General features: G+C 48.4%; 2 protein-coding genes across 5 annotated transcripts in view; one reads left to right on the forward strand and one right to left on the reverse strand.

Annotated features, from left to right (window-relative positions):
* Positions 1-7,687: 7,687 nt before the first annotated feature.
* Positions 7,688-55,590, reverse strand: RPP40 (ribonuclease P/MRP subunit p40). 4 transcript variants are annotated; one of them, XM_079933546.1, is made up of 13 exons: positions 53,747-54,019; positions 52,401-52,531; positions 37,616-37,685; positions 22,929-23,131; positions 20,410-21,695; positions 20,000-20,295; positions 17,322-17,466; positions 15,967-16,035; positions 14,541-14,636; positions 13,155-13,280; positions 10,891-11,089; positions 10,628-10,762; positions 7,688-9,553 (listed from the first exon to the last, which is right to left on the reverse strand). In XM_079933546.1, exons 6-13 carry the CDS (start codon positions 20,180-20,182, stop codon positions 9,355-9,357), a joined length of 1,152 nt encoding a protein of 383 aa, XP_079789672.1. In that variant the 5' UTR covers positions 20,183-20,295; positions 20,410-21,695; positions 22,929-23,131; positions 37,616-37,685; positions 52,401-52,531; positions 53,747-54,019; the 3' UTR covers positions 7,688-9,354. The 4 variants fall into 4 exon arrangements, with proteins under 4 accessions (XP_079789672.1, XP_079789669.1, XP_079789670.1 ...); XM_079933543.1 differs by lacking the exon at positions 53,747-54,019 and adding an exon at positions 55,418-55,590 and having other exon boundaries at positions 20,000-21,695; XM_079933544.1 differs by lacking the exon at positions 37,616-37,685 and having other exon boundaries at positions 20,000-21,695.
* Positions 55,591-67,655: 12,065 nt separating this feature from the next.
* The window catches only part of PPP1R3G (protein phosphatase 1 regulatory subunit 3G), a 6,254-nt gene continuing 2,850 nt past the window's right edge, over positions 67,656-71,059 (forward strand). The window contains exon 1 of the mRNA XM_079933547.1: positions 67,656-71,059. This exon is cut by the window's right edge and continues 2,850 nt beyond it. Coding sequence (XP_079789673.1) covers positions 68,876-69,943 — 1,068 coding nt within the window. The 5' untranslated portion in view covers positions 67,656-68,875 and the 3' untranslated portion in view covers positions 69,944-71,059.

The raw sequence follows: 71,059 nt of genomic DNA on the forward strand, positions 1-71,059 counted from the left end.
GCCAGTTCCACTGGCTTTAGGTCCCACCCACGTGACATCATTTTACCTTAATCACCTCTTTAAAGGCCTAATCTCCAAGCACATTCACCTTCTGAGGTGCAGGTGGTGGTAGTGGAGTTGGTGAGTTAGGACTTCAACATGTGAATTTTGGGAGACGCCATTCGGCCCATAACGACCACCTCCCTCCAGCGACCTCCTGACACCCCCGACCGTGGCTTCCTTTTCACTGACCTTGAACCCCACAGGACACCTCTGAACTTTAGGAAGACTTCCAGAGGCAACCTGATGGGATTTTGAGGTGCCCATTCCTGACCAGCCCAGGACACCCAGATGAAGGGCACTTACCCAGCACTTCCCTTCCAAATAAAGTCTCAAAAGCCACCAATAATTCTTCTGCTCAGAAGTCTTGGAGGGCCAGGCGTTTCCATCTGGGGTGATGAAAGAGTTCGCGGATCAGTGGTGGTGGTCACACAACAGTGCCCGTGTACGTAATGCCCTGAGCTGGATGCCTATCACTGGTTAAGCTGGTACATTTTATGCTGCGTGTATATATATATATATATATATATATATATATGTATGTATATTTTTGCTGTACGCGGGCCTCTCACTGTTGTGGCCTCTCCCGTTGCGGAGCACAGGCTCCGGACGCGCTGGCTCAGCGGCCATGGCTCACGGGCCCAGCCGCTCCGCGGCATGTGGGATCTTCCTGGACCGGGGCACAAACCCGTGACCCCTGCATCAGCAGGCGGACTCTCAACTACTGCGCCACCAGGGAAGCCCTACGCTGCGTATATTTTATGTGTAGTTGTTCTTTTTTCAAATTTTTTTGGCCGCACTACACGGCATGTGGGATCTTAGTTCCCCGACCAGGGACTGCACCCTCGCCCCCTGCAGTGGAAGCGCGGAGTCTTAACCACTGGACCGCCAGGGAAGTCCCTTTTTATATGTTGTTTTTAAAAACAGAGATGCAGAAGGGTTAAGACCAGGCCCACGAGTCTAACACATCAGCAAGAAATTAGCCAAAGGCTACAGACGTTTGCTGCCATGAGCTTCCTCCTCAACTTAACTGCGATTCACTTTTAAAAGATCTTTACTCCTCCCCGCAGCCTTCAGGCGGCCTGTGCTGTTGATTCCTCAGCTCCCCAGTGTGTGTTCAGCACGGGTGGGGGGGGGGCGGGGGGGGACACAACAAGGAGCGCGGCTCTGGGGCCCAGCAGACACTCTGACCAGATCTGCTGAGAACCAGGTGTGCGACCTGGGCCAGGTGACTGCACCTCCTCACCTGTAAAGCAGAGACAATAACACCTCTTGCTAGGGTTCTGTGATTATTACACAAGCTATCAAGTGTGTTAATAAGTTAACTCTCACTAGACTCTCACTAAATTAATAAATGAATTAGCCAACTACTGATCAGTTTAACAGCCTAAACATCACTGCTCAAAATTTCAGAACTTATATGCGAAGGGCTGTAAACGCAACATGAAATGCTAATTGGTGAGCTTTGCTATTAGCCTGAAGGGGAAAGAAGGATGCTTTTCAGGCAGAATAATAATAATAATAATATCCCGTCATGCCTGTAGTCCAGCTGTTACTGATGACCCCCACCCCAGTGAACCCCAGCTCTCAGGATCCATGTCCTTGTAAAGCTTCCCACGTTGACCCAGGGCTTGGCCACGAGACCAACTTTGGCCCATGGGCCGTGAGCAAGTGAAGTTTTCCTAAGCACTTTCACAATGGGGCTTGTCTTCTTGGAACGTTCCTCTTAAAGCCCAGTCACCAGTCACCTTGCTGTGAGGAAACCCAAGCAGCCACATGAGAGGTCCATGTAGGAGAGAACTGAGGTGTCCAGCTAAGAGCGCCAGTTGGCCTCCAGCACCGACAGCCGGCCACGGGAGTGAGCCCATGTTGGACCTTCCAGCCAACTCACCATCAGGGGAGACAAGACCTCCTGGTCAACTGGCAGTGTCATGAGAAATAATAAATTACTGTTGTTATAAGCCACTAGGTTTGGGGGAGATTTGTGACCTCACAAGGGATAACTGAAGCAGTCCCTTGTGTCCTCCCAAATCCCAAACATGAATAAGGGAGTTTGTTTAAAATCTCCAGCTACACAAACGCAATTCGCACTTTTGATTTCACTGCTTACGTAGCTACCTGGCCTCGGGAAGATTTCTCTAGCCTTATCAGCAGAATGTGAGTAACACCTGCTGTAAGAGTCTTTAGTGGGCCAGACATAGAAAACGAACTATGGTTACCAAAGGGGAAAGGGCGGAGGGATAAACTAGGAGTTTGGGATTAACATATACACACTACTGTATATAAAATAGGTAACCAGCAAGGACCTACGGTACAGCACAGGGAACTATATTCAATTTTTTGTAATAACCGACAAGGGGAAAGAATCTGAAAAATAGATATATATGTATAACTGAATCACTGCTGTACACCTGAAACTAACACAACATTGTAAATCCAGTATACTTCAATTTTTAAAAAAGCCTTTAGCGGGCATTTGCTGATGGAACGCATACAGAATGCTTAGCCTGCCTGAACACACAATTAGTGTTTAGTGAATGTCGGCTATTATTATGAAATCAAATATACCGGCTGGTACTTTTATTCTGAGAACTCCAGAATGGATTCAAAATGAAACAGGGGCAAAGTTTACCAGCTGAGACACAGAGACAAGTTGGGGAAGCTCAGTAGGCGTTATATGCCCACAACTTTCCCTCAGGAACAAAGACACTGAGGCCCGTTAGAGGCTAAAAGAAACATGACAAATTCTGGCTGCTTGTGAAGCCGGAAGATTGCCCTACATTCTCTCCAGTCTTATCTGGGTCCCTCACCCGGAAGACTGTCAGGCAGTTTGGCCTAAAAGCCGAGAGACTCACTAAGATTTATAGAACGTGATACCTGGAGGCTGGCAATTGTGATCTGAAATAAGACCCAGATGTGAGCGCTTCATCAGTAAAAGGAAAGGGCTCCAACTTTCCTCATTAGTTGAGGGAAACAAAGAAAGTCTCCAGGAATAGTACCTTTCTCTGTGCCTATTGTTTTCTCAGAAAGAGCTCACAGATGCTAAGACTGATAGCTCCGATTTCCAGACCCCGAATTTCTGACCATTTATACCTTCTCACTGAGGCCGTACCTGCTAACGGGGCTCAGGTGATGGTGACGGATTTCGACAGCTTCTCACACTCAGCCAGCTGATACAGATAGTTAAAGAGAAAGAAGGAAATCCAGTCCCACCCCAAGTCCAACCACTTTTCCCCACGAGTCTTCCCCGTCCTAAACTAAGGAGAGTCACTCCATTGCAGTAATGCACCAGCCGCTGTTCACAGATGGGGCGTGGGCTATATTTATGAAAATGGTTATTTCTATAAAGCAGTGCATTCTCCTGAGAAAAGTTTACCTTTCATCACTGGAGGAAAATGGCTCATAGCAAGATCTTTTCAAAGACGGCTGGTGTCCTGCCAGGCAGTGGCTTCACAAACTGGTCAGCTGGGGCCCAGCAGGTGAGGGGGTGAAGGAGAGTAGCCCCAAGCCCAGGAGGTCCCCTGCAGGCTTTCCTCCCCGGAAGGTCCCCGCTATCTTCAGGGTGCCCATCCAACTCCATCAGCTGTCATAGTTACCATGTCAGCTTGAGCCGAGAGCTGGTCCAGGCAGAGACCGTTGTCCTCCTGAAGTGTCTCTTCCTCAAAAGGAGAAATCTGTCATCACTCTGTCCTGCTCTCACAGCCCCCATTGTCGCCGCGTCCAAGATACGGAGAGATGAGCTGCTGAGGCGAGAAAGAGAGACTTCATCTGGAAAGTCAGCAGACTGAGAAGGTGGTGGCCGTGTGCCCCAAAGACCCATCTTCCCTGAGTTAGAACACAGGCTTCTTTTATACTAAAAGGGGGACGGAGCAAAGCCAAGCATTTCCTGGCTCCCATCAGCCTCCAGAGGGGGGGGTGTTCATTTCTTCCTCCCTGCAGTCCTTCACAGGTGGGCCTGGTCAGGATGTTTCCTGTGAGCTAAACAAAGGTACGTTAGCTTAACGCTCATGACCTGGGAGGCAGGGTTCCCAGAGATGGGCCATGATGCATAATCTAAGCTTATAGGCAGCAACCCCTTTGGTGATTAACTTGTAGCAAAAGCAACAGAATACAAAGGGTAAAGAAACAGACCCAATATGGAGTCAGATTTGTTCTTCCCTGTTCAGCACCAGTAACCACTGAGTGGAAACCAGGGGCTCCACAAACATGACAACAGACCAAAGTAACTCACGATGGAGTGTGACGTGCCAACTTGACTGCATCATGGGGTATCCAGATATTATGGCTAAACGTGATTTCTGGGGGTGTCTGGGAAGGGGTTTCTGGATGAGATTAGCATTTGAATCAGCAGACTCAGCAGAGCAGATTAACCTCCTCAGTGTGGGTGGGCCTCACCCGCTCCTTGAGGGCCTGCACAGAACAAAAAGGCCGAGAAAGGAACAATTCTACTCTCTCTGCCTGACCGCTGACCTAGGACATGTGTCTTCTGCCCTTGGATGGGACTCACACCATTGGCTCTCCTGGTCCCCAGGGCTTCCGACTTGCACGGAACGACACCAGCGGTTCTCCTGGGTCTACGGCTCACGGAGGGCAGCTGTAGCAGGACTTCTTCTCCTCCACCACTGCATGAGCCAATTCATCATGATAAATGCAGATGGTGCCCCCGGGGTTCCACTTAGCATTTTTCAACTTTACGATGGTGTGAAAGTGATACACATTCAGTAGAAACCTTGATCTTTTCCAGGGCTAGCGATGTGCACACAGTAAGATGTTCTCTTGTGATGCTGGGCTGCTCCCAGGCGGCCACGCCACCACCAGGATGAACAACTGATACACTGGCAACCATCCTCTGCCCAGACACTCTGTTTCACTTTCAGTACAGAATTTAATAAATTACATGAGATATTCAACACTGTATTATACAGTAGGCTTTGTGTTAGATAATTTTGCCTGACTGTAGGCTAATGTCAGTGTCCTGAGCATGTTTAAGGTAGGCTAGGCTAAGCTATGATGCTTGGCAGGTCAGGTGTATGAAATGCATCTTCGACTTAAAATAATTTCAAATTGTAATGGGTTTATCAGGATGTAACAGTATCATAAGTCAAGGAAGAGCTGTATTTACAATATCTATTAATATGTATATGCACAATATATTATATATAATATACAACATAATTATCTTCATTATATATAATCAATATGCAAATATTTATATTATATAATAAATACTATATATGACTATGTATTCATATATTTAAGATTGATATAAATACTGTGTGTGTGTGTGTGTGTGTGTGTGTGTATATATATATATATCTCCTATTAGTTCTGTCTCTGGAGAATCCAGGGAGCTTTGTGGTGAAAATGGCACATGGGTTTCGAGACAACATACCAGAAGGAGGAAAAGAACTCTAACCTTGGGCAACAGGAAAACAAGACAAATACTTCTTCAATTATAAGAGATGAAAATAATCATCTTCGATCTCTGGTCATTTCTTTAGAAATGTGTGGGTCACACTTGGCTTCCTGCCAAGTCATTTAGTTTGATTTATTAAGATGAATATAGCAGTAACTTTGCACCCAAGGAATAGAACTTTTCCCCTAATCTGGATTCTGAAGAATATGCTTGCAGTGGTCTTTCTGGTCCCCAAGTCCCAGTAAATTACACACAAAGAATTTGAGCACAATCTTAGCTCCTTAAAAGGGAGGGTTCTGGCATAGCTTTTTTGGTCGGTTGCTGTGTTACCGTTTCCCCTGCTTCAAACTTAAGAAAACTGCCTTGGTAATTTGTAGGTCTTTCTTTTTTTCCAGAAACCTCTTGACACTTGTTCCCTAAAGATCTACAAGTCTGTTTTCCTATTCACATAAATTCCTCAACTCAGTCTTCTACAACCCCTCTTGTATACCAGATTTTTATTTTTTAATTTTATATGGAAAATAGTTGAACATGGTATTAACCGGAATATATAGTTTGAAAAAAAACTAGTCAACCCCGGATTACTCCAAAGGATTAACAGCAATAAATCTTATTTCCAACGTCAACTGGCACCTCCTCAATTAAGTCCCTTATTATGAAACTTCTTCGCAGTTGGCAGGCGCCCTTACAGATCACAAGGGGGACACACTGAAAAACACCTCCTGACTTCCTACTTGGGCTGGGTTTACATCATGCTGAGGGACAAAGAATGGGGCGGCTGGAGGCTTTTGGTGCTGTGTTGTCAAGTTCCAAGACAGCCCTGGAGGCTACTCTAGGTCCTTTGCAGTTCTACAAAAATTTTAGAATCAGCTTGTCAACTTATGTACACACACAGAAAGTAGCCTGCTGGGACTATATTGAATCTACATTGAATCTGTATTTTGGAATGACATCTCTTTTTCTTTTTTTATAAATGTATTTATTTTATTTTACTTTTATTTTTGGCTGTGTTGGGTCTTTGTTGCTGCACGCAGGCTTTCTCTAGTTGTGGCGAGCGAGGGCTACTCTTCTTTGTGGTGTGCGGGCTTCTCATCGCGATGGCTTCTCTTGTTGCAGAGCATGGGCTATAGGTGCGTGGGCTTCAGTAGTTGTGGCACATGGGCTCATTAGTTGTGGCTCGCGGGCTCTAGAGCACAGGCTCAGTAGTTGCGGCACACAGGCTCTAGAGTGCAGGCTCAGTAGTTGTGGTGCATGGGCTTAGTTGCTCTGCGGCATGTGGGATCTTCCTGGACCAGGGCTCGAACCCGTGTCCCCTGCATTGGCAGGCAGATTCTTAACCCCTGCCTCACCAGGGAAGTCCTGAAATGACATCTTAACAATACTGAGTCTTCTGACCCATGAACAAAGTATATACTCCAAGTTATTTAGGTCTTCTTTAATTGATCATAGCAATATTTAACAGTTTTCAGTGTATGTCTTTCACATTTTTTGTCATTTATTCCTAACTACCTAGTATTTTTATGCTATTGTAAATGATTTTTAATTTCACTTTCTAATTGTTCATATAGAAATATAATTGATTTTTGTACACTGCTTTGTATCCTGCAACCTTGATAAACTCACTTATTAGTTCTAGTATCTTGTTTATAGATTCCACTGAATTTTCTACATAGATGATCATGTCATCTGTGAAAAAAGGACAATCTTATTTTTTTCTTTCCTATCTGGATGTTCTGTTTCTTGCCTGACTGCAGTCTAGAATCTCCAGTACAACGATGAACAGAGATATCCCTGATTTCTTCCTGATGTTAGGAGAAAAGTATTCAGCCCTTCACAATTAAGTCTGATGTTAGCTGTAGGGCTTTTGCAGATGTCTTTTAATCAGATTGGGGAAGTCCCCTTTATTCCCAGTTTGCCAGAGTTTTTAACAGGACTAGATGGTGGATTGTGTTAAATACGTTTCTAGTATTGATTGAAATGATTATGTGAATGTTAAATCAATCCTGCAATCCCAGGATAAATCCCATGGCCATATTACCTTTTTACCATATCGTAGGTTTCAATTTACTAAAACTTTCGCTAGTTTTTGCACTTATGTTCATGAGGAATGTTTGTTTTGCAGTGTTTTCTTTCCTTGCAATGTGTTTGCCCAGCCAGGATGCCTCGGTAATTTTGCTACCAGGGTAATGCTGACCCCATAGAATGAGGGGCAGTATTTGTGTAGAACTGGTATTATTTCTTCAAAGGTTCGGTAAAACTCACGACTGAAGCCATCCCATTGGGGTTATAGGAAGGTTTTACCTGTTTCTTCTTGAGTGAGCTCTGGTAATTTGTGTCTTTCAAGGAATTTGTCAATTTCACCTACGTTCTTGAATTTATTGGTATAAAGGTGTTCCTATTATTTTAACATCTGTGGGATCTTCAGTCACGTTACCTCTCCCATTCCTTATATCGGTAATTGGTCTCTTTTTTTTCCCCTCACCAATCTGGCTGGAGATTTATCAATTTTATTGATTCTCCCAAAGAACAAGCTTTTGGATTAATTTTTCTCTATTTTATTTCATTGGTTACCACTTTGATCTTTATTATTCCTTTTCTTCTGCTGACTTTGGATTTAATTTGCTCTTCTTTTACTGTTTCTTAAAGTGGAAACTGAGGTCACTGATTTGAGACCTGTTTTCCTTTCTTCCTTTCCTTGCAGCATTTAATGCTGCAAGTTTCCCTCTAAGTACTGCTTTAGCAAGAACCCACAAATTCTAGTTTTTTTAAAAGTCATTTCAAATTACTTTCTAATTTCTCTTTAGATTTGTTCTTTGACTTGTGAGTTATTTTGTTTCCAAATACTTGGGGATTTTCAAGGATGTTTCTGATTTCTAATTTAATTCCATGTGACCAAATAAATTATTTAGCTTTTGAGAATTCTTATTCTGCAGCTCATTGAAACATTTTAAAAAATGGTTTTTGATAGGTATTCCAGAAATTTAAGTAGTTTTCAGTTGGTCCTTATCAGCCATATTGCTGGGAGAAAAAAAATTCTTTCAACTTTGTTTTTTACTTTTATTTTTTGGCCACGCTGTGTGGCATGTGGGATCTTAGTTCCCCAACCAGGGATCGAACCCACGCCCCCCTGCGGTGGAAGCACGAGTTCTAACCACTATACTGCCAGGCAAGTCACTTTTTTTTTTTAATTGAAGTATAGTTGATCTATGATGTCATGTCAGTTTCAGGTGTACAGCACAGTGATTCGGTTTTACATATACACACACACACACACATATGTTTTTCAGATTCTTTTCCCTTATAAGGTTACTGCAAAATTCAACTTGTTCTTTATGCATATACAGCATCCAAATATCCCTCCTGACCCAGAAGCAGGAGAGTGAGCACACACTCAGCACACACTCAGGAACCAGCTGATCTGAGATCAAGTCTTGAATCCACAAGCAGGTGACTTCAGTAGCTTATGTACACTCTGTTCCCTCACAGGACTGATGTGAGAATTAGATGAGGTAATAGATGAATAGCACTAATGCAGGAACTGGCTCTGGTAAGTATGATGTTAAGGATTTCTTGTTATTATGATGTGAGAAATACACAATCACAGCACACATCTTACCCAGTGGTCCCATAACCCCCAGTCCCTGGCCATCGTGGCCCAAGTTACGACGCAGTAGCCCACGCCCTGGGCTCATAGTGACAGGGAGAAATCAACTATGAGCTTCCACCTGACGGCAAGCCTGTCACAGGATGGGCCCGAGTCCAGGGCAGATGCTAACAGATGCCGATCTGAGAAATGTCCTCATCACCCAAGTCTGAGTGAACACACAGTCCTTACACTGCCGAGAAATACGGAAAACGAGCATAAACGTAAACAAACACGACTTTAAACTCTGTGCTTGTCATGGTGGACAGTCATCATTTGCCCCAACAGCCAACTGAAGCCAGTAGTCCCGATTACTAAAAACCACAAAGTTGTATAAATGTTCTCCTCCTTTTCGAAAACCGTGTTCGTTCTCTCTCCAGGAAACAGGGCTGTCTGCAAAGCCTTGAACCGACAACGTCACCCACGGGGCCAACTTTGGTTCGTCAAAGTAGCGACTGAAAAAGACAGACACTTCTTAACAAACAGGAAGAGTTAGGAACGGTCCCCTTTTTTTTTTTTTTTTTTTTTACTTATTCAGGATAAGCGGTATTTCTGATGCTCCCATGAAGCTTTGACCTTAGCTTTCATTTATAAAAATTAGGAGACAAATTAAATTCCTGGTGCTATACTGTGAATTCAGTAAAGGTTCACCAACATGCAGCGCACACAACAAACTTCAGCGGTTCCTAAGAGCATATAAGATTGAAAGAACAAAAAATTCCCCACCAAGTGTGTAAGAATCGTTTCCCTCCCCTGAACAGTGCTGCTTTCGGAGGCTCTGTAAACTGAAACACTGCAGAATAATTTATCGAATTTCTTTTTTAAAATCCATCCAATTTTTAAAACTTCAACCTTCTTACTGAGGAAAATAAAAGTACGAAGCTAATAAATGTGAAAGAGGATGTTGGATATAAAAAGGAAAACCCTCAACACTTAAATCTTAGACATGTTTCAAGCGAAGACTCAGAAGGCGTGGTGCTCATTTTCAATACGGGCTTTGAGCTTCCTAACATTTTATTTACAGAACACCTCCCACAATGAAAATCCAGTACTACTCTATACAACCCGTGGCAGGTTACCGGTGCCCAGCGATTCACGGATGTTAGAGCCAGGGCAGATTTTGGATATGATTTGGATTCAGAGGTGGTCAGCTCCTTTTCCCACCCATTTCAAAGTGAAGCATTTTGCAGAAATCCAGTATTTAAGACAGATCATAATGTGTTCCATAGAGTACTGCCGTTTTCTTAAGTGATACTGTAACTTCAACTGCACCGAAATGGTCTGGGGGAGCGGAACAAGAACAATGAGCAGTTTGTTCCCAAGAAGCACAGTAAAGCTCCGCTCTTTTCAAAGGACAAGGACCTGGCAATATCACCAGGGATGATCACATCATGTGAGATGATAACGTTACTGCACGTGAGCCCAAGCAAGGGGAAAGGGGGACACGTTGTGAGAGGACCCTGGAACCTGGATCATTAGCGGAGACAAGCAAGGCATAAATGGCAAAAAAGGCTGTTCTTTTTTCTCACCACAGCTGTTCCAACAGAAGACGTATCTTCTCTGGAAGGATGAAACCAGTGATTGTACACAGGTAAGCTCTCGCCACCACTGTGCTTGGCTGGGGACAGCAGTAGGTTGATATGAAATTATCAGGCTCATTATTTCTGTAACCAAAAAAGGGAAAGAAAACGCATCTATATCCACTACACGATCAACTTTCAAAGTACTAAACCCCTGCTGAAAACGAGAAGCCAGCCCAAGCCCTCCAGGACCCGGCAGCCCTCATACGCACAGCTCGGCGTTACTGAAGACGGCGCCCAGCCACTCGAAGAGCTCCTGGGCGCTGCAGGCCGCCTCCGGCTCGCCCCTGAGCTCGCCGCTCCGCAGCACGGGGCACGGCAGATCTGTCACCGTGCTCAGCGCTATTTTTGGCTGACGCTCCTGAATCCGGTAATTGGAAAAGTATGACATCATCGTTGATCCTTCCGCACCTTCAAACACACCAAATAAGGCCACTTGAATAGTGTAAACAAGTTCAGTGAATCCCTGAGTCCACCCCATTCCCACTGGAGGGTTTCAGGAAGCAGGCAGGATGAAGTAAGGCCAGAGGAGGTTGTACAAAGCTTTACTCAAATTAAAATCATTTAAGTTGCCTTCGCCTCCTTGTGCCAAAGTTCTGTCAACATTCATCTTCTGTCACACTTTTCCTGGAAAATCATAAGGCTTTCAGATTCAAACCATACTAGTCTCAACATCTGCTCTACTAAGAAACTTCTGACTTAATCAAAGCATTACTTATGTTTAGATAAAATTAGTGAACTCTACAGAGAAAGCAGCATATTTGCACACTCTCGAAGAAGGAAACAGAAGAGGAGCTGAAGACAGAATCTCAGTCCAGCTTGTCTTTAAACCCCAGTAAGATCCAGTGTATCCTGAAGGATCTTCCCTGGAAGACGGAAATAGTGGCCCTCTTGGAGCAGAGGGCAGGCCTGCTTACTGCCCAGTGTATTAGAAATAATGTCTCCCTCCACCTCCTCCCTCCCTCCAGGGCAAAGGTCAGCAGGCTCACCGCCCAATATAAAAGATCGGAATTCCTTAGGCTCCAGGCTCCCCTCCTGTAATGCAACCCCCTGCTTGCACCAGCATCCCCTGCCCACCCTGCATCACCCTGCAGGAACCAGGACTTGGTGAACTGGAGCAAACGCTGGTGCTCTGCCCACTGCTACTGCTGGGAATCATTAGGTTTTCTGTCTCTGACCCAGGGGTCTCGTGTCTCCTGCCAGAGCGCACGAGAACGTGCTGGCTAACTTCTGAGCTTGCTAAGCGGGTGAACTCTCAGGTGCTTCACAAGTCTTGACAAGCCCTTAAAATACTTCGGAGTCTTAGGAACACAGTGATCTCCAGAACCCACTGCATAGGAGGCCCTCAGTAAAGACTTCCTACAACTGAGATGTCAGCCTCTCTGCCCTCTGTGTCTGCACCACACACAGAAGAAGCACCCAAGTGTTACAGACCTAGGCCTCACCCAGGCAACCCTGTAGCACCCAGTGACCACGAACTTCCCAGGAGGAGCAGATGGACCTATTTCCAAAATGGGCCTAGGGGCTTCCCTCTTCCCCAAGAGAGAACTACACCATTGTAATTGTGATGATTTGATTCATTTAATCTTGTTTTGGGCCAAAGATACACTTCTAAAAGGAGCGAGGTACATGGTAGTTGTGAGCCGATTAAAATGTTTGGTGAACATGAAACTCTGAACTAAATGTATTATTCTAATCAATTAAAAGGTACAACAAATTTAATCTGACATTTAATGATATGCCTGATTACTACCCTGCAATAACGAATAAGCAGTTTGTGTCTAGCAGTATAACTGGTGTTATTTTAAAACACTCCAGCCAAGGCTGTTGGAGGGAAGCTGGAGGAGGGAAAGGGAGAAATGGGCAAAGGTTAGTTGCCCGAGACCCCACCCTCAGGAGCTCCTGATCGACACACAACCCAAGGAGGTGGAGACAGACGGCTGCGTGCCGAGATGATCCCGGACTATGGCTCTCAGGGATGCCAGAGGGGTCAAAGCAGTTTCCTTAACAACGTTTACAGGTTTCCCCCCATCCCAAAGTAGCGTTCCTACAAAACCTCTCATTAAGTCGAAATGGCATAAAGCGAAGAAGCAATTACCTTAAGACACATCTTGCTAACAGATGCATGAAATAAACACTCAAAGACACAGTTCAAAGCTCTGCCGGCTAGAGGCTAAGACGCTGAGTGCAGTTCTGGGGGAGGGAGCTGGGGGTGCCACTCTCGCTGCTGGGGTGCACACTGCCTCTACAGCAGCTCACTGCAAAACACACGCTGAACACTATTTTCACTTTTTGCTTTTGTAAAAAGTAAAGGAGCATAAAGTGAACTTTCGAAAAGTGGGGGGCACCTGTATCCATCTACGTGCACAACATCTCTGACCACTGGGGTGAATCACCATTCTCTCCTCACTACTCCCCTTTAATTAACCATTAGATTTCAAAACCACTCCATCGTTACACACTTTATTTTTCATACCTGTTTGATGCCACGCCAAAAGAAAATCAAATTTCAATGGTTTCTTTTCTTTGAAAGCCCAAGATATTCTTTTATACTTCTTAGAGTCCAGTTTAGAGGATAAATCCATCAAATCAATGGAAACAACTTAAAAAAATGGAGAGGAATAAACAGTTCATTCACATACACACAGCTTGCACTGTGCAAAACATGCTAGATTAAAAACATCAGGAGTTTTAGAAGTTTTATGGATAAAAAAAGTTATTTGTATTTCTTGTCCTCCCTTTGGGTTCCCAAACCAAAACTCTGCCTCTGATGGACATTTCTGGCATTGACAGATAATTACAACAGGTGTTTTATTTTTTATTTATTTTTAAAATTTATTTATTTTTGGCTGCGTTGGGTCTTTGTTGCTGCACGTGGGCTTTCTCTAGTTGCAGTGAGTGGGGGCTACTCTTCGTTGTGGTGCACGGGCTTCTCACTGCGGTGGCTTGTCTTGTTGCAGAGCATGGGCTCTAGGCACGTGGGCTCAGTAGTTGTGGCTCACGGGCTCCAGAGTGCAGGCTCAGTAGTCATGGCACACGGGCTTAGTTGCTCTGCGGCATGTGGGATCTTCCCGGACCAGGGCTCAAGCCTGTGTCCCCTGCACTGGCAGGCAGATTCTTAACCACTGGACCACCAGGGAAGTCCCACAACAGGTGTTTTAAATTCACATTTTTCGTAGTCAAAGACCAAGGGCAGAGATCAACTCTAACCTAGCTGTGGAGGTGGCAGCCATAACTACTGATGTTCAAGCCAGACCATCAACAGAACTACATCTCTTCATTCATGGGTGAATTTCTACTAGTCATCATAAAACTTGGGAAAATTAAAGGAAATTCTTTACTAAGGGCAAGTTGGAACAGATGCAAACTGGTATATATAGGCTGGTTAAACAACAAGGTCCTACTGTATAGCACAAAGAACTATATTCAATACCCTGTGATAAACCATAATGGAAAAGAATATGGAAAAGAATGTACATATATGTATAACTGAATCATTTTGCTGTACGGCAGTAATTAACACACTGTAAATCAACTATACTTCAATTTAAAAAAAAAAGAACAAGTGGGTTCATCACTTTGAATTTGTGACCCAAAACATATGTATCTAATGGAACACGTCCAAGTCTGTGATCTTTTCAAGATGCAGCCGACAGCTGAAGACAAACAGATGCACAGCAGTATCTATCTCATCCTATCTGATGCCCACCCGAGAGTCCCCGGAGTAAGGAGTTTTAAAGACAAGAAAAAGCCACACTTCTTCTGAACAAAGAGAACAGAGGCAATTCAAACATTTAAATTCAAATTGTTACAGGAAGACTACTACCTTGTTAGAAACTGACGGAGTGAGCGTGATACTTACTAAACTTCATGGTCTTCCTGCCAGAATACTGAGATGGACGACCTTGAAGTCCAGTTTCTTCATAAGTGTCTTTATCCAGTGATAAAATTAATTTCCCTATAAATCAAATAATTCCCATAAGAGATGTTAAAAATATCATGTGTTCGCTAAGAGAAAGCAAGACAAATTGGGCAGTTAAATACCAGTGCACACAAGGGTCTTATTTATTCATACATGTATCTTATTTATAATACATTATATGTACAAAGACATCATTTATTAGAGTGAAACTAGAAACTATCAAAGTTTTTATTAAAGAAAGAGTAAACAAATTATGGTATACTTCTTCTTTGGAATATTTTCAAGACATTAAAAAGAGTAAATTAAAACTGTATGTACTAGGCTTCCCTGGTGGTGCAGTGGTTAAGAATCCGCTTGCCAAAGCAGGGGACACAGCTTGAGCCCTGGTTCAAGAAGATCCCACATGCTGCGGAGCAACTGGGCCTGCGTGCACCACAACTACTGAGCCTGCGCTCTAGAGCCCGCGAGCCACAACTACTGAAGCCCGCGAGCCACAACTACTGAAGCCCGCGTGCCTAGAGTCCATGCTCCACAACAAGAGAAGCCACTGCAATGAGAAGCCCGCGCACTGCAACAAAGAGTAGCCCCCGGCTCGCCGCAACTAGAGAAAGCCTGTGCGCAGCAACCAGGACCCAACACAGCCAAAAATAAATAAAATAAAAAAACAACACAAACCCCAAAAAACTGTATGTACTAATAGGGAAAGATGTCTAGGATATACAGCCTGGGAAAAAAGCAAACTGAGAAACAATGGACTATGACATAATATATATATATTTTAAAAAAAGAACCTGTATGTGTTTATACATTCATAGAAAATGTCTAGAAGAATGAACACCTACCTGCTAACAAGAGTGCCTGCTGAGGGGCTTCCCTGGTGGCGCAGGGGTTAAGAATCCGCCTGCCAATGCAGGGGACACGGGTTCGAGCCCTGGTCCAGGAAGACCCCACGTGCTGCAGAGCAACAAAGCCCATGCGCCACACCTACTGAGCCTGCGCTCTAGAGCCCGTTCACCACAACTACTGAGCCCGCAAGCCACAACTACTGAAGCCCGCATGCCTAGAGCCTGTGCTCCACAAGAGAAGCCACAGCAATGAGAAGCCCGCGCATTGCAATGAAGAGTAGCCCCCGCTCGCCGCAACTAGAGAAAACCGGCGCGCAGCAACGAAGACCCAATGCAGCCAAAAATAAAATTGATTCTTTAAAAAAAAAAAAGAATGCCTGCTGAGAATGGCAGTGAGTTTGGAGGGACGGGAATGAAAGGGGGGACTTTCACTTTACACACATCTGAATGACTTGACTCTTTCTTTTTTACCGTTTGTGTTTCCTCCATAATTAAGAAAGAAGAAAAATGAGTGTGGTTACCGTTTGGTAGCAGGGCCACAGTATTATCCTCGTCAATATTTGTATTGTACGTTAGTGCATAGCACGCACCTGTAAGAGAAAACCCAGAGGAGAAATTAAGACAAGAAAAAAATCACACCTGCAAGAAGTTAGTGGATTATTTTCACAGGATAACAAACCTTCCGGGTCACTGCTCCAGCTCACTCAGCCAAGCTGGAGGACACGCAAGGCCGAGCACAGCTAGTTGACGCCCCTGCCTAGGGCCTAGCTGTGCAAGCTGGCTACCAACGAGCAGAAAATGCACTCAGGATGGAGCACACACCTCCGGGGATGCTGGCAGAGGGGCACAAAGTGGGAAAGCGGGTGAGCGTACACACCTGAAAGGCAGAGTGCCAGATGAAGACTCAACATGTGCCACAAACTTGTGTGAAGTCAAGAAAGCGACTCAATCTCTCTGAGCCTCATTTTTCTCACCTGTAAAATGGGCGCTGCAGGCCTATTTCATAGTGTTGTTGCCAGGGTTAAGTCGGGTCAGCTATGTAAAAGTCCCTGCCATGGCCAGTGTCCACACTGTTATCAAAATAGCTCAGACTTCTTTTTTTTTTTTTTTTTGACCACACCACACAGCTTGTGGGATCCTAGCTGCCCGAGCAGGGATCGAACCCAGGTCCTCAGCAGTGAAAGCGAGGAATCCTAACCACTGGACCGCCAGGGAATCCCCCAGCATCAAGCTTCAGAACCGAAGAAAGGAATCATGTCCGTGTGACCAAAGACAAGATGTCAGTGGCCCTTGTGCAGTGATGTATGTAGTGAGGGTGGATCCCTAAAGACACGCTGAAATAGTTTCAAACAAGTGGCTCCTAGGATATAACTGGAACAAGCCAATCCAGCCAGCTGACACGGATGGGAATGAGGTGCGCAGGCGAGGCTGAGAGCCACAACGTCTAAGCGGAAGATGCTGAACCCCAATCAGCACCTGACTCCGGGGCCAGCAGCTGTGGCTGCACCAGGAGACCACCCTCTCCAGACAGCTGTCATGGGGGCTGCGGGGAGAACAGCGGTCTGTCTCTGCAGCCACACACCCAATGGCAGCGCATCTGAACACAGCGGTCGAAGATTTTCCTTTCCATTAACCCTCATACGACACACTCCCACACAACACCTGTGGACCAGCGCAATCAGAAACCAGCACCTAATGAGGGCACACAGAGTCGGCTGAGCTACTGCGGGACGGAGGGAGGGATGCACACACCTGACCACACAGGCGATCTCCAGCAGTCCTATTCAGAACAAGAGAAGGACCCTGGTATTGCTATGCGATCTCCCTGGACTTCCTCACCTCACCGCGTTCATAGACACTACACGGCTTTCCTTACCTTTCTTGACAAAAGTATTGATGAATTCGTGTGCGATTAACTCATGAAGAGGTAAATCCTTCACAAAGTAATAGGGTCCAGAGTCCATGACCAGGTCCTTCAGCTCTTTTGCTAGTATCCCACATTCAGGAATCAGAAAGGAAACCTATTGCAATGTGCAAGAGAAACAAGTCTTATTCATTGAAGCATTGCTGACTTACAATATTACATTAGTTTCATGTGCACAGCATAGTGATTCAGTACTTTTGCAGATTATACTCCATTATAAGTTTAAACAAGTCTTATTTTCATGTAGATCAACACCCAGGTTTTTAGGGATGATACATCATGAAGGCTGCTAACCATTCCTCCACAGCTTTCAAAAAAACTCTGAAATTAACTTACCAATCTCAGAGTGGGAGATGGGGATCGACATATATACACTATTGATACTATGTATAAAATAGATGACTAATGAGAACCTACTGCATAGCACAGGGAACTCTGCTCTGCTCTGTGGTGACCTAAATGGGAAGGAAATCCAAAAAGAGGGGCTATATGTATACGTATAGCTGACTCACTTTGCTGTACAGTAGAAATTAACACGATATTGTAAAGCAACTATGCTCCAATAAAAATTTTAAAAATAAAAATAACAAAACAAAAAAACTTACTAATCTCAGGAAAAGAGAAATTTGACAACTCAAGTTTTCCATTTCTGTATTCGAGCTTACAGTACAGGAAAGGTGAATGAGCAAAACAATTCCCCCCCGCCCCCCCGTACGCGGGCCTCTCACTGTTGTGGCCTCTCCCGCTGCGGGAGCACAGGCTCCAGACGCGCAGGCTCAGCGGCCATGGCTCACGGGCCCAGCTGCTCCGCGGCATGTGGGATCCTCCCGGACTGGGGCACGAACCCGTGTCCCCTGCATCGGCAGGCGGACTCTCAACCACTGCGCCACCAGGGAAGCCTGAGCAAAACAATTTTAATGGGAAGCTCTTGCTTGTGGGTTTTTTTAAAATAATTTTTTAAAATTAATTTTATTTATTTTTGGCTGCGTTGGGTCTTCCTTGCTGCACGCGTGCTTTCTCTAGTTGCGGTGAGCGGGGGCTACTCTTTGTTGCCGTGTGTGGCTTCTCATGCGGTGACTTCTCTTGTTGCAGAGCACGGGCTCTAGGCGTGCAGGCTTCAGTAGTTGTAGCACACGGGCTCAGTAGTTGTGGCTCGCGGGCTCTAGAGCGCAGGCTCAGTAGCTGTGGCGCACGGGCTTAGCTGCTCCGCGGCACGTGGGATCTTCCCGGACCAGGGCTTGAACCTGTGTCCCCTGCACTGGCAGGTGGATTCTTAACCACTGTGCCACCAGGGAAGCCCTTGCTTGTGTTTCATCTTTTACAAATGAGCAATATATTTTATGTCCCGTTCCTATCACTACATTAATTAATTTTTAGGGAAATATAGTACAATTGAATATCCCTAGATCTGTGTATCCTAGTACCAGGCTGGAATCAAAGGAACTGTTCCTTAGGGCATAAGGAATTTAGGGACACCAATTATTAAGAGGTTACATGGAAGCAGAAGTCTGCTGGATGTTTACACCTTACAGATAGAAAAATTCTACAGATGGGACGGGAGAGATAAGGTACACATCCCCGACTGCTGTCTGTGATGAGCTTTCCATCCAAAGCAGAGATAATCAACCTGACAGGTTTCAAACGTCGCCCAGGTGCTCCACACCTTGAAAAATCACTCTCCCGAAGCTGGGACACCAGTTTGTCCCTGAAGGACCAGGGTCACCAGTTGTGTCTGAGAAACTAGCCAGTCAGGCCTGAGTTGAGATTAGGCTGGTCTATTTAAAGTGGAAAAGGCTTAAAGCATTTTCATTGTAAGGTTTATTCTGAAGCCCTCTCCACTTAAACGGGTTGGTGAAGCCCGCCCAGCATACACTACCTGGGAATTAGGAATGTTCTCTTCTACTCTCAGCAGATCCTGGATAAACTGATAATTAACCTCACCGATGCTTCAACCACCACATTCGCGAAAAAGGCGCCCGAGAGGGTGACATTTTCACGGAGCAACAGCGAAAATCGCTCTGAAGTTGCGCATGCGAGCAGGGAAGCCTCGGCGAATTTCTGCAAAAGCTGCCGAAATGGTGCACTCTGGCTGGACAACGCAGAAGGCAGCAGGCAAAGGGGGAGATTTCTCAGGTATCAAACTAGCGCCCATAAGCGGTTCAGAAGGGCAAGCAGCTTCCCGGACTCCGCACGAGGCTCCGCAAAGACCCTCCGGCGCGCGGCGGGGGAAGGAAGCCGGGATGGGGAAGGGGCGGGTCCGTCCCGGGCTGCGGGGCACACCCGCCAGGGCCTGGTCCCGGCCTCGCCCCTCCCCGGGACGCACCCAACCCGCAGTGGGTCGGGGCAGGAGTAAGTGGCCAGGGGCGCGGCGAACTCTGTCAGGCGCACGCCAACCTGCTTCTCCCTCCGAAGGCGGAACACCGCCCCGCGCCGGTGCATCTTGGGACTTGTAGTCCTGAGGCGGGGCAAACCACAGGCCCGGAGCGGCTAGAGACTACAGTTCCCAGCATGCCTGGCGAGGGCCCCGCCCCCTCCGCGCGCCGAGGGCGGGGGAGCAGAGCGCGGCTTTCCCCAAGCCTCCACCGCCGGCGGGATGGTGTGCGGTCCGCGGGCCCGGGATGTGGACTCACCCTGTAGTTGTGATAGTGCGTCTCCACGAGGTGCCGGTGGCGCGACTTCTCGTGGCCGAAGTTGGACTTTTCGCAGACCAGCAAGTGCCGGGGCACCTCTCGCAGCCGACACAGCATGGCCATGGTCTTCCCCACGCAGGTCCTGCCAGGGTTCGGCTCGCCCCGCCCCTTCCCCGCGGGCATGCGCAGTGCAGGCACGCCGCACGTGTTGAGGCGGTCCCGGGTAGGGGCGGGGCTAGTGCTGGGAGCGGGCCTAGGCTTCTGGGGGGCCTACGCAGAAGCTCGCTGATGGTTACCTACAAGGTACCCTACCTGAAATTAGTTCTCTTGCCAGAATCCTTCCTCTAGGCCCCAGGTTGCTCCTTCCCAAATTGTTAAGGAAGTTTGTGTCTAAAGGTAACACATAATACCTTTAACAGGGCTCCTTAAGACTCCTTCAGAACCACTTTCAAGATGCTTTTAAAAATATCCTTTTGGAACCGATTTTAATAATTTCTTGCTATTGGAGGTTATAGTGATAATGCGTTTTTCCATCTAAGTTTTCTGATCAACTCCAAGGGCCGTACTGCTACATGCTTCTCAAACTGAAGTATGCACAGCCCCAATTCTATGCAGAGAGGACAGAAAACAGCAGAATATTTGTAGTACAACCTTATGGAGCATCAGTTTTACTATAAGATTTGGAAGAATAGAACTTAAGTAATTTGGAAGGTATTTACAAATCTAAAACTAAGACAGACTGGAAAGTCCTCTGCCATTAATGTCAGTATCCTGTGCCTTAGATGTCATATTATCTCTGTGAATACTCTAAGGAAAACCTGTTTCCATTATTTTAAATAAGAAAAATGATAAGGACTAGCAAGTTAATCAAAAAACTACCGATTTCCTAAATCACAATATGGCACCTAGATATACCTTATAAATATTGTATTAGAATGTAGAATGCTTAGAGCATTGCTGCTTTTTTTTTTGCGGTACGCGGGCCTCTCACTGTTGTGGCCTCTCCCGTTGCGGAGCACAGGCTCCGGACGCGCAGGCTCAGCGGCCATAGCTCACGGGCCTAGCCGCTCCGCGGCATGTGGGATCTTCCCGGACCGGGGCACGAACCCGTGTCTCCTGCATCGGCAGGCAGACTCTCAACCACTGCGCCACCAGGGAAGCCCAAAGCATTGCTTCTTGGTCACCACACAATTCAACAGCAGTGGCCTCTCAGACCAGCAACATCAAATATGTACATCTCCTTGGTTGGTGCTCCAAAGCTTTGCAAAGTGACTAGCGTGATTCTGACCGTCTATCAATTACGTGTGAAAGCAACATGAAGCTTTTCTAGCATGCCGTTTAGGTTAAAATATTGTATTAAGTTTTGTGGCCTCTCCCTTTGCGGCGCACAGGCTCCAGACGTGCAGGCTCAGCGGCCATGGCTCACGGGCCCAGCCGCTCCGCGGCATGTGGGATCTTCTCGGACCGGGGCACGAACCCGTGTCCCCTGCATCAGCAGGCAGACTCTCAACCACTGCGCCACCAGGGAAGCCCAAAATATTGTATTAAGTTTTGAAGGCTTGGTGTAAAGTCTATACGTATGAACTTCAGCTGGAAAATGTATGGCGAGATAAGTAGCTGCTGTGCATTTTGGGTGTTGAGAACTCGGAGGTGTTCTTACAGGGAAGCGTGACGAGGATATGATCTGCGGGGTGTCCTGTGTTATGAAATAGAAGGCCAAAATCCTATTTATTTCAAAGATGAAAGCTGCAACTTCAGGTCAGTTTGGGGCTGAGGAGTCCTTTCTGCCTCCCTCCCCAGAGTTCTGCGTGTGTAATGTCCCTTGCCGATCACATTCCTCCCCCCCTCCCTCCCCACTGGGTGGTTTCTGTCAGCGGACAAACATGCCTTCGTGTTGTGCATTAAACAAGCAGACCTCCTTTGACCACAGGTCGCTCTGCGTTGCCGCTGTTTCTCTGTTCCATTAGGGCTGCTTCTCCTCACATTCTCTACTGAACCCGTTTCATTCCAGCTTTTCTCCACAATGCTTCACTGAAATGGCTCTGCAGCCCCTCCCCACTGTCTCCACCCTACAACCACTGCCGGTAACCTTCCTCTCTTTCTGGTCCACTGCCAGTCACAGCCTCCCAGCCATCTCGTCATCCTACAGTCCATCCTCCACTCAGCATCCAGACTGATCTCTGGAAAATGTCAACAACATGATATATGCAAACCCCGCCCCCACTTAAACCCTGTCACTGGCTTCTCGTTGCAGTTGAATAAAAGTTTAGTTAACCTGGCCCCTGCCAACCTCTGCGGCCTCATCTGCCCTTGCTTGTTCATACCATTGTGTCAGCTTTTCTGGTTTCTAGAGCTGAAAGCACTACCAACATCTCTCCTCAGACCCAGGGTGGGGAGAGACGGTGTCAAGTCCAGGGAGGGAGCAGAGGGGTGCAAGCAGAAAGCTTCCAAAGCTCAACCACTGCGTCCCAGCTGCTTCTTGGTGTGGGCCCGTTCCCCCTTTCCAGAGATCAGACAGCAAAGGAAGGAAGATGGGGCCCCCGGAGGGTGCAGCCCAATGTCTTCAAATCTGTCCACAACCTTGACCTCCAGAGTTTAGATTTGGAGGGAACAGATTAAAGACAAACTTCTTATTTTGCAATCTGGCCTTGGGCCCTAGTGGTCAGACTCTGGTTGCCTCTTTCCTCCTGTCAGGTGGGGCACTGAGTGCATTTAAGAACCAATCACAAGCATACATGATGAAAAGAATTTCTGTATAACTCAAGAGATCCAACTTTAAACAAGGGGAAAGGGAAACCAGCGCCTACTGGGTGCCTACTGTTTGCCAAGTCACTTGTGATGAACATATCATTGAATCCTGGCATCCTGTCTGCAGTGGGGGTATGTATTAGTTAGCTACTGCTGCATAACAAGCCACCCCAGTACTCACCTAGCTCAGGCTGGGCTCAGCGAGACAATTCTTCTGGTCTCAGCTGGGCTCCTTCATGCATGTGTGGTCAGCTGCAGGTTGATTAGGGGGCTCTGCTTCTGGTGAGGAGCTGGCTGTTGACTGGGCACCTTGGTTCTACTCCCTGAAGTATCTCATCCTCCAGCAGGCTAACATGGGCTTGTTGTCATGGAGACGGCAGGGTTCTGAAAGAAAAAGCAGAAGCATCTAAGACCTTTCAGGCCGAGGTCCCAAGCTGGCCCACTGGCATGCCCACTGCATTCTACTGGCCAGCCCTGATGCAAGGTTTGGAGGGACAGATTCTACCTCTCAGTGGGAGCAGCTGTAAAATCACATTTCAAAGGGCTTGGATACAGGGAGGGATGAAGAATCACTGCCGTTTGTGCACTCGGTGTAAGGATGCCTCTTCTCGAAAACGAGGTTTCTACAGCTGTTCCAAGCCCAGTAACTTGTCCAAAGCCTCACAGCTACTGAGTGGCTGGGCTGAGACTGGGAATCAAGTCCACCTGTCTTCAGAGCCCACCCACTGCCACTGGACCCACTGCTGATGCAGCCTTCCTAGTCATTCGAGGTTCTGGAGGTGGACACTTCTGCAGTAGGAACAGACTGTGCAGAGATTTCAGTGTCTAGTACTCCTCACCTTTGGGAATAATCCCCTTGAGAGAGTGGTGAAGTGTCTTGGAAAGACTTGGAACAACTTGGGGAAATGGCCAAGGGCTGAGTTGAGGAAATCAGGCCCCAGCAATACCGTTTTCATTACTAATCACAGGAGAAATTTGAAAAATACATAATGCACTCCACATGTTGGCAAATTCTTCTCATCTTTTTTAGGTACTTGTAGGCTATTTATGATTTTCAGCACAGACTAAATCAAACTATCGTGTCTAAAACCACCTCTGACTCTGACAGCAAGTGACACAGAAATAGATCTGCTAAGAAGACATTTCCTCCTGCTGCTGAGTAAGAAGTAGTCCTTTGCTTTTAACAGGGCAAAGCTGTTTTCGGAGACCCTGAAGCACACGCGGAAATCACTTGCAGCTAATGCCTCGACAGCCCTGAGTCAGTGGTTCTCACCCCTGGCTGCACAGGACCATCACCTGGAGGGCTTTTAAAATTCCTTAAACCCGAGTGCAACAGACCAATTAAATCAGAATCCCTAGAGTGAGGCCCAGGCATCGGTATTTTTTATGGCTCTTCAGGTGATTACGGGGCCTGGTCAAGGCTGAAGACCATCGCTTTAAACCCACATCTTTGGGTGAACTTGTTCCAAATGGTTCAGCAAGTAAAAGCGTTCGCTGCTGGGTCGTGGTCTTCCAGCCTCACCTGCACAGCCTACTTACCACCCTCGGCATCCCTTCCACTAGTTTTATTCCTGATTCAACCCAGTTCTGCAGGTTCTGAGTGCCCACTGTGCACGGGGTGCTGTGCTAAGAGTCGTGGTCCTGGTGAGCTGCTCTGGAAAAAGTATCGCATCATAAAAAATAAAAATCACGCCACCTACCAAATGGAGGCAAAAACTGGAAGACTCTAAGGGGTCACCTGAGGGTTAGGACGTGAATACTTTGGAATATTAAAATCCGTCTGATGAGACCATCAGTGAACGTGTCCCGCTTCAAAACAAAACCCTGCTGTTATTCTGAGACACTGAGTTAGGATTTTTGTGTAAATATGCAGCATTTAAATTTTATTGGCATGTAACATGCATACAGAGACGTATGCAGGAAGCATTCACGGGCACCTCGATGGGTCATTACAGAGTGGACACGCTTATGTGGCCAAAAGCAACATCAGCTTCGCTCCGGCCTCCCCGACACACCCCGCCATCACTTCTCCCTCCCTCCTCCACGAAGAAACCAACATCTCACCGGCTAACACCGTAGACCAATTTCCGTTTTTGATAAAAGCAGTTTGTTACAGAAAATTTTAAGCATTTACAGAATAGCAAAATGCTATAAGAGACCTGTCACCCAGCTTCAGTGACTCCTAATTATCTGCTATTTCTCTTTCATCAATACCTCAAGCTACTACCCACCCTTCACTTTTTTTTCAATTGTTTTTCTTTTTCATGAGGTAAGAGGTCCATACATTGAAAGGCACAGACATTAACTGTGAGAAATAAATGCACCCATGTATACGTCACCCCTTTCAAGAACAGAATATTTTCATCACCTCCAGAAAATTCCCTCAAGTTCCTTCCCAGGCAATTTTTTCCTCCCCGCACAAGCAAATGCTCTTGTGATTTTTTTTCACCACGGGTTCATTTTGCCTGTCATCCTACAATCACCACGGGTTCATTTCGCCTGTCATCCTACAATAATGCGTCACGGCCAGCTTGTCTCACTCAGCAGTGTGTTTATAGATTCATCCGCAGTGTGTGCCCCTGTAGTTTGCTCCTTTAAGTTCTGAGTTGTATTCTCCTGTGTAAACATATCACAGTTTGTTGATACATTTTTCTATGTATGGATATTTGGGTTACTTGCTGGTTTGGGCTACTCTGGCCCAAGGGTCTATGAGCATGCTTGTACAAACACTTTTTGTATTCCATTTAATTCCTTTACTAGCATTTAAGCGACACCTCTTTGCATTGTTTTAGTGGTCGTTCCAGGGGTTACAATATGCATCTTTCACATATTACAATCCACTTAGAACTAAGAGTGTACTATTTTCAGACGTGGACATTATAAAAACCTCTCTGTATCCTTTGTGCTACTGTTGACACACATCTCCCATCTGCACGTTATAAACCCCACGATACAATGTTATAATTTTTGCTTTGAACACTCATAGGTCTTTTAAAGAAAATAAGATAAAAAGTTACTAATAAATATTTGGAGGAAATATCTGAGGCCAATATACTGTGTCTCCTTTAAGTTTCCCTGGGAATGTTTGCATTCAGGACCAAATCTCGCCTACGGTCATTATTGTTGGCGTATCCGGTGACGACTGCACCCTCTGGGTAATAATCCAATGCTGGCTCACATTGTTCCAGTTTGAGCCATTGGGAGCTCTTCCAGGTCAGCTTTTTTTTGACATTTCCATACTTTTTTTAAAAAAGCAGTTTCTTAGTTTCTGGCATTATTAAGATGCTCCAGGCTCATCTTGTATCTTCCACCTCAGTGCCAGAATTAGCCTTTTCTCCAAGAAACCCTGACTCTTTTTATTGGAAAATGGTACAGTAGTGTCCCCCCCCCACGCCGCCGCGTAGCTGTGGTTTCGCTTTCAGCAGTTTCAGTTACCCATGGCCAAGCACGGTCCAAAAATTTTAAGTGAAAAATTCCAGGAATAAAAAATTCATGTTTTAAACTGGGCACCATTCTGGGTAACGTGATGAAATCTCTCCTGTCCGGCTCTGTTCCGCCTGGGTTCCCCCGCCATGGACATCGTCTGCTCCCGGCACCCAACCATCCACATCATCACGGCTGAGAATCCAGGATCACTGGAAGCAGACGATCCTCCTTCTGACATATGGTCAGAAGGTCAGTAGTAGCCTAATGCTATGTCACAATGCCTACGCCATTCACCTCACTTCATCTCGTCACCCAGACACAAGAAGAAGGGTGAGTACAGTATGATAAGATATATTGAGAGAGAGACCACATCCATGTAACATTTTTACAGTATACTGTTATAATTGTTCTATTTTATTATTGGTTATTGCTGTTAATCTCTTACCATGCCTAACTTATACATTAAACTTTGTCATAGGTGTGTAGGTATAGGAAAAAAATCATAACGTATATATAGGGTTCAGTAGTATCTGTGGTTTCAGGTCAGCGAAGAGCTGCACTGCAGCGGTGCAGGCTGTGCGCTGCGAGCCCTCCAGGCAGGCTTCACGATCCCCGTGATCCTTCCTGTGTGTTCTCTTCTCCAACCAACTACACAAACCATGCAGCTTTCACATTAAATAATAGAAAGAAATGGGAAATAACCGCAGCACTAGGACAGTGCCTACCAGATGAAAGACAGTGAAGAAATGGTAGTTTCCTTTCCTTCTTTGTTTTTCTGCGGTGGGTTAGAAAGGCAGTTTCCCTAGAGAATGTTGACTGAGACGTCGCTCCAGCACAAGGAACCAGGGCTACGGAGCAGCTACTGGCAGCTGTATTTGTGAGCTGCCTGAGCTGATTTATTATTTTATTTAAAGTTATTTATTTATTTTTGGCTGTGTTGGGTCTTCATTGCTGTCTGCGGGCTTCTCATTGTGGTGGCTTCTCTTGTTGCAGAGCACGGGCTCCAGGCACGTGGGCTTCAGTAGTTGTGGCACTCGGGCTCAGTAGTTGTGGCTCGTGGGCTCTAGAGCGCAGGCTCAGTAGCTGTGGCGCACGGGTTTAGTTGCTCCGCGGCATGTGGGGTCTTCCCGGACCAGGGCTCGAACCCGTGTCCCCTGAGGCGGATTCTTAACCACAGCGCCACCAGGGAAGCCCTAATTTATTATTATCACGATTACGTTTTGACAGATCTACTCAGTACTTCGTATGTGTGAAGCCCGTAATAGCAGATCTGGCTACAACGGTGGCTGGCTGCACCATATAGCTGAATTCGTAGACAAGTATTTGGAGTGATTGTCAGGGGCTGGTGTGTAAGTCAGTGCCAAGTGTATGTAAGGAGGTCTCCAGGCCCAAATTCTGCCTCGTGACAACACAGTCCACACCACAGCAACCATGTGCTCCCCAGGAGTGATTGTCAGGGGCTGGTGTGTAAATCAGTGCCAAGTGTATGTAAGGAGGTCTCCAGGCCCAAATTCTGCCTCGTGACGACACAGTCCACACCACAGCAACCACACTCGCTACTCTGAGCATCTGAGGGCACTTGTGTATAGACACATTCACATCAGCAGAGCAAACAGCGTTCTTGGTGGGGCGGGACACACTCGGGGTGTCCATGTGGCCCAGGTTCCAAAGCGGAGTGGGGTGACAAGGCTGCTGTCCCTGGAACTCAAAGCTTTAACAAAGGTGGTAAAGAAGTGAGAAAAGGAGGAACCTGCTGTTTCCTCACAGCCTCAGGCCCAGCCGATCTCTAGTCCAGACAGGGTGGAGAAACGGGATTTGCCCTAGATAAGGATCTGCAGGAAGATTTCAAAGCAGCCGTTTGAGCCCTGGAGAGGGAGCCACGTGGGTGAGCCTTCATCTGCAGAGTTGCCAGGACGGCCCTGCACAGATGTTAGTGATCTGATGGAAGGAAGTGAAAAGTGTTCCTTCTGACAACATGTCAGGGCCCCTGCTCTAGAATCTGCGATCGTTCTGTCCAGAATAAATGTCCTTTCGGTCACCAGCACAGCAACTTGGGCTTCCCCTGGGGCTAAATGTAAGCCCTGAATCCAGTGAGTTACAGCTCAGAGGAACTGGGCCCAGTAAGCTCCCCACTCATGGTCATGTGAAATAAATAGTGTCGTACTTAGCAATCCTGGACGAAGGTAACCGTCATGTCAAAAAAGCATGTGCATCTTCTAAGTTGTCATAATATTTTGGAAAGCAGCCTTACAGAAATGTATCTGTGGGTATTCCCACTGATAGCAAGAAGTCACATTTCCAGTTCCTTCCTGATGCTGAGTATTGTGTGTTTTTTGATCCCTGCCAATCTGATCCTTTAATATGTATGCTTTTATATTTATTTCTTATTAGTGATGTTTAAAATCTTTTCATATTTTAATTAGAGTTTTAAATTTCTTTTTTAAAACTGCCTCTTCTTGATATTTTTGTATTAGAGTACTGATTGTTCCGTTGCTAATTTGTCCATCACATACATTGCGTATATCGGAAATATTTGGTCATGGTCCTTGACAATTAATAATCATTAAACAATTTTTATCACAAAGCATAAATCGTGGCATTTTCTTAAACAAGTAAACATTTTTTTCATGGTTAACCTGAAAATGTGTGCAAAATTGTTCTACCTGATACTTGTTTTTTAGAACCTGTTCCTTGAGCTGTAGGAAGATCACTGCACCTTACAGTAAACCACCAGAAATGCTTGTGGTTCCTATTTTTCAGCAACAGAGTGAGTCTTGGGCTCCTGAAGCTTGGAGGGAGGACACAGCTGAACGCAGCCCCTTCCCAGGGAGGCAGGCAGAGCAGCTGGGGTCACGCGAGTCCCCGTGAGTCCCCGCCTGCCGCTGGATGGCAAAGGGGCAACACTCAGCAGACCTGTCACGTGCACTTAGCATCAAGGAGCAAAATTAAGAATGCATCACTCTGGTAATTTCATTAGCCGTAATATTCAAACTGGAAACATATTTGCTTTAAGTACTCTAGAAAGCAGTACGTCAACAATTCCTGTCCCCTTTGATGGAGGGGAAAAAAAACCCCAGATTTTGAGACACCCACCAGAGAGGGTGGCCCAGGTGGCTGAGTAGGAAGACCTTGAACTCACCTCCTCCCACAGACACATCAAAATTACAACTACTTACAGAGCAACTATCTATGAGAATGAGCTGAAGACCAGTAGAAAAGATTTCCCACAACTAAAGACATAAAGAAAGAACCATGGTGAGATGGATAGGAGGAGATGCAATATAGTCAGACACATGCCCCAGTTTTCAGAATTGCAGAGGTTCTCCCCAAGGAGAAAGGGATCCAAGCCTGGGGTTCCTGCTTGGGGAAGATGAGCCCCCAGAACATCTGATTTTGATAACCAGTGGGGCTTATGTTCAGGAGAGCCAAAGGGCTGTAGCAAACAGAGACTCCCCTCTTAAAGGGCATGTGCAAAACCTCACACACTCCAAGTCCCAGTGCAGAGGCAGTAATCGGAAAGGAGCCTGGGTCAGACCCACTTCCTGACCTTGGAGAGCCTCCCCGAGAGGCAGGGGCCAACTGGGACTCCCCTGGGGAGTGAAATGTAGGGTGGTTAGAGTGTGTTTGAACTGCAAAAACACAAACGTGTGGCGTCTGAACATGCTACTAAACAACGAGTGGGTCACTGAAGAAATCAAGAAACACTTGGAGACAAATAAAAATGGAAACACAATGACCCAAAATGTATGGGATGCAGCAAAAGCAGTTCTAAGAAGGAAGTTTATATCATTACAAGCCTACCTCTAGAAACAAGAAAAATGTGCTATAACCAACTTTCCCGTGCAGAGGCAATCATGCACGTGTTTCTGTAAAATAGAGATTACACTCTATGCTTTCATACACCCCTTTTTAAATAACCAGTGTTACTGCAATCACTTCGGAATTCTTTGAAACAATTTCAGCGGCTATATAATATTAAATCCAAAGAACATGTCATATCATAGGAAACAAACTTATGGTTACCAAAGGGGAGAAGGAGAAGGGAGGGGCAAATTAGGAGCACGGGATTAACAGTAACACACTACTATGCATAAAATAAACAACAAGGATCTACTGTAGAGCACAGGGAATTATACCCAATATCTTATAATAACCCAATATCTTATAATATACCCAATATCTTGTAATAACCTATAATGGAATATAATCTGCAAAAAAATCACTCTGCTCTACTCCTGAAACTAACACAATATTGTAAATCAACTGTATTTCAAGAAAAAAATATAAAAACATGTTATACTTTACTTCCCCATATTCACTGGACATTTAGGTCACTTTCCAATTAAATTTATATTTATTTACGCAATTATTTGGTTTGTCTGACTCACCAGACTGCAAACTCTTGTGTTTGTTTCGTCACTATTACATTCTTATCCTGTAGCAGTACCTGAACTATACCAGGGAGACTACAGAATCTGGTGAACGAAGGTGCCTATGCTTCGATTCTTGGTTCAAATCACCCTCAACCACAAAACATTCCTGATCTACCTCAATTGTACATTGTGGTCTCTCTTCTGAAATTTCCTTGTGGTTCTTTTTCTGGAACTCCCTTGCAGGAAAAAGAGGGAAATGCTGTTTCATGAGCAGTGTTACGTGCTGGGCACCGTGCTGGCCATATTCAAGGAGAAAGTCCATGTCCCCAAAGGGTAGCACCTCAGCCTAGAGGGCATGCTGAAAAACCCACCACGAGGGGCTTCCCTGGTGGCGCAGTGGTTAAGAATCTGCCTGCCAATGCAGGAGACAACGGGTTCGAGCCCCGGTCCGGGAAGATCCCACATGCTGCAGAGTAACTAAACCCGTGCGCCACAACTACTGAGCCTGCGCTCTAGGGCCCGCAAGCCACAACTACTGAGCGCTCACGCCACAACTACTGAGCCCTTGTGCCACAACTACTGAAGCCCGTGCGCCTAGAGCCTGTGCTCTGCAACACTAGAAGCCATGACGATGAGAAGCCTGTGCACCGCAATGAAGAATAGCCCCCGTTCGCTGCAACTAGAGAAAGCCCGCGCACAGCAACGAAGACCCAACGCAGCCAAAAATAAAAACAAATAAATTTAAAAAACCAAACAAAACCCACCACAAAATCTTCAATCAAGGGACCTTCCAGAACTCTCTGGTGGCCTCACCAAGCAGTCTGACTCTGGACAAAGCTCAGGTCCACCACGCCTGAGATCTGTCCCCTATGCCTGGGGACAGTCTGAGAGGACAGAGGCCAAGCACACGGGGCTCAGGGGATTGGCTGTGGTGGCTGAGCCCTGGTCAGGGAGATGTGAGCTGGCATCTCAGGAGTGGATGCCAACAGTCTGACTTTATCGAAGCGGGGGTTAGAAGAACTTTGTGACAGCATCTGCAAAGAGAGGGAAAATGTGAAGGAGGAATGCACGAATGGTAAGTCATTAGCTCATCTGGAGAAAGGGAGAAGAAGAAAGCGGGATTCTGAGACTTTCTTGCCTTGTTAACGTACTGTGCTTATTCTCAGAGAGACCTGCCCAGAATAAAAACATCACTCCCCAGCCCTCAAACTGCAAGCCAGAAAGAGAGGTGTGAATCATCACACGCCCAGATCAACACAGGCCTTCATTTCCTTCCCCCTTAAATAACATTTTTTTTTTTTTGGCCGTGCCACGTGGCTTGTGGGATCTTAGTTCCCCGACCAGGGATTCAACCTGGGCCCTCGGCAGTGCAAGCACCGAGTCCTAACCACGGGACTGCCAGGGAATTCCCAAATGACACTTTTAAAACTAGTGAATTTCTCAGATTTTTCACCTCACACATGGGAGACACAAGGTTTCAACACTAAGAGTTAATCGAAAATAATGCAAGATTTTACTTCCCTTCACATCGTAAATTTTGAGTAGCTCTATTTTTTGGTGCAATAATGCACATCTTTAAGCAGCTGAGCAAGTATTTAATTACATTTTATTAATGATTTTAGGAAAATGATATAGAACTTCCTAAGGATGAGCGTGTGAAAGACTTAGGCGGGAGAGGAAAGGTGGTGGCTGGAGGTTGCAACATCCAACCAGATTTGATTTTAGAGATAGGATAACTTTCAAAATTTAAGCAATTTACACGACAGACTTCCATATGGATGAAGAATGATTCTGGAGTATACACGAAACGCAGAAGACATCTACCTAATGGAGATGAAGTAGATACAACAAAGGTTAGTACAAACTTTGCTCTCTATGCATTTCCCTTTCTGAATGCTGTCACCCACCACCCCTGCACTGTCCTAACCTTGGCTCCTTCAAGGCACCGAGGCCGGGATCAATTGTGATAAGAGGGAACGATAAATAAACACAAGAACTCCACCCCAAACACACCCCACACTCCCACCTCCATTTGCTCACACGGTTACCTCCCTTCTGCTCAAGTCCAAGTCCTCCCCATCCTGAGAGACGTCCCTTAAAGGCGACGTCTACAAACTCAGCAAGAACACATGGAGACTGATGCACAATCCTATGTGATCTGTAAGAACCTTTTTTCATACGGGATCTTAAAAAGACATGAGCATCATGAAAACTGCAAATCACATGACATTGAAATTAATACTGACGTCAGAAGAGTAATTGGGGCAACGATGATTTTGTACAGGTGACCCAAGAACAGATGCTCTATGAAATCAGGAGAAATCTGTTCCTTTTCCTCCCTTTGAAGCCCAAGCGTGGGTCAGATCCTCCAGGAAAGACCTACACTTGCTGATAACCCTGACATTTATAATATGGATGAGAAATGACCCTTAAGTAGCTTTCACTAAAAAATTTAGCTAGTTTTCCTCTGAAAACCACCATTCTTAGAAAGTACAAATTTCTCAAGTGTCGAGGGACCAAAAGATGTACAATTACTTGCCAGTCAGTGTTTCCTATTCCAATCAAGAAGTCCTTTCTCCCAACCAACGTTCCACCTATAAAAATAGTTGTTGACTTTAATAGCCATGCCAGTCTCTGCACTGCCTTAAGAGGTCAGAAGAATGCAAAGAAACGCGAGAAGAAAGGGCAGATGCTTTCCAGCCATCAGGTAGAGCTGGTACTTTGAGAGCTGAAGGGCTTTCAACACCCAGCACACAACAGAGGAGCTGTGGGTAACACTGAAGTTGTCAACCGGTCACCTGCTTTCACTCTCCATTTGCGGGTCTTCTCATCATTAGTGCTTTGCAGCTACCTCCCTCCAGCCTGCCTCTAGCTGTGCAGATCTTGGGGAACAGTGCATCTTCAGGGAGATTCAGAACTACGAGACCTGCCACGCAGCATCCCTGCCACTTGGGTGCCGGCACGGCCATCCCCAGCGTGTACTCTGAGCACTTGTTTCTCAAGAGGCTCAGGTGAGAATCTCCCCAGACCACCTGGAAAATTGAAGGCTTCACCGTCTCTAGAGATTCACAGTGGGTATTTGCATCTTCTGAACCAGTTGGACCCTAGGACCTATTTATCACGTGGCACTTATTAATATCCAAGCACCTTGTGTCCTACAGAACATCTATGGAAAGCACTGAGTTCATGCATCTGAAATCTTCTCAGTTAATGTCTATGTTCCGGGCAACCCAGGAAGGCACGTGGAGCTGCTGTGTGCCTCTGCTGGACCCCAGCAGCGCAGAACTTACCTCCACCTACCTTTCCAAGTGAACAGAATACTGTTTTCACCACGCACACAGCTCACTGCTAAATGCACTCCTGACAGGTACATTCTGCTCTGTCAGGGCCGGGTCTCCGAAGCTCCCTGCTATCCCGTCCTTCCTCAGCCAGCTCACTTCCACCCACCCACGCACTCAATCCTCACTTCCTTTAGGAAGCCTCACCTTCCCTCCACTCCCCGCAACCTCCCAAACCCCCAGGCCGGGTTCAGGGCGCAGCCTCTACACTCATCTGCACCATTCACCAACTAAAAGTAAAGAGACGCTTCTTTATTACTTGCTGGGTGCTGGGCACGTAACAAATACTTGTGAATGAATCTTCCACTAATTACTGCTCCTGGAGGACAAGCACTGTATCTTATCAGCTTTCTAGCTCTAGCACCATCCAAGCACACAGTAGCTGCCCAATAAATACATTTGTTTAACAAATATTTATCATCCGTATTTAGTACCCAGCTCCTAATATTCCCTCAGGAGTCAAAATATTAACGACTTGGATAAATTAACTTGTACAAAATAGGAAAGGACTGGCCAGGGGAAAGGGGCTCTTCCACTTTAACAAGTGACTTTTAAACAGACAGCTCAGGCCGAAGGCATCACTCCGTGTCTGCCCTCCAGCTCGTAAGGAGCAGAGAGGAGCAGGGAGGCTGCCCTGAGCCACCGCCCTCCTGTTAGATCTGGATCAGGCTCCTCCTAATGCTGTGACTCCTGGGGCGCTAGTGCACCCCAGGCCTGCAGGGCACTGTCCCCTGAGCTGAACAGGGCTCCGTCATGCTCAGCGATTCCAGCACTCTGGACAGCTCCATTTTTCTTCCAGGTAGAATTTGTGCTTGGGGCCCTGCCCTGCTTGTGCAGAGGACTCAGGGGACTGCAGACAAGTTAATTCACAAGGAACTCTGAAAAGTGCTGCCCACCGTGGCTGCTTGTCTCATCTCTCCCACGACCGAACTGGCCACTCGAGAGACACAGTGTCACCAACCAGAGGCCACAGCCCTGAGCCCGGGAGGCTGTGGAGCCCGAGGTTTAGGGCACAAGCTCACAGGCCGGGGAACGACTGCAGCTGTGAGTGGGTCGGCTGAGGGCGGGGCTTCGTGGGGACGGTGCAGCCCTCCAGCTGGGGTGTCCTGTAGCCCAGGAGCGGACAGGTGGTCGTCACTTCGTCACGCTCAAGCCCATCGGTGCGTCCTGGACCGATTCCCACGTGTAGCCCAGGCACAGCACTGACTCAGTCTGCCGGGTCCTCCAGTAGTCGGGGGGTGTCTCCCTCAATGTTGTGCGTCCGAGAATGTCTATTTCCCCTTTACTTTTTTTTTTTTTTTTTTTTTTGCGGTACGCGGGCCTCTCACTGCTGTGGCCTCTCCCGTTGCAGAGCACAGGCTCCGGACGCGCAGGCTCAGCGGCCATGGCTCACGGGCCCAGCCGCTCCGCGGCACGTGGGATTTTCCCGGACCGGGGCACGAACCCGTGTCCCCTGCATCGACAGGCGGACTCTCAACCACTGCGTCACCAGGGAAGCCCCGCCCCTTTACTTTTGAAGGACAATTTCACTGGATACAGAATTCTAAGTTGGTGAGTTTTTTCTATTTTGCTTGCATGATTCGTGAGACAGATGGAATTTTACCTTGTCCCACTAGAGGTAAGGTCTTCATTTCCTGTCTTCTTCAAGACTTTCTTTGTCCTTGATTTTTCTGCGGTTAGAGTATGTCTTGGTGTAGATCTTTTTGGTATTTGCCTGCACAGTGTTCTCTGAGTTTCCTGAATCTGTGGTTTGGTGTTTATCACTCATTTGGGGACATTCTCAGCCTTTATTACTTCAAATACTTCCTCTGTTCCTTTCTCTCTTCTGCTTCTGGTGTTCCCATCATGTGTACGTTACACCTTTTGTAATTCTCCCACGGTTCGTGGATATTCTGCTCTCTTTCCTGCTTTTTGTAATAGGGAAGAACAACTCTGACTCCATATTAGACCTGCTTCTTTTACTTTATCCTTTGTGGTTCTATTGCTTTTGCTACAAGTTAATTACTAAAGGGATGTTGCCTATAACTTAAAGTATACAGAATGGCCCATTTCCTGGAACCTGGCCTCCCGTGCCTGACTGTTTAGCTCACAGGAAACATCCTGACCAGGCCCACCTGTGAATGCCTGCAGGAAGGAAGAAATTCCCCGTCTGCTGGCTTTCCAAACAAAGCCACTATTCGTGGTCCCAACACCTCGTCTCTCGATCGATTGACCCTTCGTGCGGTGAGCAGTGCAAGCTTGGACTCGGTGACATTTTTTCTCTTCGATTTTCAGTTTGGGACTTTTCTGTTGATGTATCTTCAGGGTCACTGATTCTTTCCTCTGCCATGTCTAGGTGATAATGAACCCATCAAAGGCATTCTTCATTTCTGTTACATTGTTCTTGATTTCTAGCATTTTCTTTTGATTCTTTCTTAGAGTTTCCATCTCTCTGCTTACATTACCCACCTGTTCTCACAAGTGTCCACTATCTCCATTAGAACCCTTAGCTTATTAATCATAGTTATTTTAATTCCTGGTCCAATAATGCCAAATTTTCCACCATATCTGAGTCTGGTTCTGATGCTTGCTCTGTCTCTTCAAGCTGCGTTTTTTGCCGTATAGTACACTTTGCAACTTTTTGTTGAAAGATAGACATGATGTCCTGGGTAAAAGTAAATACGCTTTTAGTGAGAAGCTCTGTTTGTACGGCTAGAAGTTAAGCTGTGTTTGCTCTTTGCTGTAGTTGTAGGTGTTAGGGGCTGAAATTTCCTGTGTCCTTGTTTTTGTCTCCCCATCATCTCTGGGGTTTCCTAGAGTCTTTTTCTTAAATGTGGTTTGCAGTTCTTCCTACTATAATCTCCTGTGATTCTACAGGAGCCCTTGGATGTGGTGGTGAGGTGTCCATCAGACCTCACCATGCAGTGAGCCTGTGCCTAGGGCTGTGACCTGCCAGAGTGCTTCTCAGCCGACCACTCCACTCCCCTGTCCCCACTCAGGGGACACAGGAGGGTAGAGGAGGCTGCAGTTGGGCATTTCCCATCCCCCAGGACTCTGAGGCTCTGGTAATTCCCAAGGTGGTTGGGCTCTGGTGAAAGTTTCCTTGAGGAAGGGCTTATGATATGGCTTATATTAAAAAAAAAAGGTACAAGTGAACTTATTTACAAAACACGAGTCACAGATGTAGAAAACAAACTTTTGGTTACTGGGGGGGAAGTGGGGGTGGGGGAGGGATAAATTGGGAGACTGGGATTGACACATGCACACCACTGTATATAAAATAGATAACTAGGGGCTTCCCTGGTAGCGCAGTGGTTAAGAATCCGCCTGCCAATGCAGGGGACACAGGTTCGAGCCCTGGTCTGGGAAAATCCCACATGCTGCGGAGCAACTAAGCCTGTGTGCCACAACTACTGAGCCTGCGCTCTAGAGCCTGCGAGCCACAACTACTAAGCCCACATGCCACAACTACCGAAGCCCACGCACCTAGAGCCCGTGCTCCGCAACAAGAGAAGCCACCGCAATGAGAAGCCCGCACACTGCAACGAAGAGTAGCCCCTGCTCGCCACAAATAGAGAAAGCCCGTGCGCAGCAATGAAGACCCAACGCAGCCAAAAATAAATAAATAAATTTAAAAAATAAAATAAAAGATAACTAATAAGGACCTACTGTATAGCACAGGGAACTCTTCTCAATATTCTGTAATGATTTATATGGGAAAATAATCTAATAAAGAGTGGATAGGGACTTGCCTGGCGGTCCAGTGGTTAAAACTCCTTGCTTCCACTGCAGGGGGCACAGGTTCGATCCCTGGTCGGGGACCTAAGATCCCGCATGCCGCACGGCACAGCCAAGAAAATGAATAAATTAATTAATTAATTAAAAAAAGAGTGGATATATGTATATGTATAACTGATACACTTGGCGGTAGACCAGAAACTAACGCAACATTGTAAATCAACTATACTCCAATAAAAATTTTAAAAAAAGAACAGAATGCTCTGGACTTATTTCCAAAGGGCTACCCCTCCCCTCCCCTGTGGAAACGTGGAAAGCAGGAGAGAGTTTTTCTCTAACGCTCAGCCTGAACAGCCAGTGGGGCTCCTGGAGGTGGGCTCACCAAAGTGTGGGGCGCCTTACGTAAGGCTGGCCTCTCTTAATTTTTAATTTTCAAGCTTGTGCGCACTGAGCCTCCATCAACTTCCCAATTAACATTTTCCTTCCCCAGTACTGGCTCTGGTGCTAGCTTCCGTTCTGAGCTACGATTCCTGGTAGTCCCCTGTCCCCAGTTTTGGAGGTAGCAGTTTGCCCTGGACTTCAGTTCTCTGAGGAATCCAAGAAAAGCTATTGATTTTCAGTTTGTTCCACTTTTTTCCTGTTGTGAGGACAAGAGGGACAGGTCAGGCTGGAAACCAGGAGTCTCATTTAGTTTTTTCCCAAGTTTTTTTTTTTTTTCTATGACAAATGCTGCTGCATCCTTACATATGTCTTTTGAGGCACATGGGCCTGCAGTTCTGTTACACCAGGAGTGAAATACCTGGTCCTAGGATATGCTGATTTTCAGATCTACCACACAGTGCCAAACACAGTAGACTCCCCCAGCTGTCACTGAGACCCCACTGCTCCCCAACACTTGCTGCTGCCAGTCTTTCTAATCTCAGCTGTTCTAGAGGGTGTGTATAAAATTTCACTGTGATGTTAGTTTGACTTACATGATTTTAAAGGAAGTTGAAGACCATTTGGATAGCTTCTTTTGTAAATTACATGGTCAGGTCTTCTACCCATTTTTCTATTAAATTGTGCCTTCTACTTATTGATTTATAGGAGTCCATTACATATTGTGGACATGAGCCCTTTGTCAGTTTTGTGTTGCCTCTATCTACTCCCACTTGGTGATTGTCTCTTCACTCTCTTAATGATATCTTTTAATAAACAAATTCTTAATTTGAGCGTGATCCAAATTATCAGTCTAGGGGACTTCCCTGGTGGTCTAGTGGGTAAGACTCCATGCTCCCAATGCAGGGGGCCCGGGTTCCATCCCTGGTTGGGGAACTAGATCCTGCATGCATGCCACAATTAAGAGTCCACACGCTGCAAGGAAGATCCCGCATGCCGCAATGAAGACCCGGTGCAGCCAAAATAAATAGAATAAATATTAATAAAAACAAAACAAAACAAAAAACAAATTATCAATCTCTTCCCATATAGCTGCTGGGTTTTTTTTTTTTGTGTGTGATCTGTTTAAGAATTCTTTCCCTACCTCTAGATCATAAAAAAAATTGATCTTAAGAAAGTTTATTTTCTAACATTCACATTTAAAGCTACATTCTTTCCAGAGACTTCCCTGGCAGTCCAGTGGTTAAGATGCCATACTTCCAATGCAGGGGGTGCAGGTTCGATCCCTGGTTGGGGAACTAAGATCCCACAAGCTGCATGTGTGGCCAAAAAAACCCCCCCAACAAACAGCTACATTTTCTGGAATTAATTTTTGTGGATGATATAAGATCGATATCAAGATTTGCCTTTTTTTGGGCTTCCCTGGTGGCGCAGTGGTTGAGAGTCCGCCTGCCGATGCAGGGGACACGGGTTCGTGCCCTGGTCCGGGAAGATCCCACATGCTGCGGAGCGGCTGGGCCCGTGAGCCATGGCCGCTGAGCCTGGGCGTCCAGAGCCTGTGCTCCGCAACGGGAGAGGCCACAACAGTGAGAGGCCTGCGTACCGCAAAAAAACAAAACAAAACAAAACAAAAAAGATTTGTCTTTTTACCTGTGGCTATCCAAATGATCCAGCACCTTTATTTTGTTTTAATGTCTTTTTATCACTAATCTACAGTACTTCCTTTGTCATATATCATATAGGCACATGTGTGGGTTGGTTTGGGGGCTCTGGTCTTTTCTACAGGTCTAGTTTTTATTCTTGTTTCATTATTACTGCCCTAATTGCTGTAGTTTTGTATTGCATTTTGCATCTATGGAGTAGTTTCTCTTATTTAGTTGTTCTTCTTTAACAATGTCTTGGCTTTTTCTGGCCCTTTGCAGCTCATAGAGATTTTAGAATCAGACTGTCAACTTCTGTTTTTAAAACATTGCTGGGATTTTCATTTATTTCGTATAAATTTTTAACTGAATTTTATTTTCACAATGGTCCTTTCCTCTGTTTCTGATTTTTACTATTATAATTTTGACATTTAGTAGGTGATGACAGCAGGATTACAAGCTATCAGAAAGCAGGGACAGTATTTTGTATAATCTTTTAAGTGTTAAACGTGTCCTACAAGAAGAAAGTCCTTTCAGATAACGTTTGTAACTGGTCATTACAATAGATTTGTTAGGATAACCATCCAATCAAGATTGGTGGGTCAATCTGGCATTTTACGGGAATCTCCAAACCCTGGGAGGGAGGGATGGAACTCTTGATTATTTTCACTGAAACAACCACAGCAGGATTCTCAAACTCCCAGAGGTCTGTGGACATGTTCTCAATGAGCCCAGGTTCCTCAAAAATACTTTTAAATGTCTTATTTTAGACGATAATCTAAACAAATTGAGATGTATATATTCTGGATCTTTTAGGTGACCTTTATTTTCATAACCAAGTCACGTAATTTCTATGCCCAAAATTATAACAAGGAAATCCAGAAATCCATATGTAAAGGTTTTGATGTTTCCTTATCAAGAGTCACAGATTCACCAAAATCCTGTGAACCTCACTGCACCTGGCTGACCTGAGATAACTACTGGATGGGGCTTCAAGTCTCCCAGTGTTTTCTGTCTCAGTGAGCTGCAGAAACACCTACCAGACTTTAATAGTGGTTGACATCATCATTATTTTAAATACGAGGGTAGATTACTGCAATATAAGAGTAAAATATGGCTTCCAGTCTCACAAATGTACAAGTATGACAAATATTTTAATTTCTTCATAATAAGTGTGTTTCCTGAGACCACCACAACCGTTCTACCAGAGCAGGTGTGAAGCTGCCCACACACTGCACTTGGCCTGTGAGCCCATCAGGGTCCAAGGTTGAGCTGGACACACGAGTGGCCTCCTGGAGACTCTGCCTGCTGGTTCACTTCCGGGGGGACAGGGGGTCAGACACCTCTTCTCCCCATGGAGCTGCCCTGTGGCCCAATAGCCCGGGTGCCCACCCTCACTGTGGGGATCACGACCCGTCTACACTGGGAGCAGTTGGGGTGGGAGTGGGGAGGGGCTGTATCTACTAATTACACAGAGAAGCGTCAGGGGCCAAGGATGGGGGAGACGGGATGAGGAAGCAGAGTAAACAAACTGGGTCACATACAGAAGCAGAGTCGGCGACGGCTCAGAGGTGTGAATCTGCCCACTTTAAACAAAGTGATACCAATGAGTGCAATGTCTGGGCATAGGCCGAGGTTTATAAGCTCTCTCTCTGTTTTTAAAATTAATTTATTTAATTAATTTATTTTTGGCTGCGTCGGGTCTTCATTGCTGCGCGCGGGCTGTCTCTAGTTGCAGCGAGCGGGGGCTACTCTTCGTTGTGGTGCGCGGGCTTCTCATCGCGGTGGCTTCTCTTGTTGCAGAGCATGGGCTGCAGGAATGTGGGCTCAGTAGTTGTGGTGCACGGGCTCAGTTGCTCTGCGGCATGTGGGATCTTCCTGGACCAGGGCTCAAACCTGTGTCCCCTGCACTGGCAGGCGGATTCTTAACCGCTGTGCCACCAGGGAAGTCCCTCACATATATATTTTTAAAGCAGCAACTCATTTATTAGATTAAGGAAAACAAATGAAAATAAGCAGAATGTTGCAGACCCTCTTATCCAGTGTTCAGTGATATCAGACGTCCTTAATGTTCATCCACAAGTAATTCTGATAAAGGACCCACTGGCGGTGCAGTTAGAGGTTGCATATATGGGATCTGTCTGTTAATCCCTGAAGGCTTCACCCAAACATTTAGAGCAGCTCAAAATAAACAAGCCAAGTAGGCAAGTCTTCTCAAAACTGGGGAGGTGATGTGCTCCAGAGACCTGGACCGCAGGGGCTTTGAAAGGACGCTCCTTGGAACGATCACCTAACCTTCCAGGTGTCAGCGCTGCCTCTGTGGCCTCAGAGAGGAGCATCGCATGCCCACAGGCCTTCTGAGGAAGCAGCCGTGCCTTCCCACCACTCTGGCTCACAGGGGAGGTGCTGGGCCCACGGGCAGCTAACTTATAGGATGACCTCCGTCTTAGGAGGTGGACTGGGGCGAGGTGTCTGCCCGGCAGGAAGGAGAGAAACTATATGAAGCAATCGCATCCCTTCTTTGTGGGGACCTGAATGTGAGACCTATAGGGACCCTCAGCACTTGCCAGTCTGCAGGAGCATGAAGGAGGCAAGGAGCAGAGGGGCAGCAGTGACGGGTCAGGACGGCCCATGACCAAGCAGAGGCTGCAGGAGCCAAGTCCCCACGACAGCAGCTCCTGGAGCAGCAGATGCCCGCTCACGGGGAGACAGCCAGTCGCTGAGTCCCGGAGGCGCTGTCCAAGGCCAGACCCGGCTGTGCACAGACAGCCTTCCTTCCTTCCTGGCCCCGACAGCCTGGTGAGGCTGTTTCTGTTCCTCCCCTTCCAGCTTCCTTAGCTCACCTGGAAGAGCCTAATTAACACAGGTGTACGTTGAGCCCTCCCTGGCTTCAATATTCCAGAGTTATACTGAGCACAGTAAAAACTTGCTAACTCAGACTGACTGCTCCAAACTCCTACTTATTCCATTTGGATTAAGCTGAAGTTTATTTTGCTCAGCAAAATTTTATTACACAGAGCTCAAATTGAAAAGAGAGGGCAGAGCAATTATTTTAAATATTTCAGAGAACAAGCCATTAATTTAATATGTTAATTTCAAACTATTTTATCTGTTTATTAAAAATTTATGACCCGGGAACTTCAATTAGGTAGAATGAATAGATATTGTTAACCTTTATGCTTTTCTTTTCAATGAATATGTACTGATCCTCTCTATGGGCCAGGCTCTGTGCTAAGAACCAGAGCACAGAAGCATGGAGTCAATCAAGTACGGCATGGTAGCGTGTGTTACTTTTAAAAATAAAGTAAAAGCACACCATAAAAAATATCTTTGATTGTTGGTTTTGGCCGCCCATCTCTCTCTCTCTCTCTCTCTCTCTCTCTCTCTCTCTCTCTCTCTCTCTCACACACACACACACACACACAGGTATATAAAGGGCTTCGCCCTGCAGCAGCTTAGACACTGGTGGGGGAGACAGTCAAACACGGGCATGACCACCCTGCTGAGATGATGCTGAGACAGAGGTGGACGTGGTGTGTTAACAAGCCCGGGGGAGGAGCATCTCCAGGGTGGGATCCAGAGCGAGCCCCTGGGGATGACTGGAGCTGAGCCTCCAGGGTGAGTCTAGGTGGCCTGGTGGAGAGGAGAGGGCACCAGGCGACCACAAAGAGTTCAGCGGGCCTGGAGCCCACGTGGCAGGAACAGTGAGAGGCACGGTCGGCTCTCAGTACCGCAGTCGTGTTCCGTGAACTTGCTGCCAACCCTGGAGGGTGAAGGCTGGACCTGCTGCTCCCGGGAAGTGTGGAGTCTGGCTCCTGGGAGCCTCTGGTCGCATTTTGTCAACCAAACCTGGTTTGTGTTCTCTAGGCTCGTGCGCCAGGTCTTCAAACAACAAGCCTGGGGCGGCGTGGACCGCCTGCTCCTTCGCCTGGATGACACTCAGCGGGTATTTCCATCCGCAGGTGTCACGTTCCTGCCAGGTCACCTGGGAACATGAGTCAGCCACCCAGCTCTGAAGGGTGTGGCACACAGACGCCCACAGCCGTGTCCCCATGGCCGTGGACATCTTCGGCTTTCCTCACGATGATGCTCACCATGAATTTTTTTAATCAGTTGTCACCTCAGAATCCACAGGTTTAGCCGCCTTTCCACCTTTTCCGTCACTTCATCACGCGCTGCCTTTAGTGCTTTCTGGAGGAGTGTCCTTACGGGAAGCCCCTCTTCCTCTCTGTGGTGTGCTGTGCTGCTGACTCACCAGCCTGACCTCACAGCCAACAGCACTGCCGCTCACGCTGAACAAAGCTCACCTCACACACCCATTTTCCCCATAAGGCAGGTCACAGCCTTCCTGCTCTTAGGGGCACTGGACAGGACTCCAGCCCTAGGCCTGGGGGCCATTTAAACAGCAAAATCACCCACAAAAAGCACAAAAATACAAAACACACGGCGCTGGCTAGACAGTAGAAAGGACAGCTGTTCACAGCATGAGCTGGGAGGTCTGAGGAGCTGCCCGAGGGCCATTCTGGTCCGCAGGCCCTGGCGTGGGGCTGGGCATGGGGGGTGAGGGAGGGATTGAGGGTTGGGGGCCACCCCCAGGCTCCTGCGCTGGGAAGAGAGCACGTAGGGCAGGGGGCGAGAGCTCTGGCCTTGGAGCAGAGACGTTGGGCGCACGTCCAATGCACCGCTCACTGCCGTGTTGCCTTAGATCTCTCCCTAATTTCTCTGCACTTCACTGCTTTCACCTCTCGTGTACAGCTTCTGTGTGATGGGACAACAGCACCGCTCGGAGCTGCTCTGAGGTTGAAATGACCGCAGGTGCTTTTCACTTAAATAAGGAAAGTAGGCGAAGGGGCCGCATTTGGGGTGGGGGGGGGACTCCCGCTGGACACGGTAGCTGGACGTGCCTGTGGGCATCTGTGTGCCACACCCGGTTGGCCGGTGACATGACCCTGAAGCAGAGATGGCAGCGGGCAGTGGTTAGCAGGTAGGTAGCTGCTACCGCCATGAAGACTGGGTAGCTCCAGCATCACAGGTCCAAGCCGACATTTAAGAGGAGCGCCCGACAGAGCCGGAGAAAGAGCAGCAGAAGCAGAAGAGCCAGGGGACGCTGGGCAACGGGAGGCAGGAGGGAAGAGCTCCGGGAGGAAGGGTGCTGAGTCAGGGCTCTGCGCAGGACAGCGCTTTCGAGCCGGGAGGGACCCGCGAGCTCTTGCAGTTGAATCCCCTAATCTATCCTGATGAAGAAATCGAGATGCAGAGAAGTGAAGTGAGTTGCTTGAGGTCTCACTGTGATTTTGTAGCAGGAGACCCTAATTCCTAAGGAATAATAAAATACTTTTCTTTAACAAATATTCTGAATTCAAAATTGTTCCTGTTGGGCTTCCTTGGTGGCGCAGTGGTTAAGCATCCGCCTACCAATGCAGGGGACACGGGTTCGAGCCCTGGTCCAGGAAGATCCCACATGCTGTGGAGCAGCTAAGCCCGTGCGTCACAACTACTGAGCCTGTGCTCTAGAGCCTGCGAGCCACAACTACTGAGCCTGCACTCTAGAGCTCATGAGCCATAACTACTGAGCCCGTGTGCCACAACTACTGAAGCCCATGCTCCTAGAGCCCGTGCTCTGCAACAAGAGAAGCCACCGCAATGAGAGGCCCGTGTACCACAATGAAGAGTAGCCCCCGCTCGCCGCAACTAGAGAAAGCACGCGCGCAGCCACAAAGACCCAACACAGCCAAAAAAAAAAAAAACTGTTCCTGTTAAGTCACACTGTACTTTTTCCCAATTTGACAAAATTAGTGAGATGTTATTGACATGAGAACAGCTATTGACCTCTCCATGTACTAAGGAGCCGTATAGTCAACCAAACTGTGCCTCTTAGATCTATTTACAGTGTACATTTAACAAATCACGCTCTAAAAAGTTTAAAAAAAAATTGGAGTCAGGGCTTCCCTGGTGCACAGTGGTTGAGAGTCCGCCTGCCAACGCAGGGGACACGGGTTTGTGCCCCGGTCTGGGAAGATCCCACATGCCGTGGAGTGGCTGGGCCCATGAGCCATGGCCGCTGAGTCTGTGCGTCCGGAGCCTGTGCTCCGCAACGGGAGAGGCCACAGCAGTGAGAGGCCCGTGTACCACAAAAAAAAAAAAAAAAAAAAAAAAAAAAATTTAAAGTCATAACTCATGTTAAAAATCAGACAACAGATCCAAAATGGAGTTACTTATGCCAAGCCCCACATCACCAAACAGAGACTTAACCACAGTTGCCCCCTCTCCCAGAAATGAAATTTCGACCAATCAGAAATCACCTGGCCAGCACCACTTAGGTCATCTGCCTGATAGACCCCCGCCATCCCCTAAAGGAAAGTAACCTTACAATAAGCAACCGTACTTTTGGCCTGGTATACTTTCCTGGTTCCCGCTCCCTTCTGCCTTGAAAATCTCATTTTGTGCAGCTCCTCAGAGCTCCTTTCTATCTGCTGGATTGAATGATGCCCAGTCCATGAATCATGGAATAAAGCCAATAAAATCTTCAAGATTTACTCAGTTGAATTCTGTTTTTTAACACTCAAACCGTGTATTTTAATATATGTAAATTATACCTCAATAAAACACAGTTTTAAGACAGAGCAAATGAAAAGTTTAGCTGTTTAAACAAAAAAGTAATTATTTTCTAAGGTGTTTTGTATACAGAGACCCAAGGGACAGAAATACTGAATATCTGGAACTCAATCCTCTTGCAGCTTTGAGGAAACCACTTATGCCGCATTCTGGCTTTTGCTTTCCCTCACTGTGAAGCAGGAATCTCATCTTGCTCATGGCTTATAACACACATGAAATTCCTGAATAAAAGTATTAAATACTGATTATTGTCTGGTGAATATTATCTAACCACATTTATAAATAACAGGCAAGTTGGAATAACAAATTATAGCCCATTTGAAAGTATATACAAATTTATGCATATATCAATATATACCAGTAGGGAGAAAAAGCCACAATTATCAATGAACAAAGAGAGAAAATCTCTTTCATAGAAAATGATTGCGATCGATCAAAATAATAAAAAAATTTTGCAACTTATCTTTTTTCACTTCATTGTTTAATGTCATCTGGGCTCTGCCTAGCTCATATAAAATTGAACGTGATGTAAATAGTAGGAAACTATAACAACTGCTGGCTTTTGTCTACAGGATAAGGAGAACCAAATGATGAAATTGTCCTGAAGATACGCCACGTCATTTATTCAAAAGTCACTCTGCTGCAGGAATCCAGGAGTTGCCGTGACGGAGCTTTGCATTTCTAGAGTCCACACAGCTACGAGTCAGGGCTCCTCAGTCTCAGCACTACTGAGACTCGGGGCATCTGGATCATGCTTTGCTGTGGGGCCGTCCTGTGCATTGTATGATGTTTGCAGCACCCCTGGCCTCTACTCGCTAGAAGCCAGTGGCAGTCCCTACCCCAACTGGTGACAACCAAAAGCATCTCCAGACATTGCCAAATGGCCCCTAGCGAGGACCGCTCCCACGACAGCGTTTCTGGGCTGGGGGGCCACAGGTCCATAGACAGCAGTGAGTCTGTGCCCAAACTGGCAGCTCCCAATAGGTGGGCAGATGCAGCAGCTCCTCAGTGCTTGGACCCCCTCCCCTTCCCCAGGCAGAAGCGGAGGCACAGGTGGGGCTGTTTGCATGGCACCTGTCAGGAGCTGGGGTCATGGGCAAGTCTGGTCTGTTCAAGGCACTGTCCCTCCTCCCAGGGCCCTTGACTCACCTCCCTATGCCCTGCAGCTGGAACAGCCTTTTGTTTGTCCCTCAGCTCCTCAAACTAATTATATAAAAAGTTTTCTCTATGATTAGTTAATATTATAAACATGTTGACATTTTGCTGAACAAACAAAAACCTGATAAAAGATAGCCTATCTTTGAGTTTTCTATTTTCATACGGACAGAACTTGAAAATTAGACTGAATGCACAGCGCAACAAAGGAAGTGATATCACCAAGCCTGAAGGGGTCTCAGGGCTGAGCTTCCAACACAATCACACACATTTCAGTCTCGGTGGCTGCACTTGGGGCGATTGGTGTCACACTGGAAGCGCAGACATGGAGAATCTCTGTCACCACAGCAAGCTGTCAGATGCACTGTCTCAGAGAATACCTAGTTCACGGGCGTTATTTTATTTTATAGCTGAGCCACTAGGTCCTAGAGGATGTATAAAATCATCTACCTAAAGAGAAGCCGTGAGCTCAGGGCAGAACCAACACTGGCGACCAGACCAGTGAAATTCACTCCTGGGCCCTTTCCCGCATGCCGCCTCACCGTAGGTCCAGACCTGGAATGCCTCATGAGGTTTTGGTCTTGTGGCTTAAAAACGGGGGTTGGTGGGGAAAACAATCCCAAATAGTTAAGAGGATGGACCAACGCTAAAGTTTTACTCCAGTTCAATAACCACATGCCTGTCTGCCTGCCATGTACTAGGAACCCTGTCCCAGCGGGGGACACAGACTGAAAACCACTCAGCATCAGTACCAAGTAGTCAGAACATAGGTAAATGTAAGCACAGGGCCCTGCCTGGGATGGGAGGGGCGGGGAAGAGTGGTTAGGATGGAGGTGGCATCAGAGCAGAGAAGGTGGGAAGGTGCTCAGGACGGAGGGAGCTGCGTGCCTAAGACACGGAGGACCAGACAGCATGGTGGGCTGGGCTGTTTCCGTGACAGCGCCCACATCTACATCTCAGGACAGACTGCTGCCTCTGTCCGCTGGCCACACCCCCCCGTGGAAGTCCCACCTCAAGGCAGCCCTCCCTGCACAGACGCCCCCTCTCACCCCACGGCTCCCACTCAATCTGCTTCTCATCTTCTGTACTCGCCCTGCTCAGTGGCACTCCCGTCCACGCGGGCTAACGCTTCTGGAGCCTAAGAACCAGACTCCTCTCTCTCTCATGCCTGAGATCCAACCTGTCACCAATTTCTATTCCTTTTCTTTGAGAGCTCTAGAATCAAAAGGGTAGTGGCAGTAACGCCCCTCAGGCAACAGAGGGTATCCCCCCCCCCTTACAGGGCAGTTGCTGGCTATAATGCCCTATGGGTCAATGGTGGCCTCTGTGTTTTGGGATAAACACCCCAAGGGCATTCCCTTCCTTTTCATATACAATGTGATGCCCAAGGGCAGGTGGGTTCATCAAACTCTCTTTAAGGCCTTAGAGCCTATGTAGTCCTATTCTTCCCATAAAATTAGGTCAGGCTTGTTATTCTTTAGTAAAACATACAGAAGTTTGGCCATAAAAGAGAAATTTGGAATCCAATTAGAGCAATAACCAACTAGCCCAAGAAAACCTCACAGTTGGCACTTAGTTTTGGGAAACTTAGGACATGATGAAGTCTATCTGGACCTTGGTTTAGCCCTTGTTCTGATATCAGATGCCCCAAATATGGAATCTGGTTTTGAAACTGCAGTTTTCCTTGTCGACGTTATGTCCCTTTAAGGCTAAAAGCTTTAGCAAGTGGATGCAGTCATCCTGTGAGGAGGCTTGAGGAAAGTGAAGAAGCAAATCATTCCACGTACTGCAGCAAAGCAGAACCTCTGGGGAACTCTGTATCACTCAGATCAACCTTTAGGATTTGCAAAAGATAAGAAGGGCTCTCAGTAAGATCCTGAGGGATTACTGTCCAGGTGAGTTGTTTTTCTTCCCAAGTGAAGGCAAAAAAGTGTTGGCTAGCTTCCTCAGCTGGGATACTGAAGGCACTGCATAAGCCAGTTACAGTGAAGAATGCCTCCCGGTGGGAATGGACGTTAGTAAGTGTGAGGGTTAGGGACCACAGGGTGTCGAAGGATAACAACGTTGTTTATTGTTCTGAGGGCCTTGACTAGCCTCCACCCTCGGCCCTTAGGTTTTCTCACCAGTAAAATGGGAAAGTTACAGGGACTAATAGAGGGGACACTGAGCCTTGCAGTCTTCCATTATGGGCTGTATGACTTGAAGGGCTTCTTTACTTACAAGTATTGAGTAATTCCAGGAAGAAGTTCTGAGGGATCTATTTGAATCTTGATGGGAGGTGCGCTGTGAATTTTGCCAATATCAGTTTGAGATTTTGCCCACAAGGAGGGTGGTAGCTGATTCAAAGGGGACAAACGATCAGTGTTTCCAGAATCAGCTCTAGCACCAACAGAGGCGGAGCAAATAAAAGATGTCAAAGGGTCATTTAATTCACCTGGTTGGCTGCTTTGATGACTGCCGTCAAGTTCTAGAGTTATTTCCCCCTTTTGGAGAAAGAAATTCTGCCGTGATACTTCTCTAAGGAATCTCAGGCTCATAAGTGGGTAGGGACAGAGGAACTAAGCAGAAGGCGTGTCTGTCTCTCAAAGGGCCTAAACAAAAGGGAATAGGTTCAGAGACAGGAACCTTTTGAGGTGCATCACAGATCCCCACTATTGGAACGGTTTCAGCACTCTGAGGCAGGGGCTGTTTCGTAGTAGTGGGGTTGAGCACTCTGGCTCCAGTGTCAGTTAGGACTGGAAGAGATTCAACCCCAATCTGGAGAACTGTTTCTCCAAGCCAATTAAGAGGGAAGATTGGGAAGAGCCCCTGTAGTTCCTTGGGTCATTCAGAATCAGGAGGATGTTGGAAAGGCACCTTAGAAGGCTGAAGGCGCCTGAAGCACTTACAGTTGTAACAGTCTCTTTCCCAATGTCCTGGCTCTTTGCAATAACAGCAGAAACTAGGAGGGTTTTGGTTTTGTTTAGGGGCCTTTGTTTGCTTCAGTTGAAGATTAAGACTTCTGGCGGCCTTTCTTTGAGGAGACGCATCTAGCATGAGACAGCTGGTTGGCCAGATTTACTAAGTCTGCAGTGGAGGGTTTCCCACTCCATCCTGGTGCTTTTTACTAGAAGGGAAAGGTCCTGTTTCAGCCCATTAAGAAGCAGAGTTAAAAGCTACCCAGGTGGAATCAACATCTAAAGAAGACCAGAATTTTCCTTTAAAATAATCTGAAGTTGATTGTAATAGTCATGAACAGATTCATCAGATTTTTGTGTGCAAGCCTGAATTCTGTTCCCATCAACAGTCTTTGGAAAAGTCCTAGGAATGGCCTGATAAAGTCACTGAGTGATTGCCTGAGTCTGATCATATAAGTAAATGGCCAGGTCTCCCAGTTGTAATTCTAGAGATCCTTCAGGACTCTGCCAATTAGCCGCAAACTGAATGCTGGGCCTGGCTTCCCTGACAAGCATATGAACTGGTTGAGATAAGCTGGAGAATCCAGGTTGCTAGGTTTGAATGACTGTGTGAAATCCCTCAGCAAATGTGTGAGGATCCTTGGTTACTTTAGGAATATCTGTGACTGTGGCTCACAGTTCAGCTCTAGTCCAGGGAGTATAAGAAATTGAGGGTTTCAAAGACATAAACACTTGTTGAACCAGGCAGTGACTCCCACTGAGTATCTCTCAAGATAGGAGACAACTACAGAAACGCCACCTGCATTCCATAAAAATTCAACCTATAACGTTTGTTGGGAATGCCCAGACACGGTAACTCTTTCTGTAATTCATTACAGTTTAGTGTACACGCATTCACACTCATGCAGTAACTCCGAAGAGTTCCTGTTATTTGAGTATGGGCAAAAAAACCTTTAATATTCTCTGTGCCTAAGTTTCTTCACCAGTAAAATGAGTATTAAAAATCCTGCTTTATTGCGAGAAAATAAAAGAAATTAAGGGTTTAGCCTCTGAACTCTCAAAAGGCTGAATTTTAAAGGGACAGGTTCTGACCAGTTTAGAGGAAAAGGGAATGGAAAGAATTTCAGAGAAAAAGGGAAGTTGGGCAAGAGAATTAGTCTGGGTGGAGCTGAGGGTGTAGAGGAGGGGCGGGCGGCAGAGAAGGGCAGAAGGAAGACAGTGCTGGGGGGCCGCGCCTGAGGCAAAGACGCCGAGGAAGAGCCTGCGCTTCAGGAACCACTTTAGCTTTAATTGTCTGTTGGCCTCGGTTAATCTTAACATCTTATTTTGCAGAGTGGCAACTTTAGGCTCCTAACAACATGTGGAAGCCTCAAAATGCCAACAGAAGTAGGTGTTCCAGTCAGTTCTGGAAATTTGAAAACTGTGGTTGTCCAATTCAGTTTTAAGAAAAGAACGTCCGGGGATTTCAGAAGTTCCGCACAACGGCTGCTGAGATTCTAAATTGCCTTTGGTCAGGTGAGTCCGTTTAGTTAGAAAAGTGAATGAGGAAGGACCACGATTTTAAAACATAACATCAGACAGATATCAGGAGGCTGTTAGTAGCGCAGAGGAGCACCCTCAAAATATTTGAATAACTGGGATCTCGTTTCTCAGAGGTGATTTTTTGTTTGTTTGGCAGGAGTAAGTGACTTTTCTTTTTTTGGCCGCGTGGCTCGCGGGATCTCAGTTCCCCGACCAGGGGTTGAACCCGGGCTCTCGGCAGTGAGAGCGCCAAATCCTAACCACTAGACCACCAGGGAACTCCCAAGACTAATTTTCAAACAGCCAAAACAGCTCAAACAGCCCACAGGCCTAACACCGGCCAGTTCTAAGGCGACAGTCTGGTCCCAGAGGAGCCTGGGCAAAGGCTCCTCAGCCTGGCTCCCTAGAACAGACCGCGTTCCATGGATCCACCCAAAAGGCAAGCCTATGCCAGTCGGAACAGGAAGTGCCGAATGAGTACGTGCACACAGAACAAGGCCTGGACCTGAAAGGACCAGACTTTAACATCCATCCTGAATAGAACCTGCAGAGCTTCCAAACGCAAAGAAGCTGGACCCAGGAGAAAGATGTACCTTCAAAATCCAGGGTCGGTGAGAAAAGCAGTGACAACGAGCTCCAGGTGGGCACCGCACCTGTTTGCTCAGCAGCCCAGGAGCTGTCAGGGGTCTTCTCTGGTTCCCAGATGGGTCGCCAAAATGTTGACCTGAAGTGAAAAGACCGCCAGCTATTCCCCAGCAAGGACGGGTTTACTCGGGATCAGCAGAGAACTGCAACTCGAGGTTTCAACCGTGGCGGCCACGTGCAAACCCCTGTGAGGCGAGGGAAGGAGCCGCTTTTATAGAGGGGAGAGGATGGTGGGCGGGCTTAGTAAACAGAGCCCCTGTTTCTTATTGGCTGAGTCTTGGCCAGAAAGAAGGGGAATCTTTCTTCTTTCCCCCTTGGGCTCTGCTGTCCACGCAGGGGTGAGACCTCCCCCGGATGGTCTCCCGACTCTATTTAACTGAGGTTTCCATTCATTAATTTTTACCGTATGGATGCCCCATATTTTGTCTATCCATTGGGCAGCTGGTGGCCGTTAGGGTTGTTTCCACTTTTGGGCTATTATGAACAGTGCGTCTTGAACATTGCTGCGCAGGCTTTTGTGTAGACACGAGGTTCCCTTCTCCTGGGTATCCTGTCATCTCTCAGTAAGACTCATGAATAAACTAATACGTTTGCAGATTTTCCTGCTATCAGGTTTATCCTCGCAATCCACTTTCCAACCTAATACGAGAGCTTTTTAAGCATGTAAATCTTTTAAGTGTGTAAATCAGATCTTGCTGAGCCTGTATTTAAAACCTTTCAACAACTTTCCACTGTACTGAAAAAAAAGTGCAAAAACCTCCACGTGGCCTCTGCCTCTTCAGCCGCCCAGGGGGGGCCAGGATGCTGGCAAATGCCCATCTGTTTCCCCAACTGGATTTTAGGTAAAGTGAGGCCAGAGGCTGCGGGGCCACTAGCACGAGCAGTTGTCATCGGCGCTTTCTTGTCCCCGAGCACATAGATGGGAGGGGCCAGGCTGCCCCACTGCAGACCCCTCTCCTCTCCTGGGGTCCTGCCTGAGAACTCCAGCCCCAAGATCCCAGCCTGTTAGAGCTGAAAGGAGCCTTGGGGAGAGTCCAGTCTGGTGATCTCCGAGCTGTGCTCTGCGGAGCCCCAGGGGAGAGGGGTCAGCCGGGGACAGAGGGCGTGAAGCTGAGTGGACAGGGCTCTGCAGGATGTGTTTCCTGCTAGTTTTTGTTTGAATAAAACCGCTGAAAGAAAAAAGGAATTTGAGAACAAATTGATTGAACCCAACCCTCTTCATTGACAGATGAGGAAACCAAGGCAAAAGAAAACTCAGCTCTCCTCCCAGCCAGAGTGGGGAACCTGCTCTCACCTGTGGGGGGCCGGTGTGTTCCAGTGTCCCTGCTTCCCGAGAAGGACGCCTGGAGCCCTGCCGGACAGTGAGCACACTTCGGAACTCAGAGGCAGCAAAGGGAGCAGTTAAGGACAGACGGACAAATGCTCGAGAGAAAATAAGACGCAAGTTTTCCATCCGAGGTACGAGCAGACGAGGGCTGCCTAGGGCCAGAGGGACAGAAGAGGAACCTCTCACTAAGGACTTACCAGCCCAGCAGCACAGGCAGGAAGTGCTGCCTCCAGCAGCGTCAGCGCAGAGGATGAGCAGAGGCCTGGTCACGTGACCAGGCTCGGAAAGAGCGTTGGGGGAGGGGCGCCAGAAATGAACAACACGGAGAAGGAACGGAAAGGCGGTGCGTGAGGGTAAGCCGAGGCGGGGCTCTGCAGGCTGCAGCGGAGCTGGCGTCCTCCTCCCTCCCCCGCCGCAGCCAGAGAGCAGCAGCTGTTGGGATCCAGGTGCCATTTTTCAAACCAATTAAGGAGCCCTGTTACTGCCCCCGGGAGGGAGTGTGTCTGTGTCTTCTGAGTCAGCAGCTCGGACCGGGGCCTCTGGGGACAAGCTCGCAAGGCCCTAATCGTCCCCTCAGAGTTAAAAATAACAAGTAGCAAGCCACTACTCTTGACTTTACACTGCCGCAGGGGGCGGAGGTCGGGGGTGTCTCTTGCCACAGAGGTTTACCATCCGAGGCGCCAGAGAGCGGCAGCACGTTTTTCTTCCCATTCGCGCTCTCCTGCTTCAGGTCCCCGTCCTGAAGTCATCCATCAGCTGTCCCACTTGCCAGAAGTAAGTGACACTGGGCGTGACATTACTGCTTTCCAAAACAAAGAAGCCCAGATCTCTCTGGCTGAGAAAAGTTGCAGAGCCCTGGTTCCCCTGCTTAAACCTGAAACAGTCACTCGGATAAGACCGTTGAGGGAAGGGAAAACTGTGAAATAAACCATAGACCGTGAGCCGAACCACCCCTTCTGACCGCTCTGCAATCCGGAGACCAAACCGCTGTCTGTTAACTGTTTACTTTTCCTCCAGTTTGTCTGGCATTGCGTAGACGCTCCCTCAGAAAACAGACCCACTTTACCTCCGAGCCTGAGATCAGAATAGGGCGCTTGGGAAGGGAGATGAAATCAGAGCATCTGTGGGCCTTAGGGCCACACCCAGGCTTCTCTCTCTCCCAAAACATGAAAGCCAGGGATGCTTTTTCTGCTTTTCTATAAAAATCGGGCAGCAGCAAAATCATCCCTGGATGTAGCTGATGAAAACACACATCTCAATTCAAGGTAACCCACAAAAACGTGGGACCTCAACGTGGCCCAGTCCCGGCATGGTGTCACCTTCCAGGAAATAACAGCCTGACATAAAAGTAGGACCGAAAGCCGTGCAAATCTGGAGAGAAATTTAAAGAGGAAACATTCTTTTTTCTTAAAACCCAGGAAGACATCTATAAAAGATTATATTTCTTCTTTTTTTTTTTCGGTCGTGCCTGCACGCGGGATCTTAGTTCCCGGACCAGGGATGGAACCCGTGCCCCCTGCCGTGGGAGCACGGAGTCCTAACTACTGGACCGCCGGGAAGTCCCAGGAAGTTATATTTCTTCATCTCCCTCTTGCCCCTCAACCCCACAGCCTTCATCACAGCCCCCGGAGACCTTACCTCTGCTTTGCTCGACCACCTGATAGCCAGTCCACAGGGTCCGCCTGCCCCACCTCCTCTCCTCTCTGTCTGTTTACTCCATCAACTCAGCCTTTCTGGATTCTGTAAGTTTCTAACGTTCTTGTCTTAGCACCTGGATTCTGTGCAGAGTTGACCCTAGGGACCAGGAACTGATCTAACCAGGAGGTGGGAGGTGGCAGGAGCCGGAGGAAAGGTCCAGAGGTGAACACAGACGACTGTGCTTTTCCCTTGCCTCATCTTTGTGGGCCTCTGCTGGGAAGGAAAGTGTCCTACCGTGCTTCCCAGAGGTGCTGCCTCAGCCCTCAGCCCCCCTCCGTCCTTCCCCCTCCCGTGGATCAGGATACACTCCTCCCCAACCAGCCTGCTGAAGACACTCCCTGGGGATTCCCAGCATTTCTCTTTGCAAACCAGGAGCAATGACGCTGGTTTAAGGACTTAATTCCTCCCTCCTCTGGGTCACTGTGTCCAGCAAGAGGAAGGAAAGTTCACTCATTTTGTTATCTCTTTCACAGGGGCCTTTGGCCACGAAACAACCCAGATGGCTACAACCAGAGCCAACATGGGGGCAGCTCCAAACCCTGAAGGTCTGAGGAGGCGGGAAGTGTCCCTGGCTTGTTGTCATGGAAACCACAATAGAGGCTTGCCTCCTGACCAACCCTGGTGCTTCTCCGTGTGCCCCACCCCCCCATGGCATGGCACGCCCCCTCCTCTCAGGAGCTGTGATTATAAAACATCTTTTCAATAGCCATTGTCTCCTGATGTTGGCCTTAGTATAACCCAAATTTTCTATTAATACACTATTTATTTTTTTACTTTTGCGGTACGCGGGCCTCTCACTACTGTGGCCTCTCCCGTTGCGGAGCACAGGCTCCGGACGCGCAGGCTCAGCGGCCATGGCTCACAGGCCCAGCCGCTCCGCGGCATGTGGGATCTTCCCAGACCCGGGCACGAACCCGTGTCCCCTGCATCGGCAGGCGGACTCTCAACCACTGTGCCACCAGGGAAGCCCTAATACACTATTTTTAAAAACAGCTGGGGAAGCTCTCATTCCCCACTACCAACGTCAAGAGGGTGAGGCTCACCTCCTCAGAGCAGGATCCCCAGGTGCTCCCTGGTGCCTGGAGCTGACCTCCACTGGACTTGCTCCAGGAAGGTGGCCGTAGTTCCTTCCTTTCCTTTGTCAGCCTTGGTGAACTTTGACTGTGACAGTCCATCCCATCAGGCCTGTGATGAAATCCAAGGTTGAGGGACTTCCCGGGTGGCCCAGTGGTTAGGATTCCAGGCTTTCACCGCCGTGGCCCAAGTTCAACCCTTGGTCTGGGAACTGAGATCCCGCAAGCCGTGCAGCGCAGCCCCTTGCCCCGCCCCCCCCGCCCCCCCCCACACACAGAAAAAGAAGAGAGAAAGCTAAGGTTGATTTAATTCTTGGTTCTCAACTCTCCAGCACTGGCCTGACCAAATCACCTCTGATTTTCCACACTTGGCTCTAGTATCGTCCTGGTGGAGGGGACATGTTAGCAGCCGGTCCAGCCTGAATACAGACAGAGTAGTCTCAGTAGTCTCTCCTCCTTATTGATGACAGTCATGAATCCTTTTATAAACTGCTGCTGTTCGGTAACCTGCTTCATCCTCTCTACCGAACAGCCAGGGAAGTGAGAGCTTCCACCGCCTAAGTGGAGGACCTGGTGGCACCCAGTCAGCGACCAGTCTCTAAAGCTGGACCCCATGCTCTGACACAGACAATGCGCTTCTCTGCTTCAGCAACCATCATCCTCCCACCATTTCAGCCGGTGAGGTCTAATCACAGCTCAACGTGCTGGCTGTCTACTGCTATGTGATGAAGCACCTCAGAATTCTGTAGCTTGGACCAAAAGCAGGATCTCAGAGAGATCTGCCCACCCATGTTCACAGCAGCGTTATTCACAGTAGCCAAAAGGTGGAAGCAGCCCTAGTGTCCATCAGTGGATGAATGGATATACAAACTTTGGCATAAACACACGATGGAATATTATTCAGCCTTTAAATACAAACTTTGGCATAAACACACGATGGAATATTATTCAGCCTTTAAAAGGAAGGAAATTCTTTTCTTCTTTTAATTTATTTTATTTTTGGCTGCGTTGGGTCTTCGTTGCTGCGTGCAGGCTTTTCTCTAGCTGCGGCGAGCGGGGGCTGCTCTTTGTTGCTGTGCGCGGGCTTCTCGTTGCAGTGGCTTCTCTTGCATGCAGAACACGGGCTCTAGGCGCGCGGGCTTCAGTTGTTGCAGCACGCAGGCTCAGTAGTTGTGGATCGCGGGCTCTAGAGCGCAGGTTCAGTAGTTGTGGCGCACGGGCTTAGTTGCTGTACGGTATGTGGGATCTTCCCGGACCAGGGCTTCAACCCGTGTCCCCTGCATTAGCAGGCGGATTCTTAACCACTGCGCCACCAGGGAAGCCCAAGGAAGGAAATTCTGACATGAGCTACAGCAGGGATGAACCTTGAAGATATTATGCTGAGTGAAATAAGCCAGTCATAGTATGAGTCCACTCACAGGAAGTACACAGAGTCATCAAATTCATAGATGCAGAAAGGAGAATGGTGGTTGTCAGCAGCTGGGTTGCAGGGGGAATGAGGAATTATTGTTCAATGAGTGAAGAGTTTCAGTTTGGGAAGAAGAAAAGAGTTCTAGGGGTGATGGTTGCACAACAATGTGAATGTACTTAACGCCACTGAAGTGCACGCTTTAAAAAGGTTAGGATGGTAAATTTAATGTGTCTTATTTTATCACGATTTTTTTAAACAAAAAAATTTCGACACATCTATATAATGTTATAAACCATTGCTACCTCAATAAAAAATTCTTAAACAAAAAAATAGTAATAAAATTAAAAAGGAAAAAACTGGTGGTTGAAAACCACACTCTGTGACCACTTCTCATAGTTGTGAAGTTTGGTCAATTTCAGCTCTTATCACAGTAGCACTCCGTATCCTCCAGCCCCCACCCCCCAACCCGGCAAGCAGCTGAGCACAATTTCTGAGAACAGGTTGCATGCAGCTTGCAGGAGCTGGGGTAGGCAAGAAGGACCCTGTGCTCCAATAACAGGGATCTGTGCTATGGTCACTGATTGCTGCTCTGATCACAGCGGTGCAGACACAGAGACGGGCAGCGTTGCTGCAGCCTTCACTGTTTTTGCTACAAACCCTGCAGCCTCCAGCGGAAACAACTTCTAGAGAATTTAAAGAACTGGTGCTTGTTTTTACGTTCTGGTTTTTTTCCCCTTTGGGAGTCAGACATTAAAGGACTAAAACGTTCAAAAGAAACCACATATACAGAGAAATCTAGAAAATCCCAGCACATACCTTAGGAAGGGTGCAGGCTCAGAAGAGCCCTGAGAAGACCTGGAGTTTATTCCTCTCGTTGATCTCCAGCACAGAGATGCCCTATAACGATAATTAAAAATTTTTTTTTCACCATTTTAAAAATTGAAGTATAGTTAATTTACAATGCTGTGTTAGTTTCAAGGTTACAGCAAGGTGACTCAGATATATATATATATATATATATATATATATATCTCCTTCTCCAGATTCTTTTCCAGTATAGGTTATTACAAGATATTGAATATAGTTCCCTGTGCTCTACAGTAGATCCTTGTTGTTCATCTATTTTATATACAGTGGCCCACACGCCATTCTGTAACATCATACATTGCCTGTTTGGAAAATATTGATTTAATGAGAGATGCAGTTCTTCCAAACATCACCACCTTTCATCAGCCACTATCAAAAATCACATTTGTGGGCTTCCCTGGTGGCGCAGTGGTTAAGAATCCGCCTGCCAATGCAGGGGACACAGGTTCAAGCCCTGGTCCAGGAAGATCCCACACGCCGTGGAGCAATTAAGCCCGTGCGCCACAACTACTAAGCCTGAGCCCTAGAGCCTGTGAGCCACAACTACTGAGCCCACATGCCACAACTACTGAAGCCCGTGTGCCTAGAGCCCATGCTCCACAAGAGAAGCTGCCGCTATGAGAAGCCCGCGCGCCACAATGAAGAGTAGCCCCCGCTCGCCGCAGCTAGAGAAAGCCCGCGTGCAGCAATGAAGACCCAATACAGCCAAAAATGAATAAATAAAATAAATAAATTTTAAAAAATCACATTTGTTTCACTGCTGATCTCATCAGAGAAGCCTGCAAGTGCTGGGAAGCTGTCAATCCCGTGGTAGATGCAAGTATTTCAAATTACAATTTTTCCTTCAAAGTTCAGATTTCAGAATCGGCAACACATTCTTTCTGTTGTTTTCCTTGAAGTCAGAGACTCGCTTCAGCGATTTTTAAGAAAATGTCTTCTACGTGCCCAAATGTGAATGTCCGTGGTTTATGTCATTCTTTTAAGAAAAAATGGTGTTTCACGAAAAAAAGCAGCTGGTTCAACTCACAACAATTTCCCAGTGCTCTTCCTCTGGGCAGTCATCACATGTCAGTAGTAGAAGTGCTCTGTGCGTATTTCCCATTTCGTCACATAGAATATTGAAAGTCAGGTACTAGTGTTGAGATTTAATAAAATTTATAATTTTCACTGGTTTATCTAGGATATTCTTAAAGGATGCTGGCACGGTTTTACCCACCACTGCTTTTGTGCAGTGCGGATGTCTGCGAAGTGCAAAAGGCAAGTAATGTCTTAATATTGCTACGAAAGTATTTTGACATCACACGCCCTGCTCCAGATGCGCAGTGACCCTGCTGCCCAGCCCGGCAGCAACTGAGAGCCTGGCACATGCCTGAACCTAAAGCGGGGGCTCAAGGCCTCCCCAGTCTCCCCCCCCACCTCCCCTGTCCATCCTCTGTCCCAACCTTGGGACCAAAGAGGTCCATGGGGGAGACCCAGGGGCTCTAGCTGTCGAGCTCCAAGTTCTCTCACTCTGGATGACACACCTACTTGTCTTCGTTCAGTGGTTTGGGGGACTCACCCCTCTACCTTAGGCTCCAGTGCAGTTACCTCTCCTTTATTATTGTTCCAATTCCCCAAGGTCCATTATGATGGCTGAGGAATTTCAACCATCATAATAATGGAATCATAATGATTAAATATTAATATATAGTATGAAGGTTTAAAATTTATGTGGACTAATATGTTAATGCTGGGTTATGGGCATATGGCAGGAATAATCTAACTTTCACGCATTTAATCCAAGAACCCGACATTGTCACAGTGTAAGGATACACCCTAGGTTTTATATTTCCCTTTGAAAAGGATCCCAGGTCTCCACACTCCCATCTGCTTTGGGCTTGGGCTCATACATTTTGACCCTGGGCCTTCGGTCTTCTGCTATTGACAAGCAGGTGTTTGCCCTACAGTGGTGTTGTCTGTTGGCCCTGACACAGTGGGAGGTCCAAGCTGGGCTCCTGGACGCCAGGGTCAGGAGGGAGCAGAGGAAAGGTAAACACATGGCGGTTCCTGCAGCAGAAACACGAGGCCAGGCGACACCCCTGGAGACAGGCACACAGGGTCATACACACTGTCCAGCCAGCGCCTCCCGACCTCTCACCCTGCCCGGTGCACAGTCCGCTGTTTACTGTCCTGACTTCACAGAACAGTGACCATCGATCGCCGAGGAGTGCAAACTTAGGAGTACAACAGTGTGATCACCCAGAGGAAAATGCACGTCAAGACACCTGCTGGCGTCTCCCGATGTCACAGGTACGGATGTCGTGTGACCTCTGGGCTTCGTTCTTGGGTGCTGCAGCCCTTCCCAGGCATACGCCCAGGGCCATGTCTGCAACTGTCCGTCTCGAGAGTTTAGGCCTCATGTTATGTAACCACACTGGAAACGGGATCTCGGGACCGAGAGAAGATGTGGGACGGGAGGGTAGGGAAAAGAAATCAACTCAACCAACATGTCTAATGAGTAACTACTACATGCAAAGATTTATATCGCGTAGCAGGTATCATTATCAGGGATGATGTATATTTCATGTACTTGTGTGTTGTTTGTCTCCGATCCCAACATTAAAATGTGATGGGACTTGCCTGGTGGTGCAGTGGTTAAGAATTCGCCTGCCAATGCAGGGGACACGGGTTCGAGCCCTGGTCCGGGGAGATCCCACATGCCACGGAGCAACTAAGTCCACGCGCCACAACTACTGAGCCTGTGCTCTAGAGCCCGCGAGCTGCAACTACCAAGCCCACGCGCCACAACTACTGAAGCCCGCGCACCTAGAGACCATGCTCCACAACAAGAGAAGCCACCGCAATGAGAAGCCCGCGCACCGCAACAAAGAGTAGTTCCAGCTCGCAGCAACTAGAGAAAAGCCCGCGTGCACCAACAATGACCGAACGCAGCCAAAAATAAATAAATAAAATAAATAAATGTATAAAATGTGAGCTCACGGGAGGCAGAGCCTCGCATTTGGTTGACTGTTGTGTCCCCGGCACCGAGAAGTGTGTGGCACAGAGAAGGCATGCAATAAATACATGGTGAATTAACGAATGAAGACGTTGTGCCAGCAGGTAATAACGGAAAACAGCTACTGTGCATCAGCACGGTGGGCTCTGTGCAAAGCATTCTGCGAGGGTTTTCCCTCTTTCCTCTGCACGGGCAGTCACCTGGTCCCATTTTACAGATGAGGAGACTGCAGCTCAGAGAGGTCACATAACTTGTAGAAATGATGGTGCTGAGGTTTGAACTCAGCTATTCTGTCTCTTGGGTCTTTAGGTCCAACCAAGCCTCCCATTCTACACTCTGGAAAGTAACAAAGACCAGTTAGACACAGTCCCTGTTCTGCAAGCAAAGATGTGCTAATTGGAGATAAAATTTGGAAACAAGTCAGAACCAGCCAAAGCAGTAAGTGGTAAGAAGCATCCCAGCGAAGCAGGCAGTGATGCTACGGGTTTGCAGACGCGAACGGGGCAGATAGGAAAAGATATTAACAGGATTCTTGTTGAGTGATGGGATTATGAATGGTTATGCTTTCTGTTTCCTACTTTATCTGTATTGCCTAATTTTCCCATAGTGAATAAGTACTGCTTTTGTAATAAGAAAAAAAAATATTTATCTTAAGAAATTTTTCCCTTAAAAATTTAAAAATACACGTTCTAAGGCAAGTCTCCAAAGCAAGCTCCCTCCCTGTCATCTCCTTTGCCCTCCCACAAAGCACGCTGTATTACTGTTTTTAAAGTAACTTTTCAGGGCTTCCCTGGTGGTGCAGTGGTTGAGAATCCGCCTACCAATGCAGGGGACACGGGTTCGAGCCCTGGTCCGGGAAGATCCCACATGCCACGGAGCAACTAAGCCCGCGCGTTGCAACTACTGAGCCTGTGCTCTAGAGCCCGTGCGCCACAATTACTGAGCCTGCACTCTAGAGCCCGCGAGCCACAACTGCTGAAGCCCCTGCGCCTAGAGTCCGTGCTCTGCAACAAGAGAAGCCACCGCGATGAGAAGCCCGCGCAGAGCAACGAAGAGTAGCCCCCGCTCGCCACAACTTGAGAAAGCCTGCGCGCAGCAACGAAGACACAACAGCCAAAAATAAATAAATTAATTAATTAAAATAACTTTTCAAATATACTCTGTGCATGTACAGGCATATGCTCTATATACTTAAAAAGATTTTTTTTTCAGGACCACATTAAATTAAACCTTAAGCCGGGAGTTCCCTGGTGGTCTAATGGTTAGGATTCAGTGCTATCACTGCTGTGGCCCAGGTTCAATCCCTCCTCGGGGAACCGAGATCCTGCAAGCCACGCAGTGTGGCCAACACAAAACTAAAACCTTAACCCAAGGAGTCAGGATGGGCTGCTGAGGAAGAAAACGTATCTCGGCTTTTGCTTCACCTACCTCCAAGAAACGGGGCCAGGACTCAGGCGAGGCAAGATGGGCACCTGCTTTGGGCACAAAATTTAAGGGGCACCAAAACCTCAGCAATCAAGATAAATAATATGTTAATTCAATATTTAAAAAATCCAAATTAGTGCAAAAAAATCCACGAGAAACAAAACATCTAAATCGTATTTTTGTTTTCTTGGCTGTGCCGTGTGTCTTGTGGAATCTTGGTTCCCTGCCCAGGGATTGAACCCCGGGCCCTCGGCAGTGAGAGTGTGGAGTTCTAACCACTGGACCGCCAGGGAAGTCCCTGAAATTTTAAATAAAAACAGAACTAGGAAAAAAAAAAAAAGGGCAGATTCCGGTTATATGGAGGCTGGAACATATAATTGTGGACAGGGGAGAAGGGAGGCTTCTTTAAGAAAAAGATTACAAAATCACAAGTAAAAATTAGGTAAGTATGAATATTTAGAACGAGGAAATAAGTAACAACGAAGTATAAATTATTAAAAACCTAACCTATACCACAAACATCACAAAATCCAGAAAACATAATTTTTTAACTGCCTAAAGTGCTTCTATCATGTTTTCCCCCTATATTTTTGTAGGAATATTTTGGAAAATCCCTTTCAAGTTTCCTTCATATATCAGCTGTAAAAGTTGTATTATAGGTTTGTGCCCCCGAACACAGGACTCTGATCAACTTTTTAATTTTTTTTAGATTTTTTTTTGATGTGGACCATTTTTAAAGTTTTTATTGAATTTGTTACAATATTACTTGTTTTGCTTTTTTTTTTTTTTTTTTTTTTTTTTTTTGCGGTATGTGGGCCTCTCACTGCTGTGACCTCTCCCATTGCGGAGCACATGCTCCGGACGCGCAGGCTCAGCGGCCATGGCTCACGGGCCCAGCCGCTCCGCGGCATGTGGGATCTTCCCGGACCGGGGCACGAACCCGCGTCCCCTGCATCGGCAGGCGGACTCCCAACCAGTGCGCCACCAGGGAAGCCCCTATTGCTTCTGTTCTATGTTTTAGTTTTATGGCTGCGAGGCGTCTGGAATCTTAGCTCCCCGACCAGGGATTGAACCCCCTGCATTGGAAGTCGAAGTCTCAACCACTGGACCGCCAGGGAAGTCCCCAGGGCTCTGATCAATTCTATTTCACATGATAACCATCAAAAAATGTTCCTTTCCCCACGAGCCTTCCCAGAGCATCTCACAACACGGCAGCTGGCTTCTTCAGTGCCAGCAAGAGACCTAATCACAGAAGCGACACCCCATCACTGTTGAGTAGGAAGGCATCTCTAGGCCCTGCCCATGCTAAAGGACAAGGCATCACACCGAACACTGGAGGGCATCAGAACAGGCCACCGCTTTGGCATAAGGATTATTTTGAGCTGAAGAAAATCAAGACATAACGTTGAGAAAATCAAGAAAAACACCCCTCTCTGCCCTCCCCGAATCTGGCTAAAAGCTGGACGCAATTTCCATTTGCGAAGCTGTCTCCCTCCCTCATACCAGGAGGAAGAGAACTCATAGACTCATTGATTCCAGGCTCTTATCAGCCCAGAGACAGCACCAGACGAATCTACACAACAAACCTTACTAGACAACCCTTATCCTCCATGAGTTTCTCTCATATATTTATCTTCCTGGGTTTGCCACTCCTAAAACTATAAACCCCCTTTCCTTGTCTCTTCTCTACATATATATGGTTGTTTGTTAAGATGGTATTGTCGATGAAAAAAAACTATGTTGAGGAAAAAAACGGTTAGTTGATCTAATAAAGAAATGGAAAATTTTATTCAAGCCAAGCTGACGATTTTAATTGGGGAGACAGTCTTTCAGAAAGCTCTGAGGACTGTCAAAGCACAGTCCTATAAGTTTTTGAGACAAACGGTTATACGTCAAATGATGTATTATTTACAGTTTATACAATCTTGGTCTGCATATACAAAGCAAGTAGTGGATTTGTAAGATTAAGAGGCATGGTATCTCCTAAGGAGGTCTGGTTACCGCAGGGGCGAAATACACTCTAAGGGGTAGTGAGGAGGCCCACATGAGCAGAGAAAAAAAATGCATGTTTAAACTTTTCTTATCTTGCCATAAAATATGTATTTTATTTCATTGCATGACTACGTGAACACATCAGAAGGGGCCCGAGAATACTCAAGCTTCTGTAGTTTCATCATAAATCTGCCTCTGAGCGGAAGTCATCATTACTAACTGGGCTGCTCCCGAAAAACGCCCCAAAGGAGGCAAACATTTGGAAATTGCCTTAAAGACCAGGCAAGTTCAGTAAGTGGAGGTGGGGGCAGGACACTCCAGGCAACGAGGAGAGCACCGGTGCTTTCAAGGGAAGAGCGTCCTCTAGAGTGCTGGTTTAATATGATGGTGAGGATGGTGATGGTGACATTGTGGTTCTGCTGTGGAATGCTTTGCCCAAACCAAAGCTTGGCGAAGCCCAGTGTGTAAACCAGGTAGGATTGCCCTGTCTCAGGCAGGCCTGGGGCCCTGCTGCCTCGGCTCACATCAGCCCAGGGGGTTCCTAAGGGAGCTGTGCAGAAAATGTCATCTGAAGGGGACTAGACAGGAGGATGTGAAAGCAGATGGAGTCACATGATCTCAGGTGAGGGGTCTGGAGCATACGTAGCAGATGTGCACAGTGGTGTCACAGCAGGCTACGATTCCTCCATCAGGGCTGCGCACAAGACATCTGCACGAGACAAAGAATTCCATGAAAAGCGAGTTTCCCTCCCACCTCTCGCCCCCAGTCCCTTGGTACGGCTCCCCAGAGCCATTCCTCTGTCGACAAGATCTTTCCAGAGATACGCCAGGCATACACAGAGATGTGTTCTGTATATATCAGTTTTTGTCCACATAAATATCCTTTGTTTTTTTGCTCGTTCATTCTTTTTCCCCCCAACCAAACAAATCAACCAGTTTTGTTCTTTTGGGGGAAGTTGGTGGGAAGGAGAAAACTCAGAACAGGAAAGTTCAAAGAAACTTCCACGTGGCTGGAGGGCAAGCAGACAGGGAGGAAACGGCCAAGCTCTGGCGTGACACCTGGAGCCAGATCCCGCTCTATCCCCTATGAGTTGAGAGCACATCCCTTGACCTCTGTGAGGCTCCATTTACTCTTTCTTTCAAGATTCTGATAATAATGCCTTCCTGTTTGGACACTGGTCTGCAAGCAGCAGAAAGCCCAGTCACACTGACGGAACCAGAAGGTTGTATTTATTTATTTATTTTTAAAACCTCACATGGTGGGAGGTCCAAAGACCAAGCTCCTTGGTTCTCAGTGACGGAGGGGCCGTGCCACCCCCCAAGCTGGCGTGTTTGCAAACAGGGGTACGGATTTCTCCGTTGTCGCGATTCCTGGGGCTGCTGGTGGCGTTCTGAGGGTAGGGCTCATGGATGTTTGGGCTCAGACTGTTTGCAGCGGACGGTCACAACAAAGAACTGTCCTGCTCACAGTGCCAGTAGCGTTCACACTGAGAAACCCGAGCGCCTCAAGGACCCTGTGTTTCCCACGCTCAGGAATCGCAACACTCTGACGGTTGGCAAGGTGGCCTCGACTGTCGTGGGCGCTATAGCACCGTCGCACCCCCTCTTGGCAAAAGGATGGAAGCTTCCCCTTGGACGTCCCGCCCTCCCCCGGTCTTACTGGCTGGGTCACTTGCTCATTCCTGAACGCCTCCTAGGGTCGGATGAGACAGGAGCTCTTCTGGAGGAGGGGGCCGGCCGCGTGGGGGAGGGGTGGGACACCTGCGAGCAAGGTGGGTACCAGCCCCAGGCCGGCTGCAATAGTCAGAGGCTGCCTTAAGGATCTTGGAAGGGGGTGCCGCCTGCGGCCACGCTTGCGCATTCCCCTCCCCTTCCCCCAGGGCCTCTGTAGGGCTGAAAGGTGACCCCTGCAGCCTTGCTGCTGCCCCCAGTCTCCTCCCTCACAGAGGCTCCCTGGCCTCCCTGACCAGGTCGGATCCCACCTTCTTAGCATCTGCTGCAGGGGCTGACTCTCTCTGTACCCGTGTGGCTTTCTGGTTAACCTTGGTCTCCTCCGATAGATATATGGAGAGGGCCCCGAGGGTGGGACCTCCGACGTTCCCACCAAACAAGAGTGGGACAGGGCTGCGACCACGGCCCGAGGGCCCTGAGAGCGGGGGCCTCCTTAAGTAAGTTCGGCTCCCTCCTGTCCCCGCCCTGGAGCAGCTCCAGCCGCAATGAGGTCGGAGCCCAAGAAGCTCACCACAACCTCACAGTCTCTGTGAAGTCCTATTTCATCCTTAAGATAGTTGGCAAATTTTGTACTTCACTCCATAATACGTCAATGTTTACGTTAATGTAAAAACAGTGATCTTCTTTCCCAAATCTTTTTTTTTCCCCCCACACCTCCCGGCTTACCTCCGCAGGGAGAGCGCGGAGTCCTAACCACTGGACCGCCAGGGAGTTGCCATCTTCTTCCCCAAATCTTGATGTTGTTCCAACAGGCAGACAAGCCAGGTGTATCTGGGGCCTCTTGTAAGTCCCCAAGTTGAGATGCCGTCACGGCATTCCACGCCGGGCACGGGCGGGCCCGAAAGATCCCAGCAAGGGGACGTTCTTGGTAGATATACTTTGGGGCCCATCCCGGGCCTACTGACTCCGAAGCCCTAGGGTAGGGCCCAGCTGTGAGCTCGCACACCCCCGCCAGATGACGCTGACGCGCGCCAGAGCTTGAGAAGCCCCTACTTAGTGGCAGGTGGAGTCAGCCCTAGAAACGAAGCAAAGCAAAACCAACAGTGAGAAAACACTTCGGGCAGTCTCCTCCCCCGCCCCCGGGTTCGCGTCCCTGGAAGGCCGGCGGCGAGCGGCGGGCCCCTCTGCTCGGGCACGAGCTCGGAGCGCGGCGGGCGGGACGAGGGGAGGAGCGGGGACGTGCCCCCGGGCCCCGCGCGAATGGCCTCCGGTCGCTCTCGGCTGGCGGCGGCCCCCCTCCCCCCCGGCCCCAGCCCCGCGCGTCCCCGCACCGCCTCCGCCCCACAACTGGTCGGAGTGCCCCCCGCGCCGGGCCGGGCCGGGCCGGGCCCGCTTCCGAGAGCCCAGAACTTGGGAAGGAAGGAAGAGACTGTCCCCGCAAGCGATTTTCCGCAGTTGTGCGTCTGCCCCGGGGACCTCCTGGGCCGATGCGACCGCCGGGAGGAGACCCTCTGCGACCCTCCAGAGGGCAGGCCCGTCGGGACCCGCGGGGCCAACTTTGCGGACTGGAGGACGACGGAAGCTGAGCGCGAGTTCACCCCGGAGCTCCGGAGGCAGGGCGGGCGCGGGCCCGCTGGGCGGGAGGGGGTGAAAGGGAGCCCCGACTTCCACGCCGTCCCCCCCTCTCCGCGGAGCCCTCGGACCCCGCCCGCCCGGGCCCAGCGGCCGCGCCTCCGGGCGCCGGGCCCTCCCGCGCCGCGGGCAGGCGCATCACCGAGCGGCCGCGTCCGGCCCCGGCCCGGCCCGCATCCTTCTCCCGCTCCGGCCTGAGCACCCCGGCTGAAACCCGGAGCCTGCCGACTGGGACTGTCTTCTCCGCTCGGGCCGGGGCGGGCGCTGCGCGCTCTTTCCACCACCCCAGGCATCAAGTCTCCAGAGAACAAGTCCCGGGGTCAGACCGCGTCATGGAACCCCCGGGGCCGCAGCTGCTAAGTTTGGAGGCGCCGGGACCTGCGCCTTTTGAAGACCCCCCGCCTGCCGAGGAGCCGCCCGCCCCGGGAGTCCTCTGCACCGAGGGTGGCGGGGACGGCGGCGGCACGTCGGCGATCCCGAGCTCCGACGCCGAGGGCCCGTCGCCGCAGGAAGAGACTGCCCCCTGGGAGCAGGAGGAGCTGCTGGAAAGCCGTCGCCGCCGCCGCTGCGGCGCGCGCTCCTTCTCTCTGCCCGCCGACCCGATCCTGCAGGCGGCCAAGTTCCTGCAGCGGCAGCGGCCGCCTGCCCCGGGGCCGGGCGCGGAGGGCGGCGAGAGGGCCGAGGACGCGCCGCACAGCCCGGGCTGCTGCGCCAAGTGCCAGAAGCGGGTGCAGTTCGCGGACGCGCTGGGGCTGAGCCTGGCCAGCGTGAAGCACTTCAGCGTGGCCGAGGAGCCGCAGGTGCCGCCCGCCGTGCTCTCTCGCCTGCGCAGCCTCCCGGCGCGCGCCAAAGACCTGGAGCAGCTCCCGGGCGTGCTGGCCGCGGCGGCGGCGGCCGCGCCCCTCCGCGAACAGCCTCCCCGACTGCAGCCTCTCTTCGAGCTCCCCGGGCCGAGCGCCGCAGACGAGCGCCTGCGGCGACAGCGCGTGTGCCTGGAGCGCGTGCAGTGCTCGGCACCCTGGGGCGCGGAGGTGACCGGCTCCGGTCGGGTACTGGGCTGCCCGGGGCCGCGCGTCGTGGCCGTGCGCTACACCTTCACCGAGTGGCGCTCCTTCCTGGACGTGCCGGCTGAGCTGCGGCCCGAGCCAGGGAAGCCTCTGCCGCCAGAGGCGCCGTCGTGGGGCCCGGGGCAGGCCGAGGAGGAGCCGAGCGCCGAGCGCTTCCACTTCGCGCTGTGCCTGCCCCCGGGCCTGCAGCTCAAGGAGGGGGAGGACGTGGACGCTCCGGACGTCGCCGTCCACTTCGCCGTCTGCTACCGCTGCGCCCAGGGCGAGTACTGGGACAACAACTCGGGGGCCAACTACACGCTGCGCTACGTGCGCCCTGCCGACGCGCGCTGAGCCCGCAGTCCTCGGCACCGCAGCGCTCGCAGGGACGCGGGAAGGGGCCGACGGCGCGCGGAGCCCAGGCAGCCGCGACGCTTTGCGGAGCGTCATCCTCCTGGAGAGAAGAAGCTGCTCCCCGCAGCTCGCGCCCCAGACAGAACCCGCCAGCAAGCACGGAGCCCTACCCGGCGAAGCGCCCTACCTTCCCGGCCTCTTTCCCGTCGCTTTGGCCTCTGGAGTTCTCGCCGCGCGTCGAATGGGAAGAAATCCTCAAGATTCCGAGCAGTGGCTTTCTGCACGAAAAAGACTCCTGACTCCTGAGCGAGGCTGCAAACCCTTGGGATTTGTCTTTAACTGTGGACGTCCCCTCGGGTCTCAGGGAGCGGTCGAAGCATCCCGCCGCCTCGCGCCGAGGGACGGCGTGAGCTGCGGGCCCGCGGGAGCCCGCGGCCTGTTTCTCGAGAAAACCAGGTGGGGCCTTGGCCGGGCAGTCCTTTTCTCTTACCTGGGATCTGGGAAATGTTTGCTGAGACTCGTGCGCTTGCATACAAATGTCCTTTTGAAAAGTAAAGGTCACGTGCACGGCTGTTACTTGATATTTCAGCTCCCGGAAGTTTGGGAGACCTTGGCGGTCGGGCCGTCTTCTTCAGCGGATGATGCTACACTTTAAAGTGGTGTAACAACAATATTTTCAAATTTCCCTTCTTTCATCCCTCCTGTCTGATGTGGAAAGGCCCAGATTTCCCATAATGGGCTAGAGTGTTCTTAAAAGTGTTTTGTAGAAGTCGTTCTTTCCCCGGGCAAAATAAGATGCTTGGTGAGTTGAAATGCCGGCGTAATGGGCAGGCCTTGGCGGTGAGCCGTCAGAGCCGGTCTTTGGCCTCCAGCCGCGATGTGTAGGCAAAGCACATCGTAGCTGCTCAACTCCTGGGCCATTAGCAGTCAGAGACGCCGGACTCTCGGTGGCTGGACTCCAAGCCGGGGAGATGAGGGATGGAAGGGTGGCTTTCTGTCCCTCCTGGAGCCACAGCAGGGAGCAGTGGCTTGAATGATGAAGCATGCCCAGCAAGAAAATCCTGCTCCGAGTCCGGTGGGCACCAGCCTGGCTGGCCTTCTTCATTCACTACTGAT

This window comes from Stenella coeruleoalba (assembly GCF_951394435.1).
Source record: "Stenella coeruleoalba genome assembly, chromosome: 10".
Taxonomy (NCBI): Eukaryota; Metazoa; Chordata; class Mammalia; order Artiodactyla; family Delphinidae; genus Stenella; species Stenella coeruleoalba.

Coding starts and splice junctions, on each gene's coding strand:
- RPP40 (XM_079933543.1), bottom strand. CDS start 20,182: ATGCCCGCGGGGAAGGGGCGGGGCGAGCCGAACCCTGGCAGGACCTGC. Junction 13,281..14,540: donor CAGGAAGACCATGAAGTTTA/GTAAGTATCACG, acceptor CATTTTTTTAAG/TTGTTTCCATTGATTTGATG. Junction 9,554..10,627: donor CTTCTGTTGGAACAGCTGTG/GTGAGAAAAAAG, acceptor TGTCTTTTTCAG/TCGCTACTTTGACGAACCAA.